Raw genomic sequence first — 72,089 nt, 5'->3', positions numbered from 1 at the left:
TATCCAAACCATGAGATCTGATAAAATTGCATAAAACGGACAACTTATTAGCAATGGATCTTATGGTCACCGGGGCCATTTTCAGAACAGATATCGCAGTTTGAGGAGCGCAGCTCTTAGGGTGTGGGTGCATGTGCACCCCAAAGTTAACTCCTCGCTTTGCACAGGGGAATCGCCTTTACTTAAGGTAGCCAGATGCCATATCAGATACAACAGGACAAAGTGGGATCAAGCAAGACAAGCTAAACATGGGAATGTTGTAATCCAATCTCAATCTTGAGAGGCATCGTTGTCACATGTGAACAACCTCCCAGTTAAAACCCAGTCCCAGTAGCCATCTTTGTTGCACCTGGGGCCTCATGTATAAACTTATGGCCCTTTCCATGCTTTCATCGCAATGTATAAAAGCCACACACAACTTTTCGGCTAAGTTTTGCAAACTGGCGGCACCCTGCGTCAAAGCAGTGCTGCTGTTCCTTTGTATTTTCCCTTTATTTTTTAGATTCGCATCCCTGATGCAGCTTTATCAAATACACTGGAAATAGCTGTATATCTTTATAAATTTAAGGTATCTGATTGCAATCATCCTATAACAACATAATAGTCCATGGAATGGCCAAACTATTTCAAATACCACAGCTGTTTTAGCGCTGTTACTTTCAGTGCACCACTCACTCCCTCAGTCATGTGCACAGCCTATTTGAACTTCTCCCATTCGGCAAACAGAGGCTTTCCTGCACAAACCTTGTGGTTCAGACACAGTTTCATCCCAAGAGCTATAAACACACTCAATCAGTCCATCAAGTGCTCCTGGTAGAACTATTACCTCACTGTAAATTTGCACTATAGTTGTAATATTACATAACCTGAGCCACTTTATGAACCATTTTCACTATCTGCACTAAATATATGTACATGTATATTGTACTTATGCTTTCATATAGTGTATTTTTCATTGCTTTTATTGTATTATTATTATTTTATAGAAAAATAAGTTTATAGAGGCATTGCATATTGAATCTCATTTTACCATACAATCACAATAAAGGAATTCAATTCAATTCAATAGAAGACAGCATGTATTTACAGATGATGATGGCTGGCTTCTAAGTCAATTTAGATTTCCAAGAGCCATCTTCTTGGAGCTCTTGATATAATTTTTAATATGAAATGCATTCAATTATGTATATTACATTATACAGATAAATTGTTAAATTAATTTAAATAATGTATACTGTAATTGGCTCCAGCAGACCCCTGTGACCCTGTGTTCGGATTCAACGGGTTGGATAATGGATGGATGGATGTATACTGTTAGTAATAAAACATGTGGGCACAGTGGCGGAGCGGTAGCAAAGAACTGGTGCCCCATTCAGGGTTTGGTCCTGCCTTGTGCTGTATTTTTTCTGGGACTGTTGCAACCCTGGATGGACAGATGGATAGGATACTACGAAGATATTTCAATGTTCCTTAAAAGTTTGAAGAATCGGTGGACTAAGCTTACTTACAGATGGCTTGACATTTATTACTGAACTTATATTGTGTGGTAATTGGTTACTTGTAGAAAGAAAAGTAAAGACATGAATTGGGGGTTAGTATGCATGAAAGAGACAGTACTACTGCAATAAATTATTTCATTGAGGTTTGCACACGTCCCAGCAAGCATCTTGTGGGAGCCAGGATCAATCTCTGGACAGGGAGCCAGCTCGTCGCTACCACTGTGCCACCGTGTTCCTTGTTTAATACATGCTTTAATTAATTTCACATGAACATGATATCAAGTATACATCTTAGTGTTTAAATTGTTCAGAGAGTTGTAATATTGTGAATGTAATATATTCTGTGTACTGTCTGCGTAAAAGAAAGCCAGTTTTAGAAGCACATACTGATTTACACACATAGAGCACATAGAACAACACATGCAATACAAAGCATTTAACATGATACTTTAGTTACGATTGGATCTGAGAAACTCTAGTAAATTAAGCATTGATTTTAAGATTCAGTTTATGATGTTCTACTCCAATGACAAAATAAACTATGAGATTGAAGTGGACATTTTGACCTTTTTTTCATGGTGTCCCTATTTTTTTCTATTCTTTGTACCCTTATACGCTTCTGTATCACACTCAGATATCTGATCACTTCTTTTTTATAACGGGTACTGTAAAACTTTCTGAACTTGAACTTTTGAGTTTCTCCGCACTCTGTATTACTCGATCAACTTCCTTTTGTTGTTTATACCACTGCTTAAGTCAACAAATACTATGTTTTTCCTTGCCTCAACTTCGCACTCACTGAAATTCTTTTTTTCACATGCTTTTTCCATTATCTTTTAACCAAACACTGAACAGAAAGGGGTATTTATATTGGTTTGCATCTTAAAATATACAAAATTCTGAGAGGAGTCGGGGTGGGGTGGCAGGCGTGTGCACAAGCATTACTTTTCACGCTGACTGGGATTTATGTAGTAGGAGTGTATGGAAGTTGGATTACGCATGGTTTTGTGTATCTGAATTTTTTGTTTGCGCACATTTCCACTTTTGTCCGTACGCCATGTTTTAGTGTGAATTCTAAACGTAGCATTATGTATGAGGCCCCTGGAGCAGTGGCCTCATCTTTTTTGCCTCCAGGGGTGGTCTATGCAGATTGCCTCGCCAAGATACATCCGAACATGTGGGTCTACGTCACTTCTTGTGCATTAAAACCCCAGAAGATTTAAAACAGAAGAATGAGAGTTTTTCATGTGCTATCTTCTATTCAGCAGTGTCTGTCAATCATACTTAAAAAAACACACTTGCAGAGGTTGCAATTAAGCACATAAAACAAAACAGTATGGACATCTGTTTCAAGTGTAATAATAATAATAATGATTGCTGTCCTCAATATCTTCCATTCATTCATATATTTTTCTCTGTTAAAGGCATAAAAATAATAATCCATCCATTCATCTTTCTAACCCACTTAGCGAGGATGCAAGGCAGGAATATCACCTGGATAATACATTTGGTAAGTTTAGCATAGATGTTTTAACATAGGCAGAGTGGTAGTGCAGAGCTATCATTCCTGCCAAACAGTGCCAAGTTCTACAGGTGGCATGTTTTCCCTGTTTATTTATGGATTCTTTGATATCAGTAAGTGTCAGTAATTTTTCACTCAAAAACATTGTCTAAAGTTCCTTTATTACAGTATTTTCAGCAAGAGCGACTCATCATGCATTAGAAAATTCAATAATTGGTTTGTGATGCTACAATCTACTTTATCATGCATTATGCCCTTTTAATTTTTTAAAACACAGAAAGTATGACGTGTAGGTGGTTTGGTTCATTCAAAAACCTAATACTTTTATTAAAAATTTAATGAAGTGTAACTAGTTCAGTTCAGGTTTATTGTTATATATGCAAAGTAAATTAAAACTCATATGTGCTCTTTTCACTATGCTGCCAGTTAGCATACATCTTGCTCCATAGATTTTGTAAAATAACAACAGAAAGTAATAGGGTAAAAGAAAGTACTGCTCGGGAAAAATAATCATAAAGGCAGAACACAACCACTGAAGAAACAAAAATGAAGATTCCAAAGCACGATAGTAAGCAGAATATAACTTGGTGAATATGTTATGAAAAAACATCACCAGTCTCAGAACATTATTTCTACAACTACTTGTGATCATGTTACTGTTTTTGCATGCAAAAAAGGGAGTAAAGTAGGTGTTATCTAAAGTAATACTGCAATGAAAACTTATCTACTTATACAGTAGCTGTAACTAGTCACAAAAAATAAAAATTAAAAAAATCAATTGCAAGTAATGTGTAATTTGTGCACTTACAACAATATTAATAAATGAAGCAAAACTACATCAGCAAACATTTCAAGAAAACAAAAAGGGTAAAAATAACAAAAATTATATTCCAAGTAGTAAATCACCATAAGGCAAACTTTTACAGTATACTGTAGTAATTAATGCAATTACTGTAAACTGGGATGGTCAGAAAGTCCATATACAAGAAATACTCCTTCTAATAAGGGTTTTCACCACAGCAAGTTAACATGAGGGTGGCACGGTGGGTAGCACTGCTGCCTCGCAGTTAGGAGATCCGGGTTCGTTTCCTGGGTCCTCCCTGCGTGGAGTTTGCATGTTCTCCCCGTGTCTGTGTGGGTTTCCTCCGGGTACTCTGGTTTCCTCCCAGTCCAAAGACATGCAGGTTAGGTGCATTGGCGATTTTAAATTGTCCCTAGTGTGTGTGCGTGCCCTGCAGTGGGCTGGCGCCCTGCCCGGGGTTTGTTTCCTGTGTTGGCTGGGATTGGCTCCAGAAGACCTCCACGACTCTGTAGTTAGGATATAGCGGGTTGGCTAATGGATGGATGGAAGATAACATGACATTCATTTATTTTATAATAGATATGTTCCGTCAACCAACGTGTTTCATGCATAGCTTGATATTACAAAAAAAGACAAGTAAACAATATATATTAATAATAATATTGCAATATATAGGTACTGCATATGGCTTACATTAATGAAGACACTAAAGGGTTTGGAGGCAAAGTGAGGCAAAGTCCAGCATGCAAATAATGCTTAAATTTAAAATAGTCTAGAGCACAGGTTCTTGAAGATTTTAAACTGAGGTCCCAAAGAAAAAATAATCAATACATTGTTATTTGCCATACATAGACAAATAACAATGGCTATAAAATATAAAAAGAGTAAAGCTTTTTGTTTCCATTCCAGCATATTTATCATGTGCATATTACTACAAGATAAATTTAGAAAAAAAACACATTGTTAATTAAACAAATGAGTATCATTCAAAACAGGAATACATTCCTGAGGTATATCACTGCCAGTGGAAACATTTAGTGTAAGGTTCAGTGAACCTGTGCTCAAACACTTTTTTTTATAACAGGTGCAGCATGAGCACATGATTAATTTGAAAGGATAGTGTGAATGATCAATTAACCTAGTCACTTAACTAGTCAAAAATAATTAATTGATACCATTTATTTACATTGTTCTAAATAATTATTAAACTATATTATTCCAAAACAGTGTATGTGTCATTTGTATTTTAAACAGATGATTGGATAATTCAGCCAACAGTCCATTTTGAAATATGTAATGCTGCAGAATGATGTCATACTGAATGCAGAAATCCAATCTACAGCTTGTCTCAAGCATTTTTATATTTTCTAGTGTTCTTAAACAATTTTCAGTGGTCCAACACATAGAGCCTTCACATTGTCATTAGATTAATTAAATTACTTTATAACAGTGAAAAGAGAAGGATTTTTTGCTTGCAAATAAATACATTTAATACAAAATATGTGTGCCTCTGGTACAGACTTACTGTGGATTCAATTTATGATATAATAATAAACACTTGATGAGACACCAAACTGTTGTACGTCACCACTAAAATTGTATTAAGCATAAAACTCTTCTACAGCACAAAATAGACCCCCACCACACAGACTCAAGCCACAACACCCTAAAAATCACCACAATCCTTGTACTTCACTAGGTCTTAGTTTCAATGTTTCATACTAGTGTTCCAGTCCTTTTACCTCACAAGCTTGTCAGTGTCATTCCCTCCTCTCTCCCACTTTCTTATACATGTCTTTGCTTGTCAGTCATCTCAGTTTTAAAGTTTCAGATGTTGGTGTCATGGGGAATATTAATTTATTTTTTGTACCATAGAAATAGAAGTCTTATGTGAGGCATCAGTAATGGTCTTTATGAGCTATGTCTCAGAATGCATACTACTGCAATAAACAGTACGCTAAATACAGGGTGATATATCATTCATCACAGAATTCATACTTTAACCAACCCAGGTAAATTTACTACACAATCATGTGACAACCCATCACAAACGTGTCTGGCCTGAGAGCCATAGTTTAAGAAATGCTTGTCTAGAAGGATTTAATGATATTTAAAAAAAAAAAAACCTAGACCTTGTTAATCCTGTATCTTTATAGGTGTTGAGTCAAGGACATTTCTGTAAGGAAATGGTTTAACTGAATGAAGTGGCAAGCTACAGGATGTTTCTCAGGATAACATCTGATGCAACTCTTGTGTTCAGCAATTCTGTGTCAGACACTTTTAAACATTTTTCAAACATATTGCAATGGAAAAGGGCACTTTGATGAGTAAATGAAACCTGTAGTACTACAGTCAGACCTACAGTATTTTTGAAATGAAATTGTCAACAGGGGTGTTTAATGGTATTACCCTCAAAGATCATATTGCAGGCTGTATATATAACTATAGTAATGTGGTATGTGCTATTGCATATGTGCTATGTCATAGAAACCTCCATACAAACAAGTAGGTTTGTGTGTCAATACCCGTATCTCAAAGATGAAATATGCAAAGTCCCTGAACTAGTAGTTTGTTAGATTTATAAAATCAGTAATATAAAAATTAGTAAATTGTGTAAGAGGTTTTATTTAAGGATCGTTACCAAGAACTTCTGGAGGCCCAGTTAGATTATGGACATTTTTATATATCTTAGGAAGAATTTAAAATATCTGGATATTGTTTTTGCCTGCAACATCACCGTATTTAAATGAGATATCCAAGCTGGAGCCCCAACAATTCCTACGGTTACTTCTGATTTATTCACAGTAGACAATTAGAATTTAGTTTCAATGCAAACCTCTAAATGTGTTTCAGAGCTACCTCCTGTAGAAGAGCATCACTCATCTAGTATTTATAATTTTGGTGAATTTTACTTGTATGCAGCATGTCACACTTTTCTACATTGACCATATTTTCAAATATTTATTCACATTTCAAGATTATCCAGGTCTTTTTGAATTATTTCTGCCACACCCTTAGTATTTATTATTCCTCCAATTTTTGTGCCATGCACACATTTTAGAAGTCTACTAATTAAATTAAATCAATGTTATTACTTTAAATTAGAAAGAAAAATGGCCCAATCACAGACACCTGAGGTGCTCCATTTATAAACATACATCACATGGTTTTTTCTCATATTTCTATTTTTTGTTATATGGCTTATTGTACTAGCTAACTTGAAATTCAGTTCTGGATTCCCCTGTGAGGCTTTCAAAATTAAAATTTAGTTTAAACCAATCATTTACTGAAAGTCTAAATAAATAGTTTTATATACTTTCCTTTAGTGTAGTGTAGTGTGTCTGTTCTGAAAAGTCTAATAATAAAATATAGGAGGATATTCCTCTCATGAACAGATGTTGTCTTTTAATTAGCAAACTTCCTTGCTGTTATGTCCATGAGAAATGCCTCTATAACAATAAATACACACCCAGTAACTGGGAAAAGTCATGGCTCACCTAGCTTTTCCCCTTCCCCATGCACATTTGTAATGGTTCCTGATTTGTGGCCAACACTTCAAAATCCCCTCTTCAACATATGACTTTGTAGGATTCTTGATTCCTCAACCATTCTACTGCCTACTCTATCTTCTATCTCCCTTCAGCTATGTAGCTTCTCCATGATCATGATCTCATTAATTTGACACTCCAACTCCCTTCACCCTGCTGGAGGATTTCTTCATACAGTCTCATCCACTGCCACTGAAATTGCAGAAATCATGGTGCTTCTATTTAAAACACCTTCAACGCAGAGTTCCCAGCTCATGAACAGTGCCTCCTATAAACCTGTAGAACACACAGGATACTGTACTTCTAAAAAGTTCACTGTTAAATTTGGTAGAACTGCAGGCAGATGGCTCTAGACAATTAATACGTGCTGCTCATATATGGACCAATACAGTATATTAGTTTCATATATGTTGTCTTCTCATTTATTTCTAATTATTTTAACAATAATTTTGTAAAATTATGTATTAATTACAAAACAATGTACATGTATTCAGTATAATCAATATAACTTTTACAAGAGTCTCTTTCAACAGTCCCATTGAAAGAAAGTCTTACAGTTTCATTTTAGTAATTATTAGCTTGACTTTTTGTTTTATTATTAAGATAAATGCCCAAAAGTAGTATTCTAATTATTATAGTTGACATTTCAGATTTTAAATAAACGAGTCTCAATGAAATGTAGAGTTGTTTTTATTTTCTTATATTACTTAAGAATATTAGCCTTAATAAGTCATGCTGACAGCTATTGCATTCAAAACAATTTGTCTGTCACTATAGTATATCTTGAACTTTTGTTTTTTTCTATTTTTTTTTGTGGCATTGTGATATAACCATTATAACTTTTCATTTACTATTTGTTTCATGAATAGTTTCACAAGAGAGTCGTGATGTTGGTATCTGATCTACATTGCTTTCATAGTTAACTGTATCACCATGGGTAAGTTACTGTATTGAAATGGTTCTGAAAAAGAAAGAGATTTCTGAGTGGAGATAGGAAGAGACCCCCTAAACATCTTGAAATACCTACACAGTTTAATAACTAAGAGTTGAGTAAAGGTGAAACAATATACTTTATCCAAACCTCTGCATAACATTTGAATGTATGGAAGGGTGTCAAAAACAGAAACTGTTACTCTAAAAGAATTATCTAAATGTTAGTCTGTGCACAACAGTGATCCCGACCAAACGTTTTATTGTAAACCACACTCTGGTTATTCCTCGGCAGCAGTATCATAGTGTGCTGCTCATCTGTATTGACTGGAAAACATCTCAGAGTTAAACAATGGTAAAAAGTAGGGACTAAAAGGAACATTAGTATTGTTTAAGAGAAAAAAGTGGTTGTTGTAAAGTGGCCTAATCAAAGACCCAAGCTCAGCTCCATTAAGAATTTATGGTGAGATATGAAAAAATGGTTTGTGTAGGATCATTATTATCACATGTACAAAGTACAATGAAATTCTTACGTTTTCTAACTAACATGGTTGTCTTACAAAAACTGTCCAACAAACTAGAATGAACTGGAGCAAATCTACTAAAATGAGAGGGCAAATGTCACTTCTAAACAGTGTACAAAGCTGCTAGGCACCTATGTAAAGTCACAAAATTGTTATTGAGGTTCAGGTAAAAATGAATACATCTAATTAATAGATCTAAATGCTTACTTAAGTATCATAGATCAGATTTTTTAGTACTAATTTAGCATTTTTTCTTGAATACATACAATTACAGTAAAATACAGAATAGGACAAGATCTATAAGTACTGTATATAGTAATATGGTAACCAAAAACTATTTTTATCTTTAAGGGCACATTGACACCTGAGCATTTTTATAGCATTTTATTGTTAGACCTGAATGCTATTAAACCACTTGAAAAGTTATTTGCTATTATTTTCAATAGTGTTATTCATACCCAAGGGGTTTAGGGCCAAGCAGTTTAGAAAGCTGTTTGTGTGCAGTAATTTGAATGTTTTTAGCCAAATGCTTATCCCAAAGAAATCAACAGTAACATTCATTAAATGCTGGTAAAAGAAAACAAAGAACATTTTGGAGGTGCTTTTACAGAAGGTCACTTCCTGTATCTGGATGAAGCAGCTCATTAAAACAAAACAAAAGAATATCATGTTATTTTGCATTCACAAGCTTTGGTTATGTATTAATAGCTATTGAGAGATAGTTCAAGTGTGCACATACCTTGCAATTAAGTGACATGAATTCAACCAAAGTAATATATATTTTATTTTAATCACATTAAAGTTTAGTACAGATGTTTTAACATACAGCTGAAGTGGTAGCACAGAGTTGTGATTTCTGCCTTACAGTGGCAACTGTATGGGGTTTACATGCTCTGTCCATACATTTCTGGATTGATTGGTATTAGTAAGTGTGGTCAACTGAGTATTATTACCTGTTTTAACAATGAATACTGGAAATCTCTCAATAAAACTTTTCAGTTAAGAACATACATCCCTAATCTGAGCACCCGGGTGAACATTGGCCACTACTGCACTAGATCACACTCTTTCAAAATATCTTTATCAAATAAATTACAACTGAAAAACAATGAAAAATAACTTTTCAAGTGGTTTAGGACTTTTCTAGTCTAGCACTAATATGCTAGAAAAATGCTTAGGTATGACTAGGCCTTTATTTTTGCATTATATTTATCTAACAGTTCTCTGAAAAATGATTGTGAGGAGCCAGAAAATGTCCTTGCCATGACTGACTGGAATTAGTAATTATGCTTTCGGTAAAATACACCAGAACTAATTTTCCTTAATGATAATTTCCAATGGCATCATTAAAGAGGAAGACATAAAGTAACAGTTAAATCTCATCTGTAATTCACCATTCAAAGTCAAAGTCAAAAGTCAAAGTGAACTTTATTGTCATCTAAACCATATAGAAGTATACAGATAGTTCAGGGTCCACAGTGTAACAACATGGCATTCAAATAATACATTAAAAAAAAAAAATTCTTTAAGGCTTCCTCCATAAAGAAGTCACTGAACTACTGTTGTATATATATTTGGAAAGATGAATGATTCCATGTCTAGAGAAGAAATGCAGTGCAAAGTTCAATTTTAACACTAAACACTTTTAACTTCTTCTTATTTCCATGAATGGCTGTGATATTTATTACACATACTGGCAATGTTTACCTTTCAGCAAAATGAAGACAAGCTTTTATTTAATATGTGTGCTCAGTGGGCAGACAGAATGAAGAGGGCTTATTTTGTAGCTTTCATTAAATTTTATTGCCTATTTTACTTCAAATGTGTTCACATGAATATATTGCTCACCAATTAAAGCATTCACTTTGATTCTTCTGTAAAAAATAGGTTATCTGTAATATAACTTTAACATGGGATGAAAGTACAGAACATATAAAAGCTGTCACAAATATTTTGATTATTTTGTCACCTTGGGCCTTGTATAGAAATTCAGTGTAGGTATAAAATAAACTGTTCACATTGAACATTTTTACAGATCACAGTAATGTAGCAATTTTTATCTTTAATTTTTTAATTTTTATCCCTTTCATGCCTATTTATCATGATAAAGAAAACAGGTGATGGAGCTCATCCTGGTAGATTTTCAAACTAGAGATTAGTCCACATTAAGGTTACCAAACCATTCAATAAAATATGGAATTGTACTATAATTGGCAAGTAAAAGACATGCTCCAACCCTTTTAATGTCTTTCAATAAAGCCATATGTATTACAGCATCTTGCCTGGGGTTGTTTCTTGTCCCTTATGTCACCTCATGGGAAAAAGTGTAATTTCCCATTCTACTGTACTTAAGTGGCACAGATTTAACAGGAATGCAGGCATCCACCTGTGCCTTCCCCCTCTTGCATTCCAAACTACAAGACTGAACTCCAGCTTGTACCATAATCTGCCCGAACTTCATCTGATAACAATGGTGTAAATCAGAGTTAAAGTGACATTTCTCCAGAGGGCCCTTGTCAGACCTCTTGAGCCAGAAGTCTCAAAAAAGACTCAAGCAAGGACAAAGGCCTAAGGGATGGCAACTAAGATGGACCGAAGAACTTGTCTATTAGAAGTCAGTGATTTTGCAATCCTGAATTGAGTTTAATCCAATCAGGAGAAGTTATTCACTCTTTTAAAACTCTCTGCACCATTCTCTCTGGGATATTACCTGGACACTCACTGACCTCTCTGGGGATTTTCTCAGGGCACCCTCTCTGAAATTCTCTCAGGAAGTCAGGAAGGAGGAAATATGCAAAATGGCCTTCTGAAACCTGGTCTCTGAAAACTAGAAAGTTATGAGCTACTCTTCTTTGCAGAGCTGAATCCGACTAACTCTTCACTTTGTGAACATGACAGGTGAGTTCCAGTTTGCCAAGCTAAACAGTGATCCTGTCTGAAGGTTGAGAAGAAGCCATTACTTCACTGAAAGGAAATTCAGCATCTAAACTGTTGTGCCAGAAAATGTAATGCAAAGGGCCTAACAGCAGAAAGCAATATCACAGAACACTACAAACAAAGGATTATGCAGGAAGGAGAAAAAGTGTGCTCCAATACATGAAGAATCCTCCACTTTAACAAAAATCAACAACTAGACAATAACTACACACAACATTGGACATCATCAAGACTTGGTATTTGTAAAACTAAATGATCTCTGCCAAGACAAGTTACAACTCTAAATAACCAGTAAACAGCCAGGCTAATATGTTATACAGTATGTTTGTCTGTCTAGTCTGTATGCGTCCAGGCATATATGTCAAAATATTTAGGTATATTTCTATAACCCTTGTGTTAATTAAAATATTCCTTTAAAATGAGTGTGCCTCAGTTACCTTAATGTAGGTCTAAAACGGTGTAAATCTAAAATTTCTTTTAAAATCCTACAAAGGTGGCAACCCTAGTCCTCATCACCCATAGCAATTTATTCATCCTCATTCAATAATGGGTACACACAACACAATATGACTTTCTATATGGGAATCCAAATCCATAATCCATAACATTAAGCATCTCAGAATCATACAATTTACAGTTGGTATCTGATAAGAAGTGTCTTTTCCATTTTTTACTTGTAAAACATAAAACACTGTTTTAGAATTTGAAAGTGATAGCTAAAATTTTTAAAGATTTTTAAGAATGTTCTATATGGTATTTTATGAGGAATACATTTAATTTTTTGCCAAATCCAGTAGGGCTTTAAAAATATTATCCATTCATCTGCTTCCTGCTGTCTTAGAGTTTTACACTAACATTAGTAATATATTTTGTTTATAAGTTACAGATTTAGTTTTGATGTCTCATAATTTCAGAGTACTGGATCCACAGTCCCTTTGTAAAGGTTGCACCTTCTTTTAGTATGTATGTAGGTTTTCCTCTCACATAGACACATAAATAAGGTTAATAAACACCTCAAAGTTGGTCCAATATAATCTGTATTCATTTTCTGTGAATAGCTAGTGGTACACTGTTAACCTTTTTAATCCACACAGCTCTTCAAATTATGGTCAAGCACTGTTTCTAGAAAGCTTGCATGCTATCATAATATCTTTGTGTGTATTTCTCTGCATATTCCACTTTTCCACTTCCCTCCCAAAGATCCATATGAGTATGAATATGTCTGCAAGTATACCCTTTGATGTACTATTGGCTCAGCCAGGGTAGGTTTCTGCCAAGCACTAAGCACCATCACCCTGAAACCCCAAACTAGTTACAAAATGGATAAATACCACTGCAGAGAAGATCTAAAGCAGTTTTTTAACTGCATGTTTTTATATTCCCCTCAGTTTCGCAAATCAGTGAGTCACTCTTCTGTCTAATTCATCTTATTATTTAATTAGCTGAACCTTTTTCTTCTTTCATTTTGTATACAGAAAAGTACTCTAATATGAAATTTCCATTTTAAAGAATTTTAATATGACCAGTTTCATAAACCAATGGGTAAGCCTTACTTCTAGTTGACCTTATTGTTTAATTAGCTTGCATTACTTTGAATTCTCAAAAATATTCTAATATGAAATTTACACACTGAAAAAAACTATTTTGACAAACTTTTAAATGCTTAACTTTCTTATTATATTTTACTTTAAAATCCACCTTTTTCTCTCGAGTTTTCTACTTTAATCATATTGAAATACTGAAAGTGACAAACAGTGTAGACATATGTGCACATATGACACTGGATTCTGAAGAGAGCAGCTACTTCAATGTCATGTCTGTTTGTGTGCTAATTAGTAAGAAAAAGCTTAATTTTGTGCTTATGAAGTTCATTGTACCACCTTAACTGCTTTCCTCTCAACCACCTTGTGCTTTTAAGTGGACTCCTGGCTTCAGTCAGCACACTGTTATTTATTAGTTTTTGTCTTTTTTCTGTCAATTCAGAAATTTTGAAATGCCATGATTTTTCTTATATTTGTATCCAAACATTTTCACTCCCGTAAGTGACTTATCAACAATGGTTCGTGCAGCCTGGGCATGTCCAGGCATGGAATCAGGCCAGGATTGAAGCTGTTCTGTGGAAGTTGTCATCCCAGGCATGCCTGGGCAGGTCTGAACGAGCTTGATGCTGTCTCAGCATGCTATAAAGGTGGCTTGCATACATCAATCCTGCTCATTTGGTTAATATAGATATTCAGTGTGTATGTATAGTATCAGTATAGTAAAGTATAGTATCTGTAGCAATATAACAGTAAGTAAACTTGATACTATAGACGTTTTGGTTTCGGGTGATATGTCTCGTCAATGTCGTAACAGCTGTGATACTTTCTGCTATATCTATGGCAAATATACACTTGCACCTCAGAGACGTTGGATGACTGCTCTTGTGAAGAAAGCTCATCATATGTATTTTGGCTGCAAAATTGGTGATCAAGACAAGGAATGGGTGCCTCACATTTGCTGTGCGACATGTGCTGTCAGTCTGAGAGCCTGGCTCAGAGGCACTCGAAAGACGATGCCATTTGCTGTTCCGATTAAATGGCGACAACAGAAAGACCAGGTGATGGACTGTTACTTCTGTTTGACTAATGTGTCTGGTTTCTCTGCCAAAAACAAGAAGTCAATTGAATATCCTAATCTGCTTTCAGCTATGAGACCCGTGCCACATGACGACAGTCTTCCAATTCCGAAACCACCAGAGGATTGGACCTTCGACGAACCAGATGAAGAAACTGCAATGCAGGGTACTGACAGTGACATTGACCTGGATTTTGAACCGTGCTCATCAGCCAATCCACATCTGATAACACAGTCCAAATTGAACGATTTGGTCAGAGATTTGGGTCTGTCAAAAGCAAAAGGCGAGCTGCTGGGTTTGAGACTGCAGGAATGGTGTTTGCTCTCACCAGGTACAAAAATTTCAGTATTTCGAGGCCGACATTATGATTTAACCAAATTTTTTGCACAAGTCGACTGTCTCTGTTTCTGTTGTGACATTGAAGGATTGTTCTCAGCCTTGGATTGTGATCACAACCCTGAAGAGCGGTGTCTCTTCATTGATTCATCAATGTTAAGCCTGAAAGCTGTTCTGCTACACAATGGCAAAGTTTATCCTTCAATATCTGTTGGCTATGCAGCACACATGAAAGAAACATATGAGAATATGGAACTGTTGCTAAAGCACGTCCAGTATAGCAGGTACAACTGGAATATCTGTGGAGATCTTAAAGTCGTTGCTGTGTTACTAGGACTGCAGCTCGGCTATACAAAATACTGTTGTTTCATCTGTGAATGGGACAGCCGTGCCAAAGAGTCACACCATTCTTGACAGAACTGGCCATTCCATATAAAGTTAGTTCCAGAACAGAAAAATGTGGCACACGAATCACTTGTTGACCCGGCAAAGATATTTTTGCCTCCTCTTCACATAAAACTGGGACTCATGAAGAATTTCGTGAAAGCACTGAACAAGGAAGGCAAAGGTTTTCATTAAAGACATGTTCCTAAGAATAACTGATGCCAAGATCAAAGAGGGCATTTTTGTTGTCTCCAAGATCAGACATGTTATGAGTGACAAGTGGTTTGAAGATCTGTTAGTTGGGCCGGAAAAAATTGAAAGGAAAGCCTTCAAAGACATTGTTGACAATTTTCTGGGCAATTACAGAGCCCCAAACTACATTTAGCTGGTAGACTAACTTCTCAAAGCATACAAGACAATGAAGTGCAACATGTCACTCAAGATTCATTTCCTCCACTCACACTTGGACTTCCTCCCCGCAAATCTCGTGCTGTCAGTGACAAACACAGTGAAAGGTTTCACCAGGACATTGCTATGATGGAGAAACGATACCAGGGCAACTGGAATCCATCAATGCTTGTTGACTACTGTTGGACACTGCAACGTGATGCACCAGACATTGAATACGAAAGAAAATCAGGAGCAAAACACTTTTAATTCTGTTGAATTTGATAGCTTATGCGAAACATAAACGTGACTAAATACATTATTGGCAGTAAACATATAAATGCCTATTTCTCAGAGTTAATACGTGATGCAGTAAAACCAAAACTATATTTGCGCATATCAAGTAGGTACCTGTCAAAACCAGCAAAAACTTTGCAGAAAGCAAGACTTTGTTGTTTTTAATATATTTTTTTTTAAATATTCTGGTTATTTAAGCCTTTTCTTACTAATTAGCATGCAAGTAAATATGACAGTGAAGTAGCTGTTCCATTTACCACCTGTGTCTGCACTGCTCATTGCTAATTTTCAGTTTATGAAAACAATTAAGGGAGAAGACTCAACAGAAAAAGGTTAATTCTAAGGGATATGGTAAAAGAAATATATACATGGTGATGGATGGCCGGCCGTTTATCCCTGCCAATACCCCCAAGCCGCCAGGTAGAGCCCTCCTTGCAGTATGGAGGTCCCCAGAAGACCAGCAAGGCATCATGGACAATGTAGTTTTTATACACAGCCCTGCAGGATGCCATAGGGGCCACTATTGGACGCTGTAGTGAGGAATAATGGATATTTTCCCTACGCCCCGGGAGGACATGTGGACAAGAGGAATGACGTGCTTCCGGGGTGAAGAAAAGAACTTGTACCTGACCCGGTAGTGATTGAGAGTCACATGGACTGGGGATTAGGTACACTTCTGGCTCAGGAGATATAAAAGGACTGTGGGACCTCCCAGACGGCGAGCTGAGCCGGGTGGAAGGGTGGCAATGCGTCTGGGAGTGGAGGAATTGTTTATTGTGGTTATTGTGGTTATTAGATGAGTATTGTGGTTGAGAGTGTGCTTTGTGCACTGTGGCGATTAAATAAAGTCGAATCTTGGACTTTTACCTGGTGTTTGGAGTCGTGGACAGGGGTTCATAGGAGCGAGAGCGCCACCTATCTACCACAACATTTAAAAATATGGCAGAAAATGCTAATTACTTAATTTCTTTCACATATACTAAAACATTTTTATGAACACAAATGATTTGTATATAAGTGGTTGCAGCCACTGAGGTGTCCAGGATTGAACATCAGAATCCCTGATATCAATGACGATTTATGGAGCCTCTTGTGCAAATAATATGGCTATTAAGCCATTTCCAAGACTGTGTGGCTTCATTAACAATGCTACAACAACAAGTCATTAGGTTTTGCAAAAAAAAGAAAATATCAAAATTTTGCAAAAAAGATAATATCTGTGATTTCTGTCACCCCTCTCAAGTTTTAACTTACACATTTCCTAGCATTATAGCTTCAGGACCTATACCTGCTAAATCCATCTCTCACAAAGACTCATAGCTTCAGACCTTATTTAACTTTTAAGAATTGATTGCTGTTTACCCGAATCCAAAAGAACTTACTGTAGGAACTAATAAAATAATAATTTTATTTTTATTTTAAATTTTATTGTATTCGAGTCCTTAACCTAATCAGGTATTTTACAGACATCTAAACTTCAGTAGAGTCAACATGATGGCGAGTGGCGTATCAGTTTAGTGTAAGTGCACAGGTTAAAGTTAGTGAACTCAAAAGAAGGGGATTTTAATGTAATAAAACACCTTAAGGGCACAACTAACTGTAAAAGAAGGAAAACAACAACAAAAACATTTATTTATATAACACATTTTCACACAAATGATGCAGCTCAAAGTACTTTACATGATGAAGAAAGAGAAAAAAAGACAAAATAAATAAGACAATAGAATTAAGGAAGACTAATTAACCTAGAATAAAGGTACGGTCCGATGGCCAGGGAGGACAGAAAAAAAAAAACTCCAGACGGCTGTAGAAAAAAAAAAAATCTGCAGGGGTTCTGAGGCCACAAGACCACCCAACCCCCTCTAGGCATTCTACCTGACATAAATGACCTCAATCAGTCCTCATTGTATTTCTGGGTTCACATGGAAGAACTTGATGATGACGGTCATGTGGAATTCTGGCCTTTAATCCATCAATGTAGGGACATCATGGTGCTTTGATCAGGTGGTGGTGGCACAGATCACCAGCACAGAACACCAGAAAAAGAATAGAGAAAGTAGGGGTTAGTACGGATTTTGGAGCCACCAAGAATGTTAATGATAATTAATTGAATATACAGAGCATCAAAGTAAAATGAAGATATGAGAAAGCCATGTAAAAGTAATGTGTTTTTAGCAGTGTTTTAAAGTGCCCCACAGTATTAGCCTGGCGAATTCCTATTGGCAAGCTATTCCAGATTTTAAGTGCATAACAGCAGACGGCTGCCTCACCACTTGTTTTAAGTTTAGCTCTTGGAATAATAAGCAGATACTTATTTGAAGATCTAAGGTTACAATTTGGAGCGTAAGGTGAAAGACATTCTGAAATAAAGGATGGAGCGAGATAATTTAAGGCTTTGTAAACTGTAAGCAGTATTTTAATGTCAATTCTAAATGACACAGGTAACCAATGTAGTGACATCAAAACTGGAGAGATGTGCTATATTTTCTTTTCCTAGTTAGGATTCTAGAAGCTGTATTCTGTACTAGTTGTGACTGATTGATGTCTTTTTTGGGTAGTCTTGAGAGGAGTGTGTTGCAGTAATCTAGCCGACTGAAAACAAAAGCATTAACTAATTTCTCAGCATCTTGCAATGTTATAAGAGGTCTGACTTTTGCTATATTTCTTAAGTGAAAAAAATGCTGTCCTAGTAATCTGATTAATATGTGATTTAAAATTCAGGTCAGAGTCAATAGTTACCCCTAAATTTTTTATCTCAGTCTTGACTTTTAATTCTAATGCATGAAGTTTATTTCTAATAACCTACTCATCCTATTACTACTCATCCATTCAGAAACACAAGTAAGACATTGATTGTGTCAGTGAAACAAGAGTGTTGGGGTCATCAGGCACTATTGATGTATTGGTTATGTATAAAATATAAGAAGGAAAAAATACTTGTGACTTTGTGAAAATGGCTTTAAGCAAATGGACCAAGTATTCAAAAGGGTACAGCAAGGACTGGGAAAAAGAGAAAGGGTTGCAGGACTGGATTAGAAGCATGCCAGGCAATGATACAAAAGCTGAATGTAGGTACTGTAAGTGTGATATGCGAACTTACCATAGTGACCTCACCTCATAGCAAGATAGAGAAACATATTAAAAATGTTGCACCCTTTTCCTCTGCAACATATCTTTTTAAAACAGGAGTAAATAAACTAAAAATTGATAATTCTGTGATGATATGTGTATTGAATCTAACAGCTCATGTTGCTTGCCATTCAAAGTATTATTACAATTGACTACCTAGGAAGTTCAGTTGGTGATCTGTCTCAGAAAGATATTAACCTGCACAGAACACAATGTGCAGCTCTAATTAAATCAGTTCTAGGGCTTGTAGTTCAAAAGTAATTGCTTGGAAAAATGTCATATTCTTTAATTGGCTCTGAAAGTACATTGTTATAACATACCTCAGCAAAAATCTTCATCACATTGTCACAACATTTGCTGGTATTGTTAAACCACCTGTTGGATATACTGATAGTATTGCTACTTATTTGTTCATTTTTTTTGGCAGTTTAATATAAAACTTTGCATATGCTTAGCAACAGATGGATGCATCACAATGTGTGGGAAATATAATTCTGTACTTGCATAGTTTCAAGAGGTGAATCAAAAAATGGTGTATATTAAATGTGTGTGCCATTCTTTGCAGCTATATTCTTCAAAAGTGATTAATGACTTACCTAGAAATGTTGAGTACATCACAAACGTACTCATGGTTTTCACACAGTACTGTATTGTTAAAAGTAGATACCAAGCTCTTTATGCAGCAATTAATACAGGGGAAACCCCTTTCAAGATTTTGCAGCTTTGTGGTACAAGATGGCTTGCAATAAGCCAGTGTGTTGATAGAGTTCTCTTCCAGTATGAAGAGCTACAGTTAGATATTTATATTTCAAAGAATACTGCAAGAAGCCAGTGTCACAGGTGGCTGGGGGGGGCAACCCTGCTGGGACGCCCTGGAGGACTGGAGGAGGGCTTACACCTTCCCCAAACCACATGGGGCGACTGCCCTGGTGCCTATGGGGACCATGGGTACAGAGCTTTGAAGCTCAACCCTTTAGGGGCCTATGGTCACCGCCAGGGGGCGCCACAATCCCTTTGGAGCCCTGGAGTGCTTCCGGGTATGCAACCGCCACTTCCGCCACACGGGGGAGTGCCGGTGGAAGATTGGCGGAATGCACCTGGAGCACATCCGGGTGACTATAAAAGGGGCTACCTCCCTCCATACAATGGCTTGAGCCGGGAGTGGAGAAGGACGGAGCTCGGGAGGAGAGGCAAGGAGGTGGCCTGAAGAGAAAGAGGCAGTTTGGTATTGGCCTGGACTTTTGGGGACTTTGGGGGTTGTGTGTGCACTTTATACTGTACATAACAGTTGTAAATAAACGTGTTGTGGGTAAACCAGTGATGTCTGTCTGTCTGTGTCTGGGCTAGCTACCACACCATATTGCTGAACTACTGTCTCAAATGTATTCAGACTCTGCCAATAAAACATATTTGATTTTTTCACAGCCACAATGAAGTCTACAGAATAAACAAGCTCTTTCAGTGTGAAAATCCTAATGCAGAAACATTTTTGTTTAATAATCTTCAATCTTACTTGAAAAGTAAAACTGCCAGCATGTTAAAATATTATAATTCTTAAGGATTTTAGTATATATAGCAATTTCATAATTAACTGACTTTTGTATGAAAGCTGGAACTGCAAAAAAGGTAAATGGTATTGAATATTTTGTTTTATGTGAGCAGAAGTATAATGTAAAGCTGCAACTTCTGTGTATGAGAGATCATGCTTTTGGAAATGTGCTGGTAGTAAATGTCTTTGAATTTAAATTCCATATACAGTTGAGGCCAAAAGTTTTGAGAATGACCCAAGTATTGGTTTTCACAAAGTTTGCTGCTTCAGTGTTTTTTAAACTTTTTGTCAGATTTTTCTATGGTATGCTGAAGTATAATTACAAGCATTTCAAAGGCTTTTATTAGATAGATAGATAGATAGATAGATAGATAGATAGATAGATAGATAGATAGATAGATAGATAGATAGATAGATAGATAGATAGATAGATAGATAGATAGATACCCCCAGGCTGCCAGATGGAGCCCTCACATGGACATTGGAGTTTTCCTTCACAGCCCTGCTGAATACCCTGGGGGCCACCAGAGGACTCTGCATTCGTCATCAGTAGGCTTTTTACCTAAAAATAAAGGCTATTAGGAGTCGGTATAGACAGACAGAGTTATAGAGCTTTATTGCAATAAAACAACATAAATAACGACACGGACTCAACCCAATACAGCCAAATTGAGCTGAGCCCTGAACATTGCAGCAATCGAAGTTTTTATAACAATTTCTTATCATTTTGACCTTGTTCAATTAGCTCATTCTGCACCTTGCTATACTGTCTATTGTTCACTCCAGTTTCTGTTTTGCTTATTCTTGATTGATTCTTCAACTGAGCAGATGTTTTTATTCCATATTTGGTCTTTTATGGTGTCACTTCCTTCTCTAGCCTTTCATGCTATGCTATAATGGTGGCCTAAAGCTAAGCTTTAATTAAAAAGAAATATGGCATATGCTTTCATTTAATCATTGCTTGGCATGCTTGATTTGCCTTTATTTCTATGCTAAAGTTAATGTCTAATATATTCTCCTATAATTATTGCTAATGCCTGAATATACTAATGTTTCTCTTCATGCATTACATCAGTGTGGCCTTGCTTACAGCAAAAGCCTTTTGTTGCTTTTCTGCTGATTCATCAACCCAGCTGGTTTCTTTACAAGCCTATAGAGCCATCTTCTGTCTGAGGTATCGTTTCCTTAGCTTCCCAGCCTTGGACACAGGTGTTCTCAAATTCTTATCCTGTTCTAAGCTGGTTTCTGTACGTCAGTTCTGTTCTTTTTCTGTTCTTACGAAATTCTGCTGTAAGCTTAAAGAATAATGTAATATGACTGATTTTTTAGTTAACTATTTCCTTGACCTATCTCATTTTCTTAACATTCTAATTTATGCTTAACCTAACGTTTTAGAAGCTTTTAATTACTTTGTAAGGCTCTTTATGTTAATTTGCTATTTTTTATGCTAATACAAAAAAATTTCCTTCAACATTTTAGTCACAGCGACAGGGGAAATGATGTACTTCCGGGATGAAGAAGAAGAGTTTTGATCTGACCCGGAAGTGATAAGAATCACATGGACTGAGAGGATCAGAAACACTTCTGGGTCTGGGACTATAAAAGGACTGTGGAAAATCCCAGACAGACGAGCTGAGTCGAGAGGAAGGGTGGCAACGCATCTGCGAGAGTGGAGGATTGTTTATTATTGGTTATTATTGGAGTATTGTATGAGTATTGTGGAGTGAAGGGTGCTTTGTGCACATTATAGTTCAAATAAATATTATTATTGGACTTTTATCTGGTGTCTGATCTGAGGGTTCAAGGGGTCGACAGCGCCCCCTATCTGTCACAACAGATAGATAGATAGATAGATAGATAGATAGATAGATAGATAGATAGATAGATAGATAGATAGATAGATAGATAGATAGATAGATGATACTTTAATAATCCCCAAGGGGAAATTCACATACTCCAGCAGCAGCATACTGATAAAAACAATATTCATTAAAGAGTGAAAAAAATGCAGTGCAAGTTAAAAAATGCAATGTGGAGAGTGCGAGGCAAGTATAACAGTCAATAATCTTGTGTACTGTTAACGTTTACCCTGAACAACCGGGTGGAATTGAAGAGTTGCATAGTGTGGGGGAGGAATCATCTCCTCAGTCTGTCAGTGGAGCAGGACAGTGACAGCAGTCTGTCGCTGCTCCTCTGTCTGGAGATGATAGTATTCAGTGGATGCAGTGGATTCTCCATGATTGACAGGAGCCTGCTCAACGCCCATTGCTCTGCCACAGATGTCAAACTGTCCAGCTCAGTGCCTACAATAGAGGCTGCCTTCCTCACCAGTTTGTCCAGGCGTTTGTCCTTCTTCTTTATGCTGCCTCTCCAGCACACCACCGCGTAGAAGAGGGCGCTCGCCACAACCGTCTGATAGAACATCTGCAGCATCTTACTGCAGATGTTGAAGGATGCCAGCCTTCTAAGGTAGTATAGTCGGCTCTGTCCTATCTTGTACAGAGCATCAGTATTGGCAGTCCAGTCCAGTATATCATCCAGCTGCACTCCCAGGTATTTATAGGTCTGTACCCTCTGCACACAGTCACCTCTGATAATCACAGGGTACGTGAGGGGCCTGGGCCTCCTAAAATCCACTACCAGCTCTTTGGTTTTGCTGGTGTTCAGTTGTAGGTTGTTTGTGTCGCACCATTTAACAAAGTCCTTGATTAGGTTCCTAAACTCCTCCTCCTGTTCACTCCTGATGCAGCCCACAATGGCAGTGTCGTCAGCGAACTTTTGCACGTGTCAGGACTCTGAGTTGTATTGGAAGTCCGATGTATATAGGCTGAAAAGGACCGGAGAAATTACAGTCCCCTGCGGCGCTCCTGTCAATGTCAGACCTGCAGTTCCTGAGACGCACATACTGAGGTCTGTCTTTAAGATAGTTCACGATCCAATGCTACCAGTTATGAATCTACTCCCATCTCTGTCAACTTGTCCCTAAAAGCATGAAGTTCATGCAAAAAGTCAATTATTTGCAGTGTCTTTTTCAAGACCTCTGCAATTTGCCCTGGCATGCTGTCAATCAACTTCTGGGCAAGTCCTGACTGATGGCAGCCCATTCTTATATAATCAATGCTTGGAGTTTGTCATAATTTGTAGGTTTTTGTTTGTCCACCCATCTCTTAAGGATTCACCACAAGTTCTCAAAGGGATTAAGGTCTGGGGAATTTCCTGGCTATTGACCCAGAATTTTGATGTTTTGTTAATCATGCCACTTAGTTATCACATTTGCCTTATGGCACTGTGCTCCATCATGCTGGAAAAGGCATTGTTAGTCACCAAACTGTTTTTGGATGGTTGGGAGATTTAAAAACACTTAAGCAGCAAATTTTAAGAAAACCAGAATTTGTGTCATTCTCGAAACTTTTGGCCATGACTATACTTTTTTTCTGTTCTTTATTTCACTTATATACAATTTCTCTTATTAGGAATTTGTTACTTTTCACATACCCCTTGGGGTCAGAGCGCAGGGTCAGCCATTGTACAGTGCCCCTGGAGCAATTAAAGGTTAAGGGCCTTGCTCAAGGGCCCAGCAGAGTAGGATCTCTTTTGGCAGTGATGGGGATTCAAACCGGCAACCTTCGGGATACCAGCGCAGATCCTTAGCTTCAGAGCCACCACTCCACCCTATTTTTCATGACACTACTGTCCATTGTATAATTGGGCTAGTTTTGGGCTAATTTTAGACATATTTTAGGAGTCTTGTTAAGCTTGTCCAACAGAGAGCAAGCATCTGTTTACAATGAACCGTCTTGAAAAGACTCTTGCAAAAACCTTTTTAGACATTAGTTGCCATGGTCTATGTGTGTGGGTCAGTCTATCTCCACTGTTGCAACACTTATTACAATATGCAAATTAATTATTAAGCTTCAGTTATCTTGAGCTACTGAATGGATAACAGCAATTTTAACTTTTTATTTTCTCTCACCTGTGAAGTCTTTTGTTCAGTCTCTTTTGCTCTCTCCCTGATACCCTGATGGAGGTTTAAAATGTATGGACGGACTGGAGAAACTGGGAGCAGGAGTTTTAGGAAGAAGCCCTGTTGGTGTATCCTTTGCAATGCAGGATTTTGCCACTATTCACTACATACTTTTTATTAGATTGTTTATGGATTTAAATTACTTGTAAATTGTAAGCAAGAGTTAAATTTTAACTGCATTTTATAAGTGCAAGCTACATTTTGAGCACATTTTGAAAGCGTGAGTTTCATTTTAAGCATGAGTGAGGCACTTTTTTGTAAGTGTTTTGCGGTCATGTGATTTTTGGTAGTGATCTTGTCCGGCATTGCTGCCAAAAGCCTATGTGTGAGGAAAATGCTTTTTGTAAGCATGAGTTACATTTTGAGAGCATTTTACAAGTGCAAATTATATTTTGAGCATATTTTGAAAGCAAAAGTTATGGGTAATTAATTGTTTTCTGTGCTGGAGACCTATCATTACTGACACTTGCTGCTGCTTGCTTAGTTTTCGTAAACCATATATTTTAATTGTGGAGGATTATATACATTTTTGGAAACAAAAATAAATAATTTTATACTATGAACAATTACTAGAAATTACAAAGGAGAAATTCAGCAATTAAGAGTTACAAGCCAGTCTAACCAGCCATCTTATGGACAGTGTAATTTTGGCCTTTTCAAATGAAGTAATTACAACACCACAGGAGAATTCTAGTGCAGTGGTGCTCTATTTTACCTTTTGAGGTAGGTATTCTGAATGCTAAATAGTATGTGATAAACAATCAATGTGCTTAAAAAGGTTGAATTTTTAAACGTGGATGTGTAAAATAAAATGTCTTTTAAAGGTTATTTAACTCAACACACTTTTCATTGAGTTACAGTGGTGTGAAAAACTATTTGCCCCCTTCCTGATGTCTTATTCTTTTGCATGTTTGTCACACAAAATGTTTCTGCTCATCAAACACATTTAACCATTAGTCAAATATAACACAAGTAAACACAAAATGCAGTTTTTAAATGATGGTTTTTATTATTTAGGGAGAAAAAAAACCCAAACCTACATGGCCCTGTGTGAAAAAGTAATTGCCCCCTTGTTAAGAAATAACCTAACTGTGGTGTATCACACCTGAGTTCAATTTCCGTCGCCAACCCCAGGCCTGATTACTGCCACACCTGTTTCAATCAAGAAATCCCTTAAATAGGAGCTGCCTGACACAGAGAAGTAGACCAAAAGCACCTCAAAAGCTAGACATCATGCCAAGATCCAAAGAAATTCAGGAACAAATGAGAACAGAAGTAATTGAGATCTATCAGTCTGGTAAAGGTTATAAAGCCATTTCTAAAGCTTTGGGACTCCAGCGAACCACAGTGAGAGCCATTATCCACAAATGGCAAAACATGGAACAGTGGTGAACCTTCCCAGGAGTGGCCGGCCGACCAAAATTACCCCAAGAGCGCAGAGACGACTCATCCGAGAGGTCACAAAAGACCCCAGGACAACGTCTAAAGAACTGCAGGCCTCACTTGCCTCAATTAAGGTCAGTGTTCACGACTCCACCATAAGAAAGAGACTGGGCAAAAACGGCCTGCATGGCAAATTTCCAAGACGCAAACCACTGTTAAGCAAAAAGAACATTAGGGCTCGTCTCAATTTTGCTAAGAAACATCTCAATGATTGCCAAGACTTTTGGGAAAATACCTTGTGGACTGATGAGACAAAAGTTGAACTTTTGGAAGGCAAATGTCCCGTTACATCTGGCATAAAAGGAACACAGCATTTCAGAAAAAGAACATCATACCAACAGTAAAATATGGTGGTGGTAGTGTGATGGTCTGGGGTTGTTTTGCTGCTTCAGGACCTGGAAGGCTTGCTGTGATAGATGGAACCATGAATTCTACTGTCTACCAAAAATCCTGAAGAAGAATGTCCGCCATCTGTTCATCAACTCAAGCTGAAGCGATCTTGGGTGCTGCAACAGGACAATGACCCAAAACACACCAGCAAATCCACCTCTGAATGGCTGAAGAAAAACAAAATGAAGACTTTGGAGTGGCCTAGTCAAAGTCCTGACCTGAATCCAATTGAGATGCTATGGCATGACCTTAAAAAGGCGGTTCATGCTAGAAAACTCTCAAATAAAGCTGAATTACAACAATTCTGCAAAGATGAGTGGGCCAAAATTCCTCCAGAGCGCTGTAAAAGACTCATTGCAAGTTATCGCAAACGCTTGATTGCAGTTATTGCTGCTAAGGGTGGCCCAACCAGTTATTAGGTTCAGGGGCAATTACTTTTTCACACAGGGCCATGTAGGTTTGGATTTTTTCTCCCTAAATAATAAAAACCATCATTTAAAAACTGCATTTTGTGTTTACTTGTGTTATATCTGACTAATGGTTATATGTGTTTGATGATCAGAAATATTTTGTGTGACAAACATGCAAAAGAATAAGAAATCAGGAAGGGGGCAAATAGTTTTTCACACCACTTTATATATATATATATATATATATATATATATATATATATATATATATATATTAAAATATACCAAGCAGTTATATAGGAATAATGTATTTTTTTTTCTTTTTAACAATATTTTCATCTTGATTTTCATTCTACTTTTCAAGGTGTTCTAATTGTTTAATCCATTATTTTCTAATCAATGGTTCTAACGCTAAAGTAGCAGCCTTTGATTATTCAATGTTGTTTGCCTGCATGTCTGCTCTGCTTGTTTTTACTTGTCGTTAATAAGATACAACGAATTGGTAAAACTGCTCAGAGAAAGGGCAAAATATAATGAAATCAACAAAAGAGAGTCAAGCATTTAAATCTATAGAAAAAGCTGAAATATTTCTAAATGTCTTATAAATGTAAAAATCATGCTACTGTGCTTTTCTGAAAGTAGAATAAAAGAAAAAAAAATACCAGCTAATTAAATGAGCTCAGTGTTATCAGGTGTTGTCACTGATTAGGAATCTGGTTGTAACAAAAACCTGCAGCCACAAGGGGTCCCCAGGACCGAGTTTGGGAAGCACTAGTATAGACTGTGTTCAGCACCCCTAGCAGTGATTGACAGTATCGTGTTCTCCCTTTTGGGTTATATAGGGCTCCTGCGACTTTCCAACGTCTTGTGGATAGACTATCGTGGCCAAACAACTATAGTGGCACCTATTGAATGACATCATCATCTATTCTGGCACCTGGGAGGAACAAGTGCTACAGACTTACGTAGTACTCCTAACACTTAGCAAAGCTGGCCTAAAAATCAACCCAAACAAGTGTTTCTTCAGATTAACTGTGGCTAAATGTTTAGGCTATTTGGTGGGCAGGGGTACCATTCATCCACAATACACCAAAGTATGGAAAGTATTCAGACCCCCTTCAATTTTTCACTCTTTGTTATATTGCAGCCATTTGCTAAAATCATTTAAATTAATTTTTCCCTCATTAATGTACACACAGCACCCCATATTGACAGACAAAAAAAAAAGAATTTTTGAAATTTTTGCAGATTTATTAAAAAAGAAAAGTATTCAGACCCTTTGCTCAGTATTTAGTAGAAGCACCCTTTTGAGCTAATACAGCCATGAGTCTTCATGGGAAATATGTAACAAGTTTTTCACACCTGGATTTGGGGATCCTCTGCTATTCCTTCTTGCAGATCCTCTCCAGTTCTGTCAGGTTGGATGGTAAACGATGGTGGACAGCCATTTTTAGGTCATTCCAGAGATGCTCAATTGGGTTTAAGTCAGGGCTCTGGCTGGGCCATTCAAGAACAGTCACAGAGTTGTTGTGAAGCCACTCCTTCGTTATTTTAGCTGTGTGCTTAGGGTCATTGTCTTTTTGGAAGGTAAACCTTCGTCCCAGTCTGAGGTCCTTAGCACTCTGGAGAAGGTTTTTGTCCAGGATATCCCTGTACTTGGCCGCATTCATCTTTCCCTCGATTGCAACCAGTCGTCCTGTCCCTGCAGCTGAAAAACAACCCCACAGCATGATGCTGCCACCACCATGCTTCACTGTGGGGACTATATTGGACAAGTGATGAGCAGTGCCTGGTTGTCTCCACACATACCGCTTAGAATTAAGGCCAAAAAGTTCTATCTTGGAGCTTGCTAAAAGACACCTAAAGGACTCTGAGATGGTGAGAAATAAGATTCTCTGGTCTGATGAGACCAAAATAGAACTTTTTGTTTAGGTGGATTGGCGATTCTAAATTGGCCCTAGTGTGTGCTTGGTGTGTGGGTGTGTTTGTGTGTGTCCTGTGGTGGGCTGGCACCCTGCCCAGGATTGGTTCCTGCCTTGTGTCCTGTGTTAGCTGGGATTGGCTCCAGCGTGACCCTGTGTTTGGATTCAGCGGGTTGGAAAATGGATGGATGGATTTTAGCAAATGGCTGCAATATAACAAAGAGTGAAAAATTGAAGGGGGTCTGAATACTTTCCGTACCCACTGTAGATGCCATCCTGAATTGGCCCCATCCAAAGAACAAGAAACAGGTACTGGCTTTCTTAGGATTAGTGGGTTATTATTGCTGGTTTACTCCCTGGTTTTCTAAGAGAGAAGTTCCCTTGTCAGGCCTCACAAAAAAGAGGGCTCCTAATACGATGGTATGGGATGCTAAAACAGAGGCTGCATTATGTGAGTTAAAACAGCACATCAGCACCAGGGTTAATTACACCTTCCTTTTCTTCTCCTTCAGATTTTGGTGCCGTGCTGAGCTAAAGTGTCACCTGTGTTGAACACCCAGTCATGTTCCTGAGCCAAAAATTACTAGATCGGGAGACCAGGTATACATTGTTGGAAAGAGAAGCCTTTGTTATTAAATGGGATATTAACAAGTTGCGTTACTACCTCCTAGGACATGAATTTGCTCTGGTAATAGACCATGCACCCCTGCAGTCGAATCCTTGCATGACCAAGTGGTTGTTGGATCTGCAACCATTTCAATTCAAATTCATTCATCTTTGAGACTCTCTCCATGCCTACGCTGATGCTCTGACCAAGTTCATGACCTTGTGGTTTCGAACGCCCAACCCAATGGGTCTGGGCTGACGAAGGGGCTTCCTGTCTCATGCATGAGTGGGGAACAGTTTAAGGGCTCAAATATTTGTAATCTTACCTGAGGAAGCCAGAGTGCTGTCAACTAATACTTCTTCTATTCCTCTCCCAGTACAGTGTCCATTTTAGGACATTCTCCTCCCTCCGAGAAAACTCCATCCTTCCTACTACCTTGGACAAAACATTCCTCCTCCCTGTGAGGAATCCCCCGTCAACCCTCCTCCCTCCTGCCTCCACCCTCCACCGTCCGCTCTCAGTTGTCAGTTCTCCGATGTCAGTTTTCCGTCATCCGCCTTCAGGAACGCGGGAACGAAGGTAAATGACGTTAATTGTTGAATGTCTTTTAATACTGTGTAAGTATACATATTAACATGTGTGCATTAAAACGTGTGCATTTACGGGGCGATTTCTCAGGCTTAAAAGCTCACCTTTTGTTAAAAAGGTAAATGCAAACTTTTTTCTTTCTGAAGGGCACAAACCACTTCGGACTTAAGCCGTTAAATGCGGGAAATTTTCGTTACAGACAAATAAGCACAACATATTATCAGTTGTATTGTATGCTTACAATACAAGTAGAAATGTGTTAATCATTAACTAATAGTATGGGATGGGGTTTTTCTACTCAGCTACAGATGCCGATGGAGACCAGAACTGCTTTGGAAAAATACGAACGCCTTAGGGCCGATCTTGAAGAAGGTAGCGCAGCGCCTTGATTTAAATGATTCAATGTCTTGGTGGGTTTGCGTAGCTTGTTGTCAATATCTTTACACCTGTTTTTAAGGCTTATTGACTGAAAAGGGCTTTCATGAAAAAGTTAGGGCTTTGCTACAGGATGCGCCCTCTACAAGCCAAGGAAGTAAAAGTAAAGGTATATATTTCTGTTTTATTTAAACCTTTTTAAGTTCGTATGCATAGCCCCATTTGCCCGTTTTAACATTGATATTTAAAGTGTAATTTTAGAAACACAATGTAGATACTTGACTATCAGTAGTATAATCTCGTGCCAGTTGTTGAAAATACTAAAAAAGTTGCATACTTAACGTTAACAAAATGCATGGCTTTCTACAGAGACGTTATTTTTTCAGCAAGATGTATTGTTCAGAATGTATTTAATGTGTTGGTTTATTGTGCATATCTTGTTTTGTATCACAGATTCACATGTCATTGGAGTAAAGATCCATGATCGTAAGTAACTAGCCTTAATAATACAATTGTAATGTAATTTAAATTTTATAAACCAAAGAATTATCCCATAAGGATGTTAATATGTTTTGCACACTGAATAAAATACATTTTTGTTAAAAATCTGAATTAGTATGTACAGTTCTGGTATCAAAATGTTTCATGTCATAGGTTTGCGTATTATCAGAAACTTATTTGAGCAAGGGTATACTCAGAAGGAGATGGTTAAAGTAATTGAAGTGTTTGGAGGAGGAAAAATATCGTAAGTTAAATATTTTCATAAATTTTCATAAGATTTTGGATTATATCTTTATACTTTGGGAAAGGTCATTCATAATCATTTTTAATTCCAAATTTCATTGTACCATATGCTATTGTAATTGGTTCACTTAGTGTGTATTGTGTAAAAACATAGTTCAGTATTAAGCATTCATATTTTTTCAGTCTATACATTATTTTGGTAGAACAAACATATGCAAATGATTTTTTATCAAATTTTATCTCAGATAATATATTTCTTAGTGAGTTAATGCAGCAGATGACTACAGCATAAAAGTTTGTTCCACCAATTACAAATATTATGCATTGTTTTAAGATTTAAAGAACAGAAGGACATGGTTAATTTTTGTAACATTTTCAGAGATCGCCAACTGAGAAGACTTTTGCACAAAATGAAATTGTTCAGAAGGAGTAATGACCGCCCAAAAAATGAAATTTTTGCTGCAGTTGAGGTACCAGTATTACTGACTCCTTTATTATGGAGGTGATCATTAAGTGAATTAATTAAATCCAAATTATTTTTGTACTTTTGCAAAAAAGAGGCCCCCAATGAAAGGTGTTCGAGCTATGTATAGACGTGTGAGGGACTTCAGAGGAATTCGACCATGCTATCGGTATCCTGTGTCTAATTCTACAGCATGTTTTATCCATTTATGTTGTTTCTTTGACTACTTGGTTAACAGTAAACACTCATTCCCTTCCTTAAATATGTGACTTCAAAAATTATTTTTTTCTGTAGAAATGATGTACATGAAGTAATGCGTCAATTGGATGCAAGGGGGCTGCACAGACGACAGCCAGGAAATCGTAAAATTCTGAGATGCCAGTACTCAACAAAGGGCCCCAATCACACTTGGCACATTGATGGCATGTCTTATATTGGCTTTGTTTTTCTGGTTTTTTCTAATGTACATGATCCATATGATAAGAATAGAAAGTGCAAAACTGTGAAATCTGAGATTCTTACAAGGTACTTTAAACCCAATGTTTTTTAATGTAGATGCAATGTTATTACTGTGTTTGCAGGGTTCATTTATTGAATTTTGTTTGTTACAGGAAATGATAAATTGCGTTTTTATGGAATCTGGATTCATCTGTGTATTGATGGGTATGTAGAGACAAGATGAATCGGTATTATTGTGATCAATACTGTTCTGTTAATATGTATATTCTCTATGTATGTTTTTTGCATATTTTCATATCTTTATGTAGATATTCAAGAAGTGTTATATGGCTACATGCAGGGACCTCCAATCGGAATCCACGTTTAATTGCTAGATATTTTCTTGATGCAGTGGAAACAGAAAATGGTGAAACGTTTACTTTCGTTTCCAGTTAATTCCTATAATAAATTAGTTTCTTTAGCTGCATATTGTTAGAGGATTTTCTTAATATTTTATAGAGCATTTTTCTGGCTGTGTGCTTTAAATTACTGTGTTTTATTTATTTTTGAATTGTTATGGCTATAGGTTGTCCACGCCTTGTGAGAGCAGATAGGGGTTGTGAAAATTCTTTAGTTGCCATTATACAGATGTCTTTTAGATACCGTCACCATGACAGCTTAGCAGGAGTTAACAGTTTCAGATATGGGAAGTCTATACATAATCAAGTAAGTATAAAAAAATACCAGATTTTTGTATATTTCGTTATTGTGACTTTACCTTTAAAGATGAAAGACCTATGTACAGTAGGAAAATGCACATGCTTTCAACAATTACTGCATCATAAAGCCTATCAAAAGTAATGTGATGTGTGACAATATCCCTTGTGAGTATTTGCTGACAGGAATTAAATGACTGAATTTAATATTTTGGGTGAAAAAATCACCAATATTATTATATTCTGTTTTTATTTCTAAAAGCGAGCAGAGTACTTTAATGGATACCTAAAAAAATCATGGATATGTTTCTGGCAAAAACATTTTGAGGTATGTAATGTAGATGTAATACATGTCTCTGATTAACTAATGATTACATATAGTATTGTTAGCATTTTTTCCCTTAGTACACCTAAGAAATTTTGCCTTTTTGACAGGCAATGGTGGAAGCTGAAATTTTGGAACTATCCAATCCCATACATATGTATGCATTGTACATTTATTTATTTATATATATTATATATATGTTTATTCATATACACAGTATATGTGTAAATGCTTATCTATTTATTAGTTGATATTTTTCTAATTAAAAATTATATTTACATAATGGAGACTGAATGTAAGGTAAGATGTAAAGGGGCCTGAGTTTCCTCAAAAGCTTGCATATTGTAATCTTTTTAGTTAGCCAATTAAAGGTGTCATTTATGGGGAAATTGAAACACATACAGCAGCAGACTCACAGGATAAATAATATAGCCAAACTATCAATCAGTCGATAAGCAAATATAAATATAATGTATATTGTGCAGATATTTCAAAAAGAACTTCTCGAGTACCCCTGGTGGAAGCATTGAATTGCCTGATAGCAGTTTGCAGAAAAGATCCCCATAGGTGCATCTTAATACACCATGGTGGAATGAGCCTGTGGCTAAAAGTACTCCAAGACACTGCCTACTGGAGGGGATTTTTCATGATGGCATCCAATTTTGCCACAGTCCTCTTTTTTACAACAGCTTCCAGTGTGTCCAGGGTTTGCCCTGTCATGGAGCAGGCTGTCCTGATACGTTTGTTCAGGCACTGTGCTTCTATTGTGCTCAGGTTGCTTCCCCAGGAGACTGCAGCATGGAATATCACACTGGCTACTATGGACTGGTAGAACATTTCCAACAGTTTGCTGCACACATCAAAAGACCTGAGTCTCCATAACTAGTACACTCTGCTCTGGCCCTTCTTGTACAGAGACACTGTGTTGTCAGACCAGTCCAGTTTGTTGTTTATGTGAATCCCCAGGTACTTGTAGCTCTGCACCTCTTCCACGTACACGTCCTCCCCTGGATGGTGATTGGTCAAAGGAATTTTGTCTTGCTGATACTGAGTTGCAGGTTGTCCTGGCACCGCAAGACAAAGTCTTCTACAAACATCCTGTGCTCTTGACTCGTCTCCATTATTAATGCAGCCTATGATGGAGGAGCATCTGAAAATTGAAAAATATGAGTTAGTGTATTTTGGTAATAAAGATGCTTTTTTTGTGAAGGACCTTATGAAGTAATCAGCAAAAATGCTTTATTTTTGAGCATTATAACGGTTCAGTATTTAGCTCTATTGTATTGCCAGTAGGAAGTATTGGCCTGGTACCTATCTTTATGGAATCTTCATGTTAACCACATATAAGAGTAGCTTTTTCCAGAAACGTTTTTTCCTTTGCATCACATATACATGTGTTAAGGTTACTTGGCATCCCGAAGTTTTGGTGAATGTTGTAATTGTGTGTACCTGTGAGAAAATGCAACAAGACTGCCATGCTATTCACAGTTGCTTGTGACTGGATACACTAGGATAGTTGTCTACATCACTATAAAACAGTTTAATCAGGAAAGGAAAAAAAAAATATTTTTTATATATTTCCTTCTGTTTCAGACACTGTGTCCAATATTGCTTTTTACCTCTAATTGAAAGGCAGCTTTACTCTGAGCGCATTGAATGGAACAACCAAAGGATTCATAAGCAGACTTTAGCTGCAGGACCATTTGGAAAACCAGACATGCTCTATTTTTGTCCTCCATCCGGTAATGTTACCTTTAAACAGAGCCTATCCAAATCTATTTTCATGCTTACCTGATAAGGTTTTATGTTTAAACTATTTTGGACACGACTATGATAACATATTTAAGCCAACTATTAATTATTTTGTCACATTTGGTTTTATCTGTTAGCTCAGAAACTTCAGCCTTGAAGAACATAAACTGTATAAACAACACCGTCAAAAGTAGCAATAAATTTCTCTCTCACTGAGCTACACCACAAAAAAGTTAGAAGGTTAGCTCAGTTCTTTCACGCACGGCAATCTTCTGCTTCCCACATTTTATTTGTTGCCATAAGGCTGCAGATTAAGGTTCTAAATGATTTAAGATCAGTAGTTTTAAGAATTCTTTGATTCCCAGAGTTATAAGCATTCTGAATTCCAGCAGTTGTAAGAGTTATTAGGTAGTATTAAAATTATTTTTCTTTGTAAGAATCTTGTGTGCCTTTGAGTATGTACTGACTTACTGTCATGTGATTAGTCTTGGCTTGTTTTCCTGTGTCTGTGTAACAATATTCTGTGCTTTTACACTTTACCACTGCAAACAAATTTCCCTCTGAGATAATAAAATCTGCCAAGCCTAACCCATTGTCTAATCTGTTTTTTAGTATTGTATTTTGCATATATGGTATTATGGAGAGTGCTCATTTACTGTCTACTCATTCCACTCATTTATTTTTTGTCATTAATAGGAACTCCAAATATGCTGTGCACAATTGATGATGATCTTCAGCAGCAAGCAGACACTATGGCTTGTGAAAAGGGATCCACCCTGACTGTGGCCAATGTTGCTTTCAGGCAGTTGTGCTCCACTGTGTTTACTCTCCCTAGATCAATGGATAGTTATTCAGTTGATGATGCTATGGCTTCCTATCTAACAACTGCAAATCACATCACAACCCTTATGGCCAGTTTGAATCTGATTGAGCCGGATAACTTTGTACAGGCTTTTGAAATATATGAAAAAATAGTAAATTCTTCTCATACTAAATACATTTTGTTGTTGTGAAACTAAATTGGTTTAATCATACTTTTTTTTTTAGCCTTTACACATAGAAAGATCCATTATAAAAATTTAAAACAACCCAAAGGATATTTATATATAACCTTCAGTATCCTTCCATAATCTATGTTTAACCATTATCAGTCCATTAATTTTATGAACTTGAACTGATATTAGAGTTCCTTGTGACTGAAGAATCAAGCACCATTTATGAATTTGTTGAGTACAACTTAGATGGCTGATTTTCTTCTCTGGGAGGGACATTATTTATTTGCATCACAATTTTACAGTCATAACATCAAGAAGAACAACAATCAAAAAAATTGTATGGACTTTTTTCCTGCATACAGTATATAATTTAACACATTTTAATGACAGGAAAAACTAAACATTTCACTTTCCTCTTGATGAATTCTGGATGAATAAAACAAAGGTCATTATCTAAAACATTTCATTTTCTAATTACCAATGGTATCCATAATGTTTTTTTAAATCAGTGTTGTCCAATGATTTTAACAGAAGAACTAGGTTTGAGGCCGAAATTCTTTCTGATGGTGTATATTTTAAACATGTACATATTAATTGTGTGCAAAATGAATCGAATTTGTTTAAAGCATTTGGAGCTGCCTCTTTTGACATTAACTGGCACAGCTCTTTACAGCTCTTTACAGACCATGGAACAGTGTTTGTGTACAGCTCTAAAAATGTTATGCCGATGGACCATATGTCTGAATGTACAGAACAAGGTTGATAAGTTAGCAGACATTCAGGAGCTGTGTAAATAGCAGTACCTCAAAGAGGTCCACTTAAAAGCCCAGATATTTTGCTCCCTTGCCTTAGCGAAACTGAGTCACGAACATTGGCTAAACCCCAGTCGGTAAGGTAGGCCTTTTTGCTGCTGCCTTCAATCTAGAAGACAAAAATTGCAGAAATGAAAGTAAATTTACTTAATGAAACACAAATGATCAACAAAGTATAGGTTTGTTACCTAAACAGAATACATGTTTACCCTGCGTTTTGCACAAAGTAAACACAAACTTAGAATTCAAAATGTTAAACTTGCGATTGTGACTGATATAGAAAAACATCCCAAAACAGCTATTTATTTTTATATGGCCCAGAATCACATAAAGAATGTCTAAATAGAGTTTAATAGGCCATATTAATTTACAAAAGAGGTATCAAAGTGAAACCATACTAAAACAGTAACTCTTTTGTTTTCCTTGTATTTTCAATTTCTGTTTAAAAAATATATCCCACCAGGATGTTTGCAGGCTTCAGGTCCTGGTGTATTACATTCTTAGAATGGATGTATTCCACAGCCATTGCCACATCAAGTGCAACATAATTTTTTTCTTCTGCTTCTAACTACAAAATGAGAAATGATTTGTAAAATCAACCTGAATTATCCAAGTAATATTCAATGCATCAAGGTCAGGAAGTTATCCTAAAAAAGCTGATGTGAACTTGTAATTTCCAGGTATAATTTTATTTATAACGCTAATATCTATATCACTATAAACAGTAAAATTACCACTGTTAAATTAACACTATAGCTGCATAGATGGTCCATACTTTCCACATGTACAATTTAAAATGTTACCTTAATACTATTAGAATTGATTTAACAGGGTTAGTGTAGCTGTTTACCCTTTTACGATGCCTTTTGTAGCACTTAACAAAAACTACAGGCAGAACTTTACAGCTTTAGCAATTCTTTTAATTTTTTTTAGGTTATCATGGAGCTACATTACAAGCACATAATGTGATAACTACACAGATAGGAAAATGAAACAATTTAAAGCTGCCTGAGAAAGTGGAATGTTAACTGGCAAGCTTTTTACCAAGGATGCAAAATGAAACTGCTTATAAAGGTATCTTGAATAGTCTATAGGAAGAATGCCAGAAATAACAAACATATTTATCCTTTAATAATCCATATTTTTTTTTTCCTTTTTAAAGGAGTATTATTGCATTTATATTAACTTGCATGAATAGAAAGCAATTTTTTCACATGACACATGGTAACATAAAAAGATTTAGAATGGTTTAGAAAAACAACTAACAATATCCTTTTTTAGAATGCATATTTTCAAGTAAAAACATTGCTAATTTTTTGAAAAGTTAATTTAAAAGGTTCTAATGTCAAAAACTCTTGTTATATCAAGTTAAAGACAACAGAACATTCCATACCTTCACTGAACTGTCTGCACTCTGAAGTACAACGTGTAAACTTGCTCCATGAATATACTTGTTTGCTATGAGTATATACTGATCTTTTTTGGTAGCAGCCAAGAATCTAACAATATTTGGATGAGAAAGTCTTCTACAAATAAAAAAATACCAACATTAAACATAACTGTACATAACATGCTCATTTACAATTCTCCTTAAAAATAAAGACTTTACACATTGTAATGTAAATATCCTTAAATTGTCATTTTTTTTTTGGTCTTTAATACAAGCTTTTAGAAAAGTTTTCTTTTACATTCAGTTGTCTGATGTTCACAGTTTTCAGAAACCAACAGTAAACTAAACAAATTTCAACAATCAAGTTTCACTACAAAAAATATAAAGGGAAAAAAGAACTTACAAACAAACAAGGATCTCATGCAAAAAGTCCTTACTGTCATCAACAGGAATCTTCTTTACTGCTGCTGGTGTTCCCTGATATGAACCAAAGTACACAGTTCCAAATGACCCTGACCCCACAGCCAAATCAGGATTGAATTTGATTTGTCCATCATCAACATATGGAACTCGTGGCATGTACACTTGTGAAGGAAATGAAAAAAAATAATAATAATAATAATACCATTGAGCTAAAAATAACAATCATACAGGCAACTAAAACAGTTAAGTTAAATGAGGCAGCAAATGTTTTACAAAACACCAAACCCTTGAATGCAGCATTTATGAATTTAGAAGAATAAATCCCCTTTTTTTCAAAATACAAAAGTATTGCTTTTCACTATGTCTGCATTACAACATACCTGGAGGAATTGCATGATAAGGAGGTGTTTGAACATCAGACTTTAATGAACCATCTTCCATATTTTCAGTATTTGCTAGTGAACAATGTTTTTTACTAGATGACACCATCAGCTGAAGAAAGTTATGAACATCAATTCACTTTCAATTAACAATGATTTTTCTAATGCAGTAAAACAATGGCATAAAATGAAAAGCACATTATTTTTATTTGATTAAAACTGTATTTCAGTCTTACCTCAAGGAAAAGCGTCCTGAAAGTTGTGCTATTAGGCAAAATTAAAAAAGAAAATCACAAAAAACTCCAGACAAAGAAAAACAAATTAATACTAATCTAGGTTTAAATTAAATTAATTATAAATATATTTCAATACCTTGTAAGTTGTCCATCATTGGTTTTCTCTATAGGAAAGCAAAACACAATCATCAGTTAAATGTGTATAATGTTTTGCAGATTCTGATTTCTCAGTTTAGGTAAGGGTCAAGTGCTGCTCTGTTATAGTTAATCTTTAAAGAAGTGAAAAAGAGTGTATGTGTACTTTAGCAGCAATGTAACTGTAGTAAATTTTAAAATCACTAACACTGTCCTTCCCTATAATGAAATAAAAAATAATCATCTTGGTAATCTGGAATACATCAACTCATATAGTAGAAGGAGAAATCGATAGTTAAAGAAGTATCTGGAAATACTTACAAAAGCTTAGCTGTTAACAAACAAGCACTAAAAGGACTCTTCTTGTGGCCAATTTTTTATGTTCTCAAAGAGTATTCAATAATCTTTTTTAAATACTCACCTTACAACAGGTGGAATTTTTCTTCAAACGGCCTGTAAAGTATTAAGAACATGTTACACTGATGAATAAGTCTAAGAAAATAAATGTGTCAAATTTTAAATTCCACAAACCTGAGGTTTCCTGCAAAATTGGATTATCCTGTTAAAAAGTAATGTTTTTATTTTTATTAATGTGATTATTTCATCCCTCTCTATTGATAAATAATTTCTAGAAATATTTTATAATAATCTGTCTGTACCATTGCTGCATTCTCCACTAACATGGATTTTGTCTGTGTTAAGTTTTCACTTCTAGATGCCAAAGAAAGCTGTCCAACACATATCACATCATCTAAGGAGGAAACAAAAAACATTAAAAATGCCATATTCAACTTCCATCTGAATATTATTTGACAGTATGTTTCAATTGTCAAGAATCTTGATCATAAAAAAATTTGAAACAACTTGTTAATTGCAAAATAAGACATTATCTTCTCTGTGGCTATTTTATTCACAGCAAAATACACCACTCATTATCAAGCAATATTTATTTACACAGCAAAATTACCAGTGTTACAATAACTCTTACAGTGTCAAAGCAACACTTTAATGTGCTTACATATAGAAACCATGGACCAATATACAGTAGATGTTTAAAGTGTTAATTTACTATTGCACATTTTGGTTTGAATGTAACATTTCTGTGTTCATGTTTATATTCATTTTTCGATTAAATGGCAATACGTTCAGTACATAACACAGATTAAACTATTAAAAGAAGTACCTAAATCTCTACGACCAACATGTAATGTTTTCTTCCATATATCTGGAATTTCATTTAATGATAAATACTCCTTCTCAAAATCTGATTTTGGCCACCTTGATCCATCCGCATTGAACAGTGTTTACTGAGCTTCATTTCTTTTGTCATCTTTCCAAAACATTTCTTTGGCTTTCTCTATTATATCATCATAACCATCCAATGGTTTCATTAAAAATTTAGGAGGCTCTTCTTCCAGCATTATCTTATGGTATTTTCCAGGTTTTTATCCATTTCATTGCCAACACCTTCAACTTAAACAAAAATTGTATTTAGAACTTTGATATAAAATTCACAAAAGGTACTAAATGTGAACTAATGTGCATAAAAAAGAAAATTGTACGATTAAGACAGGCAGTGTGGCATAGCAGTTAAGGTTTTGGACTGCAAACCCAGAGCTTGTTGGTTCAAATCCTGGTACTGACACCACTGTGTGACCCTGAGGAAGACACTTCACCTGCCTATGCTGCGAAAAACAAAAGTAATGTAACAAATTGTGCCTCAGATGTTGCAAGTTGCTTGGATAAAGGCATTAGTCAAATAGACAAATATGTATTATACATATAGGAACTATTTTATTTTCAGTTAAGTCATCTGCAGCAAACCTTTATAAATGAGGGTTTCTCCTTTTTACATAGTGCAAACTGCTTCTTCTTCACTGATGTTTTTTCTTGGATGGCTTTTTTCATTTCATTGAAAATTAAAGCAGCATCTGCCAAAATATGTAACTTTCTTATTATTTTTTCAACATTGTGTAAAATAACTTCATAAAGTAACATAAAAGGTTTAAATACAGGTTATCCTTTTACACTAAAAAATTACTAAAGAGATACAAAATAGTAAAATGTATGTGTTGTTTTTCTTTAGGGAGATTTAATATTACTGAAGAAAGAAAAAAAAGTAAAATGGCCAAATGGGGCTATGTATACGAACTTAAAAAGGTTTAAATAAAACAGAAATATATACCTTTACTTTTACTTCCTTGGCTTGTAGAGGGCGTATCCTGTAGCAAAGCCCTAACTTTTTCATGAAAGCCCCTTTCAGTCAATAAGCCTTAAAAACAGGTGTAAAGATATTGACAACAAGCTACACAAACCCACCAAGACGTGGAATCGTTTAAATCAAAGCGCTGCGCTACCTTCTTCAAGATCGGCCCTAAGGCGTTCGTATTTTTCCAAAGCAGTTCTGGTCTCCATCGGCATCTGTAGCTGAGTAGAAAAACCCCATCCCATACTATTAGTTAATGATCAACACATTTCTACTTGTATTGTAAGCATACAATACAACTGATAATATGTTGTGCTTATTTGTCTGTAACGAAAATTTCCCGCATTTAACGGCTTAAGTCCGAAGTGGTTTGTGCCCTTCAGAAAGAAAAAAGTTTGCATTTACCTTTTTAATAAAAGGTGAGCTTTTAAGCCTGAGAAATCGCCCCGTAAATGCACACGTTTTAATGCATACGTGTTAATATGTATACTTACACAGTATTAAAAGACACTCAACAATTAACGTCATTTACCTTCGTTCCCGCGTTTGAGTCGTGCTGTAAATTCTTACTGTGAAATATAATTGACAAACATTTCGGCGAATGAACTTGTGAAGAAGGCGGAACTGGAGTATTATATCATTTCCTTAACGAAAATGCCAAAAGGGGGTTTTGTGGGGATGACGGAGACCTGAAGGCGGATGACGGAAAACTGACATCGGAGAACTGAGAACTGAGAGCGGACGGTTGTGGAACGAGGGAGGAGGGAGGAGGGTTGACGGGGGATTCCTTGCAGGGAGGAGGAATATTTTGTCGAAGGGAGTAGGAAGGATGGAGTTTTCTCGGAGGGAGGAGGATGTCCTAATATGGACACTGTATTCCCTGAAGACCAGAAGATTGACAGCCATGACACCTCTGACCTCTCACTTTCTTTCAGGAAAGACTGAGGACTAATTGTTGTTGCTCCTCCTGTTCTTCATTCTTAGATTAGCTTAAAATGATCTTCTGTCTCTACTGTTATTAAGTCGAGTCTTCGTAAGCTTGGGGTTATTTTTGGGTAACAGGGCCTTCTAGTTGTACCACACACTCAGCTAAAAACCCATGGGGATTGTGCTTTTTAGTCCGTGGCACCAATACTTTGGAATAGCCTGCCTTGTGGTCTGTTTGGAGCTGAGTCTGTCGATTCTTTACAAAACAACTTTCTTTTTAAGCAAGCTTTTAATCAATGCTGAATAGTTCCAGTTTGTGTATTTATTATTTTTACTGGTTTTGTTTATGTTTTGTTTTAACTGTTGTATTTGTACTGTATTTTCTGTTCAGCGCTCTGTGACCTTTTGTCTGTGAAGAGCGCTATATAAATAAACAACTACTACTACCACTTTCGGTTTCTGCCGTTAAGCAGTCAACCTTGGAGACTTGCATCGTCACAATCTTTCTTTTCATTTTCATGGTACCTCAAATATTTATTATCTCCTTTTTTCTCATTGTTACTATATATATAGACTAGCTGTCACCCGTGGCTCCACCCACATAGTAGTGAAACAGGAGAAACTTTTAAAAAAATCTAATTCTGTCCAAGCGGAAGGTAGGTAAGCTCCAGCGTCAAACGTTGGCACTGTATCTGATCGTGTTCAGCTCTGACAGGAGAGCATCCCCTGCATGGGGAGTAAAGCACGGTGCTGTGAACAGAGGCTGGTGCGTGAGTGAAGAGGTCCCCGTCCGGCTCACTACGCCTGATGTCACACTTCCCCCTCACCTCGGCCTGCAGCCTCTGTCTCGGATTAGCATGAATAAATTACTCCTGCAAGCAAACTTTGATAGATACCACGATGAGAGAATTCCCATAATCAACTGGAATGTTCAAGCAAAGTATAGAAAAAAAAACCAATCTAAATCTGTTGACATACAGACAAACAAACAGACAGACATTGGATTTTATATATATAGCCTAATTTTTTTAGGCCAGGAATTAATGTGGAAGTCCATTGCTTTTTCGCTTCCTGCCCAGAGTTTCAACTATGACAGATTCCTTAAAAGGACCATTCTCATCTCATTCCCGTACTATTTCTTCCCCCCTTTTCAGGTATGCAGCTGTGCAAAGAGAAGCCTTGATGATTAAATGGGCTGTCAACCAGCTGAAGTACTACCTTCTGGATCATGTATTCACTCTGTTGATGGACCACTAAACTTTACAGTGAACCGCTCTTCATAAGGAATTGAATCCCTGCATAACCAGTGGTTGTTGGACCTACAGCCTTATTTGTTCAAAATCCTACATCATCACGGTACTCTACATGCTAACGCTGTTGCTCTTTCTCATGTCCATGACCTCATAGCTCAGATCTCCTGACCTGACATGTCTGGGCTATGGGGGCAGTTCTGCCACCTGCGTGTGCATAGGAGGCAGTTTAGGGGCTCAGTTGAACGTATTTCTCCACTAATCCAGGAAGTGGTGCTGTGAGATAATACTCTCTGTTTTCCTCTCTCTGCAGACCGGAAGACTAATAGCTCCCTTACAATGATGTCACTTCCGGGTTTCCACCCACCTGGACCTGCTTCTTCCTGCCAGGCAGCCATATGACCCGAAGAACCACCATCTTGGACATTTTCAGTCGTACTTCATTATCTTGCATTTTATTTTTTTAATCAAAGCTATTTCAATTATATAGGGTTTGCCCATGGGTGCCCCCACATTCTCACTGTCTGTTTCAACCACATGTGCCCATCTGTTACTCTTTCAATTCAACTTATCCGGATGTACCACCATCTTGTGGCAGACTGACCGAATTCAGGGGGACTAGTCTTCATGCACCTAACATGCATTTTATGTGCGTCTTTTGTGCCAAATTTCAATATGTGGGGTTTGCTTACAAGTGCCTCAGACTCTTTATATGTGTTCTTTTCTCTCTTTACAGTGGTTTAGTCGGCAGGGTCACATCGCAACATGTTGGAACCCCAAAATGTTGTAGAGATGTTCCAGCAAATAGCAGAAAAAAATCCAAGACATAGAACTGCTGCTGGGACAACAACAAACTTTTTTACCCTATAAAGCTCCAGCACTTCACTCGAAGATAAACACTGAGCACTGACAAACTTCTTTGCGAATTGAACTGCGGCGATGGGTGGGGGGATGGGATAGCAGACTGCTTGCTGTTATCAACTTATTTACAGGACAAAAGATGCTGGTGGAGAGGTGCGAACGGAGTTAACGAGGGCCGGATTTACGAGTTTTCTTGTAGGCTCTGGTAATTCTAGTGTTAAGAACTCAAGGGTAAATATTATCTGGTCATGGTGATTTGCTTGATTTTAGTCTATTTAATTTAAGACGTTCTTCTCCCTCTACAATTTCCAAATCATTCAGTACCTCCATAGTAGTTCCTTTTACTACTGGGACGTTATTCACTTTCTCACATGTGAAGACCTCAGAAAAATGTGAGTTTATAGCATCTGCTATTTCACTGTCTGTATTTTAAATTCTCCTTTACTATTCCTGATATACTTCACCTCCTCCTTGATTGTTCTTTTACTACTTTAATACTGAAACAATCTCTTTGGGTCATTTCTCACCTTATTTGCTATATTCCTCTCTAACTGTGTTTTGGTCTCCCTAATATCCCTCTTAATGGTGGTACTCATTTTCTCATATGCACTATGAGTCATTGGAGTTATTAATCTTATAAACCTTATGCAGCTGTTTTTTTCCTTTGCTACTTCTTTTTTAACTCTTTATTAACCAACTGCCAGGCAATCCCCCTTAGACTTTGCCATATCTGTTCAAAATTTGCCCTACCAAAGTTGAACTTAACAGTTTTTGAGAATTGTATTATATTATGGTCACTTGACTGTAATGGTTCAATCATCTCTACACCTTTAATACTGTCCTGATTAGTACAAAATGCTAAATCTAGGCAGACTTCACATTTATTTAAAGTCCCCCATGACTATAATATCCTCCTTTAAACTTGTCTTTTTCATGTTACCAAAAAGATATGCATTGATATCACTGTCTGCATTGGGCAGTCTATAACACACTCCTAAAATAATACCTTTCCCTAGTGCTTTCCAGGAAGTGACATGTTCTCACCAAGATGAGGCTCATTTTTCATGTAATGGGATATAATTCAGTATTCTAAAGAAAATGACATTTCTGTGTTTTGCTTAGCGTAAAGGGCTATAAACCAGTGTTTTAAAGAAAAGGCAGAATTTCTGGAAAATTCTGCTACAGGTTATTGTTCATGGCTATCTACAGGACACAGATATTTACCTGTCTTGCTAAAGAGTCACCTGCTTTGAATAGTCAGACTGCTTTGATTTAGTATCTCATCTACACACAATATGGGGATACAGAACTGTCTGCTTCCTTTGAAAATTAATAAGTTCTGGGAACATTGGATTCTAATCAAGTACTTTTTGATAGCTGGCCACAATACTATTGTTTCACCAAAGTAAATGTGTTTACACCATTTGTTATGCAGATGCAATTGGCTTGCATCATTGTTTCACTGATTGAATGCAGAGATTGAAGCATTTATATATTTCTGGGTAAAAGAGAATAAAGAAGAACAGAGAAGTATAGTCTGGGACTTGTGACGGCTCCCTGTTTATTTTATGCTTTTTCACCATATCGCTGTGGCTACACCCTGTAACAACAGTGGTTTGTACCTGGCCCAGGTTCCCCTAGGCCTGAGGTCAGTAACATTCACCTGAAGAGGACTTTGCTTTTAAATTCTGTTTGACATAAACAGCAAGCCCAACCCATTTTCTATTCTGTCTGTCCTTCTTAAAAATGTGTATCTCTCTATGTTATACTCATCCCCATCGTTGTTATTTAGCCAGGTTTCTGTTATTGGTATAATATCATCTTTATGCTCTGCTACATACAACTCCAATTCGCTTGTTTCATTTTTGATACTTCTACCATTAAGGAAAGCTATTTTTAATATGTTACTCATTTTACTTTTGCATTTAAACAATAAAATGTACATTATTACACACTTATATTTTTACACTATTGTTTGTTCCTCTATGTACAATTCTAAACCTGCCCTGTCCTAAACTTCCTGCCAAGCATACCCTAGTTTAAATAATCCTTGACTAACCCTAGTCATACATGTTCCTAACAAATTGGAGCCCCTCCGGTCCAAATGTAACCAGTTGAGACGTTACATCTTCCAACTGTTCCAAAAGGAGTCCCAGTGCTCCATAAACCTATACCCTTCTACTCTACATCAAAATATGAGCCACACGTTAAACTTTGTAATCCCCTAGTCTTGCCTGGACTGGCGCATGGCACAGGCAGAACTTCGGAGAAGACTACCTTGTCAGTTCTGCTCCGTAACCCGGCACCTAACTCTATAAATCTTGATCCCAGAACTGACAGATTACCCTTACTTATGCCATTTATTCTACCATGATCAACGACAATTGGATCCTACCCCTGCTCTGGCCAAGAATCTATCCACCCTTTTCAGGAAGGTTCCTCACCTGTGCACCAGGAAAGCAACACTCTCTATCTCTGCAGAAAACCTGCACTCATCAGCACCTAAATGGAGTCTCACGTTAACAGAGTCACAATGCCCCATAAACTTATGCCATACTACCCTAGATTTGAGTCACACCTGCCTATGTGCCATGGAGCCCTTCTCTTTACCACTTTGAAGTCTGACACTTCTTTTTCTCCTCACTAAGGAATCATTGTTTCTGTTACCTCTAACTTCTCGTCACTATGACGGCGGTTATTTACTTACAGAGATGCTGGTTTCAGCTACTGCTGCTTACTGCCCTGCCTCAAAACTAGTTTGAATACAAATAACAAGAACAAGTAACTTTACCTAATGCTTACCTAAATGCTGTTTTTGCTCCTGTGCGGGTGAAAAAAAGTTAAAAATCCTTCTAAAGGGAAAAAAGCTTTAAAAATTCCTACACGGCTTCTTAGTGGCAAACAAAACACAAAGGTTTTAGGAGCAAAATGTACTTTTTAATAAACTCTCACATCCAAGAATTCAAAAACTCTCAGCCTCTTCTCTTTCACTTGCAAGGAAAATGTCAGAATGTCTGAATCAACCTCTGTAAGTCTCAGTATCAATTCTTGCAAACTAGGGCCAATTTATTGTTGCCAATTCCCCCAACCTGCGTGGCTTTGGGCAGTTGGAGGAAACCCATGCTGACCTGAAGAGAACATGCAAACTCCATGAAGGGGAGAACCAAGATATGAACCCTGGTCATATTGCTGCTAGGCAGCAGCGCTACCATTGCACCACCATGCCACCCTCAAGCAAATGTTCTTTATTAATATTAACATTTTAACAGAAAAAACACGAATGAAACAGCAAAACTTTTTTTTAGTTAATTATTTAATGGAGTACAACCTATTTCCTAAACAAGCTGTAGGATCAGTGGGTATGTAATAATCTGTTCCTATGGGACTGATACTGATCCTGATACTGCATACATATACACACAATAATAAATGTACTGTATATGTGGGTGTGTGTGCGCATTTGTATATATATATATATTAGCAAAATACCCATGATTCACAGCGGAGAAGTAGTGTGTTAAAGAAGTAATGAAAAAGAAAAGGAAACATTTTGAAAATAATGTAACATGATTGTCAATGTAATTGTTTTGTCACTGTTATGAGTATTGCTATCATATATATACAGTATATATATATATATATATATTAGACATTAAGCCCATTAAAATAACGGCCACTAGAACAGTAGTACATAAACATTTGTATGAACAGTCTATATTAAATGGCAAGGGACCTTGTATGTGGCTGTAATATGTGTCTCTGTATTGTGTGCCTTTAATTTTCTCTCTCAATAATACTGGTTTGTATTTCCGTGAAATGCCTGTAATTTTGTCTGACAGTAATACAGTGGAACCTTGGTTCATGGCCATAATTCGTTCCAAAACTCTGGTTGCAACCCGATTTGGTCGTGAACCGAAGTAATTTCCCCCATAGGATTGTATGTAAATACAATTAATCCGTTCCAGACCGTATGAACTGTATGTAAATATATATTTTTTTAAGTTTTTAAGCACAAATATAGTTAACTATACCATAGAAAGCACAGCGTAATAGTAAACTATATGTAAAAACATTGAATAACACTAAGAAAACCTTGAACAACAGAGAAAACTAACACTGCAAGAATTTGCGATAGACTTATGACCAGCTTCGCTAAAACTCTTTTTTAATGAGTTTTAAGCACAGGGGAAAAAATGAACATTTGAAAAATCTGTAATTTAATAAACAACCAAGAAAAGTAACATTGCAACAATGCACGCATGCGCCTGTGTGTGTGTGTGTGTGTCTCTCTCTCACGGGCCTGCGTGTGTGTGTCTCTCGCGTGTGTGTCTCTTAACCGCGCGCGCCTCTGTGTCTGTGTGTGTGTGTCTGTCTGTGTCTGTGTGTGTGTGTGTCTGTCTGTAGCGCGTGCCTGTGTGTGTGTGTGTCTCGTGTGTGTGTGTGTGTGACTCGTGTGTGTGTCTCGTGTGTGTGTGACGCGCGTGCTTGTGTGTGTGTGTGTGTGTAACTCGCGCGGGCCTGTGTGTGCGTGACTCCTGCACGCCTGTGTGTGTGTGACTCGCACGCGCCTGTGTGTGTGTCTGTCTCTGTCTGTCTCTCTCTCTCTCTGCACAGGGAATACACACAAAGAGACTGAACACGTGCTGTGTGGCCCCACGCATGCGCACTTCTCCAGAAGACACACACACGGACACCGCGCGCCTGTGTCTGTGTGACGCGCGTGCCTGTGTGTGTGTGTGTGTGTGTGTGACTCACGCGCACCTGTGTGTGTGTGTGTGTGAATGACTTGCACGCGCCTGTGTGTGTATCTGTCTCTCTCTGCACAGGGAATGCACGGGAAGAGACTGAACACGTGCTGTGTGGCCCGCGCATGCGCACTTCACCAGAAGACACACACACGGACACTGGACGCACACAAGGGTTTTATTAAAGAGGATGATATATATATATATATATATATATATATATATATATATATATATATATATATATATATATATATATGTGTGTGTGTGTGTGTGTAGTGTATATTTTTATGAAAAGAAATACAAATCATAATGTGGCTACCTGTAAATGAGCCCTGAAGAATGCTTTAAGAGATTTATTGCAGCAGGCTTTTAAGCATTATTGATTTCTTTTGACTAGTTTACAGAACAAAACATTTTCCTTGCTGTCAGTAGTTGAAGTGATGATGCTAGCAGTTTAAATGCCAGTGGGACCAAAAGAGGTAGGATGTGGGAGGCAGGACTTCCTTTTAGTTGATACTTCCAGGCTGGAAAAACAAAATGCAGGTTATTAGTTTGCTTTATGACATTCAGTTCCTCCATTTGTATACTCTTTATATTATACCCTTATAGAGGCTGGTCTTTATCTCATAAGACACTTCCTATACTGTATGTGCACATACAGCTGACTCAGTTTAATGATGCAGTTTAACCATTTAAAAGTATTCAAGACCCAATGACAATATTATATTTTTCTCGTGTGCTGGTCCTTAACTGATCTTATTGGACTTTATCGGTAGTGGATTGTAAGAGGTGGAGCTTGGAATGATGTTACTGGTCCTCTACATACACTTACAAATATAAGTGTTTCTTGTATGAATCTGATTACAATTCCAGATTAATATATAAAAACAGAAACATCCCTTGTGTACTGTTAAGAACAATGGTTAAGTTAACAAAACAGAAATCTGAACAGCCATTTTAAATACCTTTAAGCATTAGTAGCACTTACGTCTTTGATTTGAAAATAGATAACAAACTTTGGATTTCAAAATCTTATCAATAACAATATTGTAGCATCAAGCAATATTTTTCCTTGTGCACACACTCTTCTCAAATAATTCCTACTAAATAACAGAATATACAATTCTGAAACTTATCAGCTGTCTGCTACACCCAGTGCCAACTACACTAATGAAAAACACAACTGTTCCTGCAGCATCCAGAATTCTTAATAGTGTTATTACATCTCCAGGGATTTGCACCATTCCTAATGGACTAAAAGTGACTATTGTCAGGCCATTATTGAAGAAAACATGCATGTTTAACAATTACAGACCAATTTCAGATATATCTTCCCTTTCTAAAGTACATGAAAAGCTTCAATCTTGCTGTCAGCTACATAGAATAATTATTATGTGTATTGCTTTGTTAAATTTAAGGGCTTTTAGCCATATTCACCATATTATTTCAGGCTATGAGACAAGGCTTTTCCAAGGATTAGATCAAACTTATCCATTTCAGTATATTCAGAAATTTGAAGCAAGTACTCTACCATTGTTTTAGGTAGTTAGATACAGTCCTTTGTGCCTCATACAGGGGCAATTGCTGTTTACAATTTACTTATGGTGTTATGTGTCAATTTATAATGTAAGACTGCCTTTACTTTTCATCAGAATTAAAAAAAAAATTAAAAATTTCTTTGAGATTTCTAAAGAACAAGGTTAATTTAGGAATTTCATGTGTTTGACTTCTGCTTAATTATTTTTCTCAGTTTTGCTTTGCTCCTACTTCATCCAATTATACTTTCCTCTGCCTATTTAGGGTTAATCTTTATTTATTTTAAATCCCTTGCAGTCAGTTCTTTGTCAGTAAATACTGCTCACTTTAGAAAAATGCATTCTGCTGGTTGCGCTTACTCTGACTTCTGAAATGTCTGTTTCTAATTCACTATGTACAGGGCAATCAGGACAACATAAAACTGGAGGCGTTGAGAAAAGACTTCTCAGAAGAACAACTTTTGGGCTGTGTTATTTCAAAGAGGCAATTTCATTAAATAAGTAATTATAGATAAACTTGAACTAAAATTCTTAATAAAGTTCCTGTGATAATTTGTGCAACCTATAACTCTTGAACTCGAGTCACTGATTTTGGAGTGGACTATTCCAAAACAGCTTTTTCTAAACCAGTACTGCTATTTACATTTGCTAAAAGCTGAATCGAGTATTTATGAAAATCCAATTTTTCAAATTTAAATAATCTTTTACAATGTATTCTCTCTGTATTCTCAATGTATATTGGTGAATACAATTTTTTCAAAAATAAAAATACATTTTCTAAATAAAAAACAAAATGGTCAAAGCACAGGCAAGATAAATTAAAAACAGTCATATAAGTGAAATTCTTAATTCTTAGATGACTTTCTTTCAAGTATTATAATTTGATACATGTACCACAGTACCAAGCAATGCACAAAAAACCAGTGCATCACATTGAGGTGAGTAGTGTCATTAAATGAAATAAAATCCAAAAATAGAAAAGGTCTTATTGTTATTAACTAACAAAGATGAGAATAACTTAAGAAAACTTACCTTCAACACTATACCTAATTCTATTCCTTTTCAAAATACAGTGCAACTACAAAGTAATATTTCTGTCCTTTAATAGATTAATTCAATTGTTTGTTAGAATTAATTTAACACTAGAATTACCAGAGCCTACGAAAAAACTCGTAAATCCGTCCCACCTTAAATCGCTTCTTAAAATCATTCACAGCTCTCCACCAGCGTCTTTTGTCATCTAAATGTGCTGATAAAATCAGGCTGCAAGCGGCCAGCTATTCCATCCCCCCACCCACTTAGAACGTGCACATACTTCTCCCAGCTCGTGCCTTGATTGATTTTCTGGGAGTGAAGTTTTAGAGTGGAAATAATAGATCATTTTAATAGTTTAATAGTTTTTTATATTCTAGTAGTAGATGACGAAATCTGCGGTGGGTTGGCACCCTGCCCAGGATTGGTTCCTGCCTTGTGCCCTGTGTTGGCTGGGATTGGCTCCAGCAGACCCCCGTGACCCTGTATTCGGATTCAGCGGGTTAGAAAATGGATGGATGGATGACAAAATGTAGGCATAAACTATATAATGTATGAAGCCTGAAGTCCAAATATCAAAGAAATACTTTCACAAAAGGTACAAATCTAACACAACAATTGCGCTTTTATTCAAAAATATAACTGCAGAAACAAAAAGACACCTTAACATGCGACCTTGACACCCATTTATTATGTCGGCCTCCATGGCGCAATAGAATCAGCTGCCAACTGAGAATCAAAAGGTTGCGAGTTTGATCCTGCACCACTCTGTTTTGAGAAGTAAACTGCTCAGTCTTACTATTTTAGAATAAAAACATACATTTGATTTCAGTCTGTAACAGCTGGTGGAGAGCTGTGAATGATTTTAAGAAGCAATTTAAGATGGGACGGATTTACGAGTTTTTTCGTAGGCTCTGGTAATTCAAGTGCTAATATGTTCATGTAGAGATTTTCTGACATTTTGTGTTATTTCCCCACTTTATGTTTTTCATTACTGTTTTCTTTCATTAACAGCAACAATGTTCTTACAGTTTTACACCTTGCATGTTTCTTATTGCTATTGATTCTTCTTTGTAATTAAGGAATTTTATTGATTTCAAAAAATAAAACTCAATAATCTTTCCTTTGACTCTTGGTTTTTCTTTATGCTTCTTTCAATGTTCACTCTATATTATCATTGGATAACTCTGTATTCTGACTTTTATGTTTCTGTTGTTAAATCTACATTTCTACATCCTTTAAATTTTTAGCAGAAACTTTCCATTGACTACAGAACCTTGTCTCAAATGTTCCAGTTTTTATGAAAAATTTTCTAGATCTGTCTTATTTAAAGATCTTATTCATGATTTCTTTGTTCCTTTCATATACTTGATAATGCTTGTTTAGGTTTGTCATCAGCTTGAATTCCTTTATATTTCTTCTCTAGATATCAAGGACTCCAGTAGCTTTGGCCAGCCTAACTGTGGTAGAGCTAGAGAAAACCCTTCTTGGCCATTTATTTTTTGGTATTTTGTCAAGCCTAGCCACGTTTCTGTGTCTAGTTTATACTTTGAAAAAATTTGTTAAATTATTTATTTGTAATTTATTAAAAAATGTATAAATGTTTTGAAAAAAAAAAAAACCCCACAACAATCAGAAAGCTGCATTGGGAATCCTATAGGACTGATGTGCATGCTTGGATGTTTGATGAATGGTTCGATGTGGTGAAGCAAAATGTCGACATACAAATGCATTTGTGGTGTGTTTGTATTCAAGCGTTGCATATTCCACATTGTAATGACATGATACATTTTTTTTTATATCTTATTGATTTTATTGTAATCATTCCATTCAAATAGATCAATTTTTACAAAAAATAGGATTGAAAACAAATCAACCCCCATCCCTGAGAAAGAGAGCATGGCCAACAGAGTAAATCATAGAGCTAGTAAAAATAAGTAAATTGATGAATTTAATACGCGGATAAAGATAATTGGAGAAGAAAAAGCAATGGGAAGAGGATCTGCTTCCTCGGTGCTTTAAGAGCTTAATCTAAAATGTTATTGATTAGATCCTGCCATGCATAGATCTTCTAAGTGAGAATTTGACATTTTCCAATTTTAAATAGTATAAAACATCAGTTACCCACTGACTTAAAAGAGGAAAGTTAGGATTCGTCCAGTTCAGCAAGATAAGTCTACGTGCCAATAGTGTAGTAAAGTCAATCACAGTTTGTTTGTCCTTCTCCACTTTAAGCCCATCTGGGAGTACACCAAACACAGCTGTTAATGGGTTAGGAGGGATTGTGACACCAAGGCTGTCTGAAAGGCATTTAAAGATTTTGGTTCAGAATGATGTGAGCAGCAGGCAGCAATCACCACACAGAACACATTAAATGTATGATATTCCAGCTCTATACACATTTAGATTCCTTAGGTTTATACTTGATATCACTTTCATAATGAAATGCATTAAAGTATATATATTACATTTTACAGATAAATAGTTAATTTAAATAATGAATACAGTAGCAGAGCTGTAGCGCTGCTGTCTCATAGGGAGTCACGTCACTGGTGTTCCCTGCCTGGAGTTTGCATGTTTTCCTGGTGGGCTTCCACAGTGTGCTCCCGTTTCCTTCCAAAGATATGCAGGATTTGGTGATGCTAAAATGACGCTAGTGTATGTGAATGCTTGTATTCACCTTGCGATGAGCTGATGCCCCGTCCAGGGATTGTTTCTGCCTCGTGCCCGATGCTTGCTGGAGTGGGCACATCCCTGGATTGACGGATTTAATCATTAAACATTCATCCTTTTCAGGGATATTTTGGCAAGGAGTACTGCCACCTGGTGGAATCTTCCAGATTCACATAAAGAATGCACGCAAGTATAAACAGTACAACACTTAGATTGCAGTAGCGTGTGCTGGAGCACGCGTCGCGTGAATTATAAACCTGGCCTACTCTTCCACTGCTATGAGGTTGTGGGAGGCACGCACACGAGTATAACACAGACAACGCCCTCCCGGCCAGACAATGGCAGAGTCGTCTTTCCTTTCCTGCACAAGACCCAATGCGACGCTCAACAGAAACTGCTCTTATTGTCTGCGAAGATATCCCTCTGCACTTTCTAAATGGACAAGAAGGCAAGTTTTATTTCTTTATACCTTATTTGTCCTTTTTCTTGCAAATGAATGCCTCTCTCTCAAAACTGCAGAGGACACAAAACTAACTTTATTAAATGGTTTGTAATGCCAGTGAGGCACATTACCACAGTCCAACATGTAATGGATCATTTGAGATCAAAGACACATTTGCTGTGGTCACAACTGTCCTGAGGAAACAATGCTAGTGTGCAGGTGGTGACTAAGCCTATATTCCCTTCTGACTTTAACCCAATTGCTTTGATTTGGGCTTGCTTTTAAACATTTATTTGCACACCATAAATTTTATTATTTTATTCTAATTCAATGTTTTGAATGCCGTATTATAAAGCTTTATTTTCAAGTATGTGTTTCATTTTCATGCTCTTGTTCGAAGACTTTGATTTTTTATTTTTTTTTTTAAAGTTTAAGTGTCACAACTCAGTTAATGAGTTGCAAGTATGCACATCATAGTTGCTAAAGCACACATCACAAAGGCTTAGTAGTAAATTCCAGCACAGCAACAGGATTCATCAGCCTAAGCAATGAGGACCAAATGCAAATCCGTCAAAGAAAAATACATCTTTGAAGCTGAAAATTTGTGGCAAAATGCCATTAAAGTAAAGTTAAATTGTCAAGTTTGAATATTTTACCAACAGTTAGTGCCTCTTCAAGTGGTAAATGCTTGCCTTCCATTAACAGAGAATTTTTGAAACCATATCCCTTAATTCCATGATTTATATTAGAGATTATGTCATTGTGTTGCTGCAAACACAATTCCCATATGACTGTATCATAAAGTATATTATTTACATTTTCTTTAATTTAATCATTTCCTTGTATTATATGATATTGTCAGATCATGTTTACCTCTTGCTTTAGCTTTAAAAACAGTGAAATTTGGAATTGTCATGTTCCAACACTACAGAATTCTCTTTGAGTTGTATTTTGTAGATAAATGTCAGGGCAACAAATCTGTGAGGACTTCAAAAAACAGTATGATGGAACACTTCAAGCTAGGTGTGAATTCAGGTGCCTTCTAGTTTTAATTTGTTTTACACTGTCTTTGATTTAGTTGATGATCTGTACGTGTTTCATCTCATAGAAGTACATAATCTTTTTTGAAAAGTAACTAATATTATGCTGTGCTGCTTTGCTTTTGTTACACATTACAGTTTGCAGACATTTTGTGTCTGAACTACTTGACTGTTGAAAGCTTTCAGTGAGCTTTCTTTGTAATGTACATGCATTTTAATTTTCTTTTATTGCATCCTTTTCAAATTTATTACATATTTTACACCAGGATTGATTTTCAATGAAATTCTTGTTCTACATAATTTCAAATGTGCTGTCCATCTTTTATAATTTACTTATCTTATTTTCTTATAATCCCATGAACCTGTGTTAGGATATAGCGGGTTGGATCATGACTGACTGACTGATTTTCTTATAATAATAATAATAATAATTCTAATACAGGGTGGCACAGTGGTAGCGCTGCTACCTCGCAATTAGGAGACCTGGGTTCGTTTCCCGGGTCCTCCCTGTATGGAGTTTGAATGTTCTCCGTTCACCCTGCATGGGTTTCCTCCAGGATGCTCCGGTTTCCTCCCACAGTCCAAAGACATGTAAGTTAGGTGCATTGGCGATTCTAAATTGTCCCTAGTGTGTGTTTGTGTCTTTGTGTGCACCCTGCCCATGGTTTGTTTCCTGCCTTGCGCCCTGTGTTGGCTGGGATTGGCTCCAGCAGACCCCAGTGACCCTGTAGTTAGGATATAGCGGGTTGGATGATGGATAATAATACATTTTATTGATAAGTCCCTTTCATAACACTAATAATAAATTAAACCAAAAAACATAAAAATAAAAATGAGTAAATAAGCCAAATTAGATTAAAAACTGATAAAATTGAAAACAATGTGTCAATGTTTTAGTAACTAACGCCATCTTGTTTGAAAGCAAGAACTTTTAAAATTCATTTTAATTTCATTTTATGTAAAACGTAAAACACTTTTATTTTTAGCCTAGAAACACATTAAATAAACTAAATATAGTATAGGAAAAATTAAAAAGAAAAGCATAAAAAATATAAAACAACTAATACAATCATTCAATAATAGAAATGTGTAATATGAGCAAATAAATAAATGAAGAATGTTATTATATATCTTTTGTGAATTTCTGACACACAAAACAAAAAAGCAGAGGAGTCCTCAAATCCCACACTAAAAGGTCAGAATGTCCTCTTAATTCAGGTCTAGGCCTTTGGATCTGGCCTCACCCTAGGCAGCCTAAACTACACAAAAGACAAGATTTGGCCTGCACAGGATGATGAGGTATGCATGAAGATGGTACTCCAGCTGCCTAAATAGGTTGATCCACCTCCTTAGGTTCCACATCCAGGAAGTAAGGCAGATAACAAAAAATACTGAATACATATTTATAATGTATACTACATACTACTGCATGTCCCCAAAAATTAGACCATGTCTTATATTAATTTTTACTCTAAAAGATGCACTAGGGCTTCTTTTCAGGGGATGCCTTATATTTATTCATGTAGAACAATCTACATTTATTCAAATACAGCCATATCATCTTTTTCTGGAATATTGTCGCATTTCTTGTGACTCCAATTCCTGTAGAACAAATGGCCTCAATCTCTCATGTGCAGCAATAGAGCTCTCCTTAAATGAGCACTTCATTTTCAAGCCCTCTGATCAATTGTTGGTTGAGTTCAATTGCAGTTTCATCCATGGCAATCATGTTGGAGAGTTGGTATTTTGGAAAAGTCTCTCAATCCAGGTGGTTTGCTGTGTGGTGGGTGTAATCAGCGCATGCACCCAACCAACCTATGCCATCAACAAAGGACTTGAATGCAAGTGCACGTTTAATAACTTCAGTGTCTACTAGCTTGAACAGTGTTGTCCATCTTCTTTGAGACAGTTCATGTCCTGAAGGAAGCCATCCAGTCAGTGTTGTGATGCTTTGAATTCTCCTGGAGATATTTTTAGCTGTGGTGCCATTTCAAGGGCAAATACTTGAATATCAGCCCAGCGCACAGCCAAAGCCTTTGCTCTCCTGTCAGCAATCCATTTACAGATGATGTCTTCTAGCTCAGGAAATAATGGTTGCCAACCTGATTTACACTTCTTAGCATTTCCCTCGCCTACCTGTTGACTGAGATTATCGTACTCTGCTTGCAATTTTCTGACTATCTGGAGATCCAACTTCTTCGCTGTGCAGAAAGCTGTGAGAGTCTTTCCCTGGGAGTCCTCCACAATTCCTTTCTTGTACTCAACAGAATAGATTTCTTTTTGCACTCATCTTGTCCACATCTAAAAATATTACTCCCCTCATATCTGCCATTAAATCAAGTGTCAGCTGTTTCTAAGGCACCTTATATTTCAGCTAACAATCTTAACTAGGGCTTATTTTTGGGGTAGTGCTTATATTACAGAACAGCCTGAAAATCATGCTAGGATTTATTTTCAGAGTAGGTCTTATTTTCTGGGAAATACTTTACATCTCTAATGGCAGTGGTGCAAGGACAGCTTCGTAGCTGCTGTGCTGGATCTGGTAAACAGTAAACCAAGGGCAAAGTAACTGGCTGATCTCTGCACGATCAAGATTACTGTCTAATGTGCTTGTCGCACAATGTTTAGATCATTTAACCCTGGGTTTGACCTATTGTTCCTCCCAATCTCATGATCTCTCTTCTCCAGTCTACATCTGTCAATGTTGCGATTCGGAGTCTCTGATGTTCTTCTATTCTGAAGATGGGAGCAAAAGCAAGATGCTCAGCCATGTCATAGCTCTTATCTCTTGTGCTTGAATTCCTATTTTGAATGAAGTCTTGAGGTTGTGCCTGCATTCTCTATATAGTAATAAAGTAACTGTATTTTCCTTGAAAACATGGAGTCACCTTCCAGTCTCTCGTGCAACTCAATGACCCAAGCTTGACAATACCTGTATAAAAAACAGCCCTTCCTAAGCTACAGAAAATGTTTTATTTGAAAATGAGATATTAGATTTATTTTTTTTTTAAATAGAAATACAGGTATGAACAAAGAATGAAAATGAGATGTTAGGTGTAACCTTTTTGAATAGAAATACAGGAATGAAAATACAAAATGAAAAAAAGAAGTTAGATGAAGATAAAGGCATAATTTCAAATACTTTTGCATTTGTTATTTTTCTTCATTCTGGAATAAACCTTTTCTAGAATTGTTAATATTTCTTTTAGTGTAAACTCATGCCATTTCTCACCTTTTTTGTTATTCTCGAACTTTGAGAACCAGTATTAAACTCAAACAGTGCTGTATCTGCACACAACACAACTATCCATGCAGATGCTCAGTGGAGCACTAACTCAGAATTTGGCTATGTGTATGATTTTGTTCTTACACTCTCACTGACACTGTCTGAGACTGGAAATTTGACAAGACTATCATTTTCATTTGGTCTAACAAGACAGCCTGATGCACAGTTCTCGAGAATCTGTGAAAAGTAACATGATGTTGTAGGATGCTTGTCCAGACCAGCAAAATGTATTTGTTATTCTGAAAATGTCATTACTTCGGTAGTCACTATAAAGGGATTTAAGCTGGTGTAGCAATGCAATTTTCTTTACTTGATAGTGTCAACTTACTGATATTTTGGGGAGGTCATATAAAAATGACCTACTTTAGGACATTACATTTCAGTGTGTCTTGTTGGAACTCCGGGATGTTCCCAGACTTATGTTTATTTTCCTTTTCTGTTTTCTTTGCTCATTTAAAAGTATGATTTTTCATGTGTTTATTGTATTTATGTTAGTACATCCTTATGCAGTGGGAAATGGTGCCACCCTAAAATCACTACTAGAGGACCACCTTTAGAGTACATATTATCACACATGTTCACTTGGGGAGCAACCTAAGGGCTTAGGTAAGTTTAATTTACCACTAAGACACGAGGGAGAACTGTCTAATAATGCTCTCTTTTTCTTCTCCCTCTGCAGAAAGGAAGATTGTCACGTCCCCCACTTCTGGTGTCAGACCACCTGGACCCGCCTTCCTCCCAGAATTCCTAATAAAGGGAAATGACGCCATCGTAAGATAGACCGACCTGGGAATTGATGACGTCTCAACTTTGCATAGTACCACACATTTTATTTTACACCTTCTGCATACCTCAATATACAGGGTTTACTTTCAGGTGCCCCAGACCCTTTATCTTCTGCCTTTTGGCTTTTTACAGTATATAATGTGATTGTGAAAGTGGCTCCTTCTGCAGTTCATTGACTGATGTTTGAGGAGAGTGCAACATTGTATTTTTATTTTTTTGTGTTGTGATTTTTTTGGGGGACGGCAGGTGGCGCAGTGGTAGCACTACTGCCTTGCAGTAAGGAGACCTGGGTTCTCTTCCCAGGTCCTCCCTGTGTGGAGTTTGCATGTTCTCTCCGTGTCTGTGTGGGTTTCCTCCGGGTGCTCCTGTTTCCTCCAACAGTCCAAAAACATGCAGATTAGGTACATTGGTGATCCTAAATTGTCCCTAGTGGGTGTGTGTGCCCTGCAGTTGACTGGCACTCTGTGTTTGCTGGAATTGGCTCCAGCAGACCCCCGTGACCCTGTGTTAGGCTATAGCAGGTTGGATAATGGATGGATTATTTTGTTTATGTTTTGTAGCTTCAGTTTAGAATTTAGTTTTAGAACTTGTTCAGCTTGGATGGATTTTTGGCAACTCCTTATTGCCTGTTCTGTTCTTTTTTTCCCATTTTTGTTAACATTTTTATTCTAACAAATAAATATCAGTATTTATAGAGGTTTAATGTTGAACTGATATACAGTATAACATTACTTTGTATATTTTGGAATGCCATTCCCCCTACATTGCAAGTAATAACCTTAGATCTTCTAATAGCAGGTTTCTAAGTATTCCAAGAGCTTAGCATAATAGAAGTATTGAAGCAGCCTTTTGCTGTTCTGCACCAAAAATCTGGAATACCTTACCAATAGAGATATGCCAGGCTAATCATTAAAAAAACTCATAAAAACCCAGTTTTTTAATTTGGGTTTTTGTTCCTACATTTTAGTTCTGCCTTTAATAAACTAGATGGAAATAAAATTATCATACTCTTCAATGAACTTGAACTACTTTTCTCTGTTTTTTCTGTTTTTACTGATTAAAATTCAGCTACCTGTAATGCTTGAATGAAAGTGGATACCACAGCCTGCCACAAGACCAACTACATTGAAGCCTTAAAAAAATAAAGAACTTCAGGAGCTAATGGTCTTTTGGTCTATAACCTCTATAGATATTTTTTAGATTAGTGTAGTTTAGTACATATGTAATAAAAAGAAAATATTTACAAAGCCATCAAGTAAAACAACTGCTCCTTCGATAGCTCAGCAGTGCTTAACTCTACCTTGCGTTTAGATCCACCGACGACCCCTGTTGGCTGTCAACTCCTTATATATAAAAAATATAAAAGGCAAGGTAATCCAGCCAGTCTACCACCCTCATCTACCCCATGTACCTATCCAGGTAAATGCTGGCATATTCACGCCACATGCCACAAGATGCCCTGAGCAACTTTCTATTTAATATCAGACCCCTATCGGTAACGCGCATGTAAGCCCCGCAGATGGCCAACACTTATGTTGAGCTCAAGTACGCTGGTTGCTGACACTCTGGCAAGTAAGTTTTATTTACTTAGAATACGAAATCACTATCTCTGACTAAAACTCAATTACAAATTCAGATACCGGCTATCTCTACCAGGCGCACCACACCTTAAACTGCCTGCAATGAGCATGCTGCAAGAACACAGGCATGTGAAACTGCACACCTGTGGAGGAACCTGTACTGGCCATTATACCAGCTCCACGCGTGCCCAAACCCGCTCCGCCTCACAGTATACACCCCCTGAAATGGGTCCGTGTTCCAGCAGCAGCATCTTTAAAGCACAAATAGTGAACACCCTTCCTTTACACTGGCGTACTTTTACCCATATAAACAATGATGTTCGGTTTTGAGTCACACATTACCACAACTACACACATCTGACCACTTTTCTATTCAGTTCTTTCTTCCCATTGTGTCCTTCTTTTGTCACCATCACTTCCTCTCTCCCACCTATCTCATCTGCTTTCCCTCCTCCTGACCACTTCTTCTTACTTGACACCAATGTTGACGCTGACACCATAACTTTGTTCTCTTGCCTTGATGTTGTCTGTCCTCTTTCCTCAAGGCCTGCATGTGAGAAACCCTCCGGCCCATGGCTTTCTGAGGCTTTATTTAGTCTACAGGTATAAGGAAGTCATGGAAGAAGTCAAAGGCCCAGGGTGATCTGGACAAGTATCTTTCTCTTCTATCTTCCTTGTCTTCCTTTACTACCAGCGCTAAGGTAGGTTTCTTTCAAAACAGACTTCACCACACTGCTGATATTTGGGGCTTGTTCTATGCTTTCATCACTCCCTTCAACCTACCCCCATTGACACTCTCAAACTCTTTGACTTTTGATGACTTTGAAACCTTTTTTCAGTAAAAGGTGGCATTCATCAACAGTGAGTTGTCATCAACTCTTCCAGCCAATCTGCTTACTCCTAAATATTTCACAACATTTTTCTCTTTCTCTCAACTTTAGCCACCCCTCTACTTGTCCACTTGACCCATGTGGAGGACTGCCGGCTTCGTGCTCCGGCCCTCACCCCCAGGCCGCCAGGAGGAGCTCTCCCGACAGCAGGATCGTGCCCCGAGTTCCAGCAGGCCTTATGGACTATGTAGTATTTATACAAAGCCCTGCTGGATACCTTGGGGGCCACCGGGAGTCACTGTAGGGGGGCTCGTGGTCTCTTGTGTGCCCTATAACCCGGGAGTACGTCATGGTCATGTGACAGGAAGGAACTATGGACTGATTGGGCAGGAACACCTCCGGGTCAGGGTGTATAAAAGGACTATGGGCCAGTCCAGACACTGAGCTGAGCTGGGAGGTAGAGGGGCAAAGTGTCTGGGCGAGGAGGAGAGAATATTGTTGAGTTGTTTATTTAGTATATGAGTAGTGTGGAGGGTGCTTTGTGCACAGTGTTATTAATTAATAAAAAGTCTGGGACTTTTATCCAGTGTCTTGCATGGTACCTGAGGGTTCAAGGGAGCACTAGCGCCCCCTACTGCCACACCCCATACACTAAAATTCCCTCCAGGCTATCTCTCCCTCACTCATTTCAATAGCTGTACCTGTTGTTCCTTCCAGGGTGCCTCAGGGTATCGGGTAGTATCCATGTTTCACTGATATCGCAACCAAATGAACAAATACTATCTCTAAATACTAAAGATGGCTCTTCTTGTTATCCATGCTGAACCTTCAATTTATCACCCCTTCTCTGTTCATATTGGCTCATTAGCACTAACACCTCCCGAGTTTGTGATTAGTGGCAAGCTATTCTTCAGAGACCATATTGCATCAGTGTCTCAGTCTTGCAGTTTTACTTTATATAATACTAGCATCATGCGGTGGGTTGGCACCCTGCCCAGGATTGGTTCCTGCCTTGTGCCCTGTGTTGGCTGGGATTGGCTCCAGCAGACACCCGTGACCCTATTCGGATTCAGCGGGTTGGAAAATGGATGGATGGATAATACTAGCAGAATACCCACGCTTCGCAGCGGAGAAGTAGTGTGTTAAAGAAGTTATGAAAAAGAAAAGCAAACATTTTAAAAATAACGTAAGATGATTGTTAATGTAATTGTTTTGTCATTGATATGAGTGTTGTTGTCATATCTATCTATTTATATATATATATTTATATATATCTTTATATATATCTGTATATATATATATATATATATATATCTATACTAATAAAAGGCAAAGCCCTCACTCACTCACTCACTCACTCATTCACTCACTCACTCACTCACTGACTCATCACTCACTCACTCACTCACTCACTGACTCATCACTAATTCTCCAACTTCCCGTGTGGGTGGAAGGCTGAAATTTGGCAGGTTCATTCCTTACAGCTTCCTTACAAAAGTTGGGCAGGTTTTATATCGAAATTCTACGCGTAATGGTCATAACTGGAAGCAGTTTTCTCCATTTACTGTAATGGAGATGAGCTTCAACGCCGTGGGGCGGAGTTTCGTGTGACATCATCACGCCTCCCACGTAATCACGCAGTACATAGAAAACCAGGAAGACCTCAAAAAGCGCTGAAGAAAACATGCATTATATAATTGAGAAGGCAGTGAAACAATAAGAAGCGAGCGAGTGACATATACAACCATATTCATGAGTTCTGCTACTTCGGAAACAAAGCACGATGTAAACCTACACTTTAAATTAAGTTCATAGACAGGCTGCCGCTGGCGTTTGTAATTTAGTGCCCACCCATATAAGGCCGTCCGTCAGCGCAATCCAATAGCAAACTGCCATGGGTAAATATTCACGGGTGAAGGACTGTGCTTATGGAGAGGAAGATGAGATGGTCAGGGTGGTGTTTGACACAAACTCAGCGAAACTGCGAGAGAAAGTTTTAAGTGCCAGGACTAAGGTAACATTAAATACAGCCATGGACATAGCACGAGATGGCACCAGCACAGCTGGGAACCTTCGATGCATGTACACCGAGCGGCTCACGTGAACTGGCGCGAGTGCACAGATAAAAGCAACAGTTCCAAAGAGCGCTGAACAAAAACCGAATTACACAATTGAAAAGGCAGCAAAAAATATGAAGCGTCTGATAAGCATATTCATAAATCCAGCTACTGCGGAAACAAAGCACACGGTGGAAAAAGTCAATGTCCCGCTAAAGGAAGACAGTGTAAAAAACCCGAGCATGCAGTGTGTCAGGTCTCAGATAAAGAAGAAGACGAGCTGTTTATTGATGCAGTAAGAAACGAATCGATGAATGAAACCTGTCAACTTTACAACGATTGACAAACACGGAATGTAACTTGAACACAACACATCCTACAAATACGAACCTGATTGAAAGAAATAATGATAATCAAATCCTTGATGACAGCAACACTCAGTAACACTCACAAAACAAATACTGTATATTGACAGTCATGTTACGTTATTTTTAAAATGTTCCCTTTTCTTTTTCTACCTTTTTTAACACACTACTTCTCCGCTGCGATACGCGGGTATATATATGTATATATATATACCGATCTACATACACGAATAATGGATACTTTATTCGCCATCAATGATTGTTTTGGTAAAGCCATACTCAGTGTATTCATTAGATGAACGGTAAAAAGTAAGAGCGAGGGAGGATGACTCATTGAGGCATGCAGGCTGTAGTGCGCGTCAACTCTATCTGAATTGCGCGATCACATTTGAAAAAATATATCTTTTCAAGTTTTATTTAGTCCATATGTGTCAAACTCAAGGGCCGCGGGCCACATACGGCCCAGTGTGTAATTATATCCGCCCGAGATCATTTTATATACTGTATTATTGTTATTAATGGCCCGGGTATATGAAGCGCTGGTAACACAATAAACTACAGATCCCATAATGCAGCGCTTCAGCTGCCTTGCCGAACACTAACCGCGTTATAGAGTTATTGCGCACTGAGTTTGCACGGCGCTTTGGTGACTTTGAAGAACAAAAAAAGTCCGTCTACATGCGGCTCGAACCTTGTGCATGTTTGGTAGCACATATCTGTGTGAGAAGCTCTTCTCAGTGATAAAGACTAACAAAACAGCACACAGGTGTCGCCTCACTGATGAGCACCTGCAATCCATCCTGAGAATCTCCACAACACAGAACCTCACACCAAACAGAAACGAACTTGTGGCCAAAAAAAGATGCCAGGCGTCCAGCTCTAAAATGACATATGAGCAAAGACAACTGAATGATTTGATTTGTTATTGCACGTAAGAGCGGGAGTCAACCGTTTTAACAAACAGCGTATTGCACTGATACGAAATAGCTGTGTGTGTATATATGTAGATATGTATGTATATGTATATGTATTTGTGTGTATATATGTGTGTGTATGTATGTATGTGTGTGTATATATGTAGATATATATATGTATGTATATATGTGTATATGTATAGATATGTATATATATATATGTTTATGTGTGTGTGTGTATATATATATATAAAAAAATATATATATATATATATATGATAACAACACTTATCACTCACAACAGTGACAAAACAATTACATTGACAATCAGGTTACGTTATTTTCAAAATGTTTCGTTTTCTTTTCATTGCTTCTTTATGACACTACTAGCTACCTGGCAGCGGAGAAGTAAAAGAAAAGGAAACATTTTAATAATAACGTAACATGATTGACAATGTATTGTTTTGTCATTGTCACTATATATATATATATATATATATATATATATATATATATATATATATATATATATATATATATATATATAGCTATTTATATTATATATAAAATACCCTGCATTGGCAGCGGAGAAGTAAAAAGAAAAGGAAACATTTTAATAATAACGTAACATGATTGACAATGTAATTGTTTTGTCATTGTCATGAGTGTTGCTGGCATATATATATACACACACACACACATATATAAACATATATATACATATAAACATATATATAAATATATATATATATATACACATCTATACACATATATATACAGTTATATATATATACATATACACATATACATATATATACATATATACTGTATATACACATATATATACAAATCTACATATATATATCTACATATATATATATTAGGGTGGGACTCGATTAAAAAATTAATCCAATTAATTAGAGGCTGTGTAAGAATTAATCTTGATTAATCGTATGTAATCTACACGTAAATTTGCCCCAAATCGCAAATGTTTTTTTTTTAATTTAAAACGGTTTTAGTGGGCGACAGAATCAAATAATAGACATGGACATGAATATTGTAAACTGAAGCTGTTTTAATTTCTGAAAAAAGCTTTTAAACTGCATTTGAATTCAAAACAGAAACAAAAATATCATCCCTGGTTAAAATTGGGCAGACTTAAAAATAAAGTGGTAGTTTAAGTACTTTAAGTACATTTTCAGAATAGTATTGTCTTTAAATAATAATAACCAAAATTTCAACATAAAGTGCAGTTTTTCTTCTTAAAAAAAAGTCAGAAACATAAAAGGTAATTTGACCAGCTTACTCTTTAAACTCTGAGTAACATTAGCCAAAATTATTTTGTACATTAGGCTAAAACAGTGTGATCATTGAACATTTTGTAATTAGATGTAATTAGAATTACTAACAGTCACGGAAGTCCAATGATCCCCAGTAAGAGCCACAAAGTCCGCTTTCTGTAATGCATCTAATTTTGCTTGCTTTTCAGTGTTTACAAAACCATGCTTTTATCAAGGCTTCGCTCGGGTAGTCGAAATGATCAGTCGTAGGAACGCGCTTTATTCCGACTCTAACATTTTTGTAGCTGTGATGTGTGCATCAGTGTAATGGATGTACCAGGAAATCATGCATTGACAAAAGTTCCCGTTTGCTTGGAATTGAAAGTGTGATTAAATGCGTTATTTTTTAACGCGTTATGGAGTACATGCATCGAAGGTTCTCAGCTGTGCTTGTGCTAAGAAAGGGAAAATTTTAAAAATAACGTAACATGATTCTGCGTTAACCTAATATTTTTCATACGTCCCAAACCAAGGAGATGCGAAGGTAAAATGAATCGGTAGCGCTGCATACATAGTCAGTACATCCCTCTCGGGAATTGAACCTCAAATGTCGGCGTTAGAGGCGAAGACTCTACAATTGCGCCACAGCGCTTGGCTTTTTTATGCTAAAGTATGTATTGTAGATCGGGTATATATATACATTTATATATATACCCGTGTACCAGTGGAGAAGTAGAAGTTATGAAAAGAAAAGGGAACATTTTAAAAATAACGTAACATGATTGTCAATATACAGTAATTGTTTTGTGAGTGTTATTGAATGTTGCTGTCATCAAGGATTTGATTATCATTATTTCTTTCAATCAGGCTCGTATTTGTAGGATGTGTTCAAGTTACATTCCGTGTTTGTCAATCGTTGTAAAGATAAGAGGTTTCATTCATCGATTAGTTCCTTACTGCATCAATAAACAGCTCGTCTTCCTTTTTATCTGTGATGTGACAAACTGCATGCACGGGTTTTTTTTACACTGTCTTCCTTTAGCAGGACATTCACTTTTTCCACCGTGTGCTTTGTTTCCGCAGTAGCTGCACTTATGAATATGATTGTGTGTATAAGACGCTTCATATTTTTTTGCTGCCTTCTCAATTGTGTAATTCGGTTTTTGTTCAGCACTCTTTGGAACTGTTGCTTTTTGTCTGTGCACTGCGCCAGTTCACGTGAGCCGCTTGGTGTTCTTGCATCGAAGGTTCCCAGCTGTACTGGTGCCATCTCGTAATGTCAGCTAAGACCCGGCACTTAAAAGTTTCTCTCGCAGTTTCAATGAGTTTGTGCCAAACACCACCCTGACCATCTCATCTTCCTCTGCATAAGCACAGTCCTTCACCCGTGAACATTTACCGGCAGTGTTTGTATTGGATTGCCGCTGATGGACGGCCTTATATGGGCAGGCACTAAATTACAAACGCTAGTGGCAGCCTGTCTATGAACTTAATTTAATATAAACTTACGGTTCACGCCGTGCTTTGTTTCCACAGTAGCTGTACTTATGAATATGCTTGTATGCATCATTTGCTTCATAATGTTTTTCTGCCTTCTCAATTGTGAAATGGCGTTTTGTGCTCATCGCTGTTTGGAGTTCTTCCTCGCTCTCTACGTACTTACGTAGGAGGCGTGATGATGTCACACGAAACTCCGCCCCCCACGGCCATCTCCAACTCAAGATTCCATTACATTATATGGGGAAAAATAGCTTCCAGTTATGACCCTTATGCGTAGAATTTCGAAATGAAACCTGCCCAACTTTTGTAAGTAAGCTGTAAGGAATAAGCCTGCCAAATTTCAGCCTTCTACCTACACGGGAAGTTGGAGAATTAGTGATGAGTGAGTGAGTGAGTGAGTGAGTGAGTGAGTGAGTGAGTGAGTGAGGGCTTTGCCTTTTATTAGTATAGATCTGCAAGATCAGACCATATCTGGCAACATATGCTGTAAAAATCTTTGTCCAAACTTTGGTCTTGTCATGTCTTGACTTCTGCAACTTTCTGTTGGCAGGAGTACCAGCATGCGTTTCCAAGCTGCTACAGATGTTCAGTTGATCAAGATGGGTACATGTTATTCCTCTTTCCAGCTCAAAATATTGCGTTCCTGTAGTGACTTATATTAAGATCAAATCTTTATTGTCATTCCTCCACTGTGTCCTTCTTTTGTCACCATCACTTCCTCAGGGTATCAGGTAGTATCCATGTTTCACTGATATCGCAACCAAATGAACGAATACTATCTCTAAATACTAAAGATGGCTCTTCTTGTTATCCATGCTGAACCATCAATTTATCACCCCTTCGCTGTTCATATTGGCTCATTAGCACTAACACCTCCCGAGTTTGTATAGGTTTGAGATTAATGGCAAGCTATTCTTCAGAGACCATGTTGCATCAGTGTCTCAGTCTTGCAGTTTTACTTTATATAATATCTGCAAGATCAGACCATATCTGACAATGTATGCTGTAAAAATCCGGGTCCAAACTTTGGTCTTGTCATGTCTTGACTTCTGCAACTTTCTGTTGGCAGGAGTTCCGGCATGAGTCTCCAAGCTGCTGCAGATGTTCAGTTGATCAAGATGGGTACATGTCATTCTTCTTTCCAGATCAAAACATTGAGTTCCTGTAGTGACTTATATTAAGATCAAATCCTTGATGTTTGACTACACAGTAGTCAATGGGCCAGAACCTACTGTATATATGTATAGAGACATTTGTGAGGCCTTATGCTCTTTCGTGACCAATCAGGTATGCTGATAAACAGTGTCTGGTGACACTGCCTCTACATGGTATCAAATCCAGACTTTTTTCATGTGTAGCAAGCTGCTCACCTCCATTCGACTAACTCCCTCAATGTATTTAGGAGCCGTTTCAAGACTTTGAAGTATGGTGAAATTCTGTCTAACTGATATTAGCTGTTAGGTTTTGTAATCTAGGAATGATGATTATAATGTATTTTGTTCTGAGCTTTTATGTTCTGATTAATGATCCTAAGCTGACTACATGAGCAATTGTACATACATTTTAGTATCATGGGGTGGCTCTGTGGCGCAGTGGTAGCGCTGCTGCCTCGCAGTTAGAAGACCCGGGTTCGCTTCCCGGGTTCTCCCTGCGTGGACTTTGCATGTTCTCCCCATGTCTGCGTGGGTTTCCTCCGGGTGCTCCGGTTTCCTCCCACAAGGTGGATTGGCGATTCTAAATTGGCCCTAGTGTGTGCTGGGTGTGTTAGTGTGTGTCATGCGGTGGGTTGGCACCCTGCCCAGGATTGGTTCCTGCCTTGTGCCCTGTGTTGGCTGGGATTGGCTCCAGCAGACACCCGTGACCCTATTTGGATTCAGCGGGTTGGAAAATGGATGGATGGATTTTAGTATCATTATGCATAGATTTTACATGGTTGCTAACAAAAAACAAACAGACTTTCAAAGTTAAACTATTCAAAATTAAGTAAAAAATAATTAAGCTAAATTAATTACCAACCTGATTTAAACAAGTTTCAAATAAAATTGTGCTATATGAAACATTCAATGCAGTTGTTTCTTTGTAACTTCTGCTACTGTATTTTTGTTCCTTTAACTATTTCTAAGCAAAACGCAGAAGAGAGTTCAAGTATTACATTAAAGAAATGGTATTTTAAACATAATGGTTAACACTGGAATGTTTTGTTAAAACAGATTCACTGCATGGTGCTGGACAGCACATGCTTCTGGGAGAAATTTTGAACTACTCAGAGACGGATAGTATAATTTGCAAAATATGCTTAAAAGCATATTTAACAAATTTACCTGAGGACAAGCATTGAGCAGATGCAATATGGATCATCTCAATTTGTACCAGCAATCTCATAGCAATTCAGTCACAAAACTTGAAAATCAATTTGAAAGGTTTGTTGCAAAAACATTACCAGAATCAATGCAATGCATTTCAATGCAATGTAAAGACAGAAAAGAACTTGTGCAGAAAAAAACAGCCACATCCAACAGAGTAAGAGTTTTAATAGACAACGTCTTGATGGCTGTGAAAATTCTCTGTTGGCAGTCCAGGATATTCATAATCATGTTGCCAAATACATGAAAAAAACAAATAGTTGGAAAAGTAAGAGTTTTGCTTTTGAGTTCATGGAGTGCATACATTCAACCATCAAAACCAATGTGTTAAATAAATGGACCTGTGAGTAAACAATCCTTGGAAAGACATTCCCCTAATGAGTGACATTGAATCTTTATGTGTTATATGCACAATTTTCTGCAGGTCACCTGTTAAGAAGGCACAGTCTGAATGACTTGTCAAAACTACAGAGGTTAAGATACTGATTTAAGGAAAAATTTAAAAGTGGAACTCTAAAGACATTTTCAGATATGGTTACACTTATTAAACACCAGGATCACTTCAAGAAGTTATTTTTAATTTTAAATATTTGTGATATATTCCAGGCCTTGAGTGCAGACTGTGAAAAAGGATTTAGTCTAATGAGCAATATATTTTTTTTTAATTGTTTAGATGCTGAGCACTTGGAAAACTTGATGAGAATTAAACTCTTTTTAAATTCTGTACAGACTGTTAATGTTCATTGAGTTTAAAACTTATGTATATAGCACAAAAGTCACCATAAATCATATATATGGGAACATTAAATATACAATACAGTAAATAAAGTGATATAAACAAGTTTTTTAATTAAAAATTTTCTTCTTCTCAAAAGTTCACTGAATATTCAAAGAGTTTCTTTTCTGCCCTTTCTGTGGCGACCCCTAATGAGAGCAGCTAAAAGAAGAAGAAGATACAGAAATGTTGGTTTTAGAAATTGTTGCTTATGCAAAAAACAAATTCCATGCACCAGGCTTGACATTAGAGGAAACATTGCTTGTGATGATCAATTTTGTAACCCAGACTGATATTACTCGATTATGTTGACTCCTTTTGTAAGCAAATAAATGTAAAATGTAATAAATGAATACCAATAGTTCAGAAATTGCTCCAACCTTATATACTCTGGTGGAGGTATTTGTTTTAGGAACTGTTTTGTAATATTTAGTCTCATGAGTATTGACAACTCTTTTTTCAAAGGTTTTCCATATAAAAAAAGAAAAAGCAGGTACAGACAGACAGCTAAACATTACATACTTCATGAAATACAATTACTATAATTAATGTAATTGTACTTAATTAGACGATTCACATTTTTAAAATAGCATTATTATGGATTATATAG

General features: G+C 37.0%; 1 protein-coding gene and 1 long non-coding RNA gene across 2 annotated transcripts; one reads left to right on the top strand and one right to left on the bottom strand.

The window, feature by feature from the left end:
* The first annotated feature begins 31,529 nt into the window (after positions 1 to 31,529).
* Positions 31,530 to 35,671, top strand: LOC120537122. The gene is made up of 9 exons (XM_039765834.1): positions 31,530 to 31,596; positions 31,722 to 31,849; positions 32,039 to 32,090; positions 32,195 to 32,292; positions 32,452 to 32,591; positions 32,844 to 32,909; positions 33,017 to 33,063; positions 34,500 to 34,648; positions 35,355 to 35,671. Exons 1-9 carry the CDS (start codon positions 31,532 to 31,534, stop codon positions 35,669 to 35,671), a joined length of 1,062 nt encoding a protein of 353 aa, XP_039621768.1. The 5' UTR covers positions 31,530 to 31,531.
* A 5,527-nt stretch (positions 35,672 to 41,198) lies between these two features.
* On the bottom strand, positions 41,199 to 41,842 carry LOC120518548. Its single transcript, XR_005631255.1, has 3 exons — positions 41,768 to 41,842; positions 41,387 to 41,456; positions 41,199 to 41,301 (listed from the first exon to the last, which is right to left on the bottom strand). It is a non-coding gene; the product is annotated as an uncharacterized LOC120518548 (long non-coding RNA).
* Between the last annotated feature and the right edge of the window lie 30,247 nt (positions 41,843 to 72,089).

Source organism: Polypterus senegalus, chromosome 1 (assembly GCF_016835505.1).
Source record: "Polypterus senegalus isolate Bchr_013 chromosome 1, ASM1683550v1, whole genome shotgun sequence".
NCBI classification, from domain to species: domain Eukaryota; kingdom Metazoa; phylum Chordata; class Cladistia; order Polypteriformes; family Polypteridae; genus Polypterus; species Polypterus senegalus.
Note: the sequence above shows the minus strand (reverse complement) of the source record. Positions and strands in the feature narration are given on the sequence as shown.

Bases quoted from the DNA above. Each gene is read 5' to 3' on its own strand.
- LOC120537122 (XM_039765834.1), top strand. From the start codon at position 31,532: ATGAAAGGTGTTCGAGCTATGTATAGACGTGTGAGGGACTTCAGAGGA. The intron at 32,293-32,451 runs GTGAAACGTTTA...TTATGGCTATAG, and splicing joins TGCAGTGGAAACAGAAAATG to GTTGTCCACGCCTTGTGAGA. The intron at 34,649-35,354 runs GTAATGTTACCT...TGTCATTAATAG, and splicing joins CTATTTTTGTCCTCCATCCG to GAACTCCAAATATGCTGTGC.